At 41.8% G+C, this 72,089-nt stretch overlaps 1 protein-coding gene across 1 annotated transcript; it reads left to right on the plus strand.

Moving 5' to 3' along the window:
• The first annotated feature begins 314 nt into the window (after nt 1-314).
• On the plus strand, nt 315-26,004 carry SPTSSA (serine palmitoyltransferase small subunit A). Its single transcript, XM_007536843.3, has 2 exons — nt 315-540; nt 24,877-26,004. The coding sequence occupies exons 1-2, from the start codon at nt 330-332 to the stop codon at nt 24,978-24,980; spliced, it is 315 nt and encodes a 104-aa protein (XP_007536905.2). The 5' UTR covers nt 315-329; the 3' UTR covers nt 24,981-26,004.
• The last annotated feature ends 46,085 nt before the right edge of the window (nt 26,005-72,089 follow it).

Genomic DNA, 72,089 nt, shown 5'->3' on the forward strand with positions numbered 1-72,089 from the left:
ATGTTTCTTCCACCTTCAAAACGACATTTCTAGGCCAGATTCTGACAACAGATCGTCTGCCGGAGGGTCTGGCTGTTCTTGATCCGGACTGGCGGCCACCGGCGCCCCACCCCCCGCAGGCCGGTCTCGCAGGGCGACTGGGCGGCCCAGGCGGGGCGCTCGCAGACGGGTCTCGGGCTCACTCGCTCGCTCCGGTGGGCGGGCGCGGCGGGGCCCCGCGCGAGGCGCAGCCGGGCCAATGAGCGCCGGTCGGGCGTGGCTGGCCGCGGGCCTCCCGAGCGCGCGGGGCTAGGCGTGCCCTTGGGTGACGCGCAGGCCGGGCCGGGCCAATGGGCGCGGGGTGGTGGCGGGCGGGCGGGCCTCCAGGCCGGGGGTTTTCGGAGGCGAAGCCGAGGCCCGCCGGACAGACAGACGTTCAGCTGCAACGCGCGGCCGGGATGGCGCTGGCACGGGCCTGGAAGCAGATGTCCTGGTTCTACTACCAGTACCTGCTGGTCACGGCGCTCTACATGCTGGAGCCCTGGGAGCGGACCGTATTCAGTATCCTCCTGGGGCCGGGGGCCGGGGGCCGGGGATCGGGGGCCGAGGGCCGAGAGCGGGGGCCTGGCTAGGGGCGCACTGGCTGGGGTCTTGCCGGGAAGCTCCGAGGTGGCGGCGGGGGCGAGAGCGCCCGAGGTCGCTTGGTCGCCGGAGGAAGTCCCCGAGGGCCACGTCCACCCCGCGTGTCGTGTCGCCGCCTGCTCCGCGACCGCGCCTATCTCCGGTCTGTCCCCGCTCCCCTGGGAGGCGGGGATCAGTAAGTGGAGCAGAGCGCTCCGGGCTTGGACGCCTTGACCTTTAGCTGTCCCCGGTTTATTTGTATTTGGCTCTAATCAGATGTAAAGCTAGTAACCTATTCACTAGATTTCAGTCAGGTTGGTGAATTTGTGGTCATGTCCATTTTTTTTTTAAAGACCAGTGTGCAGTTTTGTACTTTTTTGGGGGGGGTTAAGAAGTGTGCTTTATCCACGAATTTGCTGTTTGCAGAGTTTCTAGAAGTTCAACCCGGCAAAGGAATTTGTGGTTAGTTGTATGGTGTTTAAAACTATATATTCCTTAGATAACTGATAAATACCTGTTGCTGAGTGATAACCAAGCAACTGTGGTGAGCTTGCATAGCAACTTCAGTTATTACCTCAACATTGTCAGCTTAGACTCTTTGAAGTCTGATTTTATTTTAAAGGTAGAGACAGAAAGGTACAGATTCAGAGCGAGCAAGCGAGCCAGAGACCACAGCATAAAAGCCTACTTCAGTGCAGGGGGGGGCGGGACTCAAACCTTGGTCGCACATGTGGCGAAGCAGCACATTATCCAGGTGAACTATTTCCTTGCCCCAAAAGTCTGATTTTTAAAAAATTGATATTATTTTACTTATTAGTTATGAGAGTTCTCTCTCTCTCTCTCTCTCTCTCTCTTTCTCTCTCCCTCCATCAGAGTACCTCTATAGCACATGCAGCACTTTGGGGGTGGGGATAGGAGTGATCTGGAGTCTTAACTGGGAATCTCAGGCGTGCTCTACCAGTTGAGCAACTTAACCCAGCCTAAAAGTCTGTGATTTTGGTGTCTTTACCTGTCTTGATTTACTTGCATTTTTGCAGAATACTAATACTGATGTGACTTTTTAAAAAAGACTGTAATACTTTATTAATGAAAGACAGGGAGATATATCAACAGAACCGGAGTCCCTCTCAGGCAAGAGTGACACTGAGTTTTGAACTCACCACTTGAGTGCGTTACTTCATTGTGCTGCCTCCCTGGTCACTAACTTTACTTTTTTTTCAATGGGTGATGGGTGAGGAGGGGTCATCAATACAGAATATATGTTTCATAGAACATGCTTGCTTCATGCAGCATCTCCTTTTCAATGTGGCTTAGTTTGGAATAGCTTCAAAACAACTTTGAAGATACACTGTTGCAATGCGGCAGAGTATGAGGTGACTTAAGTAAGAGTGTTAAGTGTTTACCTGTATGGAACTAGCATTAAGATTGTACTCAGGGACAGCAAAATAGCTCACCTGACAAGGTGCCTGCTTTGACATCAGTAGGATGCAGGTTTGGGCTTTGCCCCACACATTGGAGGAAACTTCAGTGCTATGGTATCTTTCTGCCTCTGCTTGTATGCTTGTAAGGGTGGGGGACTGGGGCCACATGAGTGCTCTATTGGATAAGCCATTGCACCAACTCCAGTTGAGTCTTTTGTTTCACTGATTTTGATAAATTTACAAGGAAACATTTATTTTTGCTGTTGTAGGCATTTCTTTTCAAACCTGGAATTTAAGAACTAGGATGCATGTTTTGGATTTAGAGTTATTGTAAAGTATGCTTGGATTTCATGAACCATTTCTTTGTAGTTGTAATTTAGTTTCACTCAAAGATCATTCTTGTACAATTTATGCTAATATATACTATCACTACTTGTTGAATCCCATCTTATAAATGAAGATAAACAATGTTTCACCAAGTTGAAACTCATTAAACCAGAGGTTGAACTGTAGGGACTAAGTCTGCTATAGATTTTATACTTAAAAGCTTTTGTTGATATATACATAATTGATACAGTGTGTGTCCATGGTGTTTTCCTGTATCATGTTACAATAGTAATAAATACCTAGGAGTTGGGGATAGGTGTGCAGAAATAATTGTAGTGCCTTTCTAGATTTTTGTCTTAGATGTTTTTGACATCTTGGTTTATGTGGTAAGTGGTTTTATTAACTACCAGCTAGTACTATAGAAGGTCATGATTAAATTAAATTATTATTATTATTATTACTTTTACAAGAGCACTGCTAAGCTCTGATTTTTGTTGGTATTGGGTATTGAACCTGGGAACTTTGCTGCCTCAGGCATGGAAATCTTGTATTATTTCCTCAGCCCATTATTTAATTAAAGTTTTTATTTTTATTAACATGAGACAGAGAAGGAGAGAAACAGTATTACTCTGGTATGTGTGGTATCAGGGATTGAACTCGGGACCTCATACTTTTAGGACCAACTCTTTATCTAATATACCACTTCCTGGGCCTCAAAGCTCGTAATTTTAATTAAACCCAAGATTTAAAAAAAATCCCATTTCAAAGATGATACTATTGAACCAATAGGGTAGAAATGCAGTCTATTGTCATAAATTGATCTTAAATTAGTATTTTTAAATATTTTAATGAGAGAGACAGAGAAAGATAAAGAAAGGGATAGACACACCAGAGCACCGCTCAGCTCTGGCTTATGATGGTGCTGGGAACTGAACCTGAGACCTCAGAGCCTCAGGCATGAAAGTCTTTGCATAACCATTATGCTATCTCTTCAGCTCTTAAATCAGTACTAACTGATGTATTTATATATTTGTTATGAATGTCATATACAATATCATTTCAGTTCAACTTCTCTAGCTACTATTATTTTGGTGGCACTGGGGCTTCACATGTGCTCTGCCGTTCAGATAGAGAAACAGGGAGAGAGTGACTGTGACCTGGGAGGTGAGACACTCCTACCTGAGGCTCCAAGTTCAGTCCCTGACATTGAATGTATCAGAGTGATGTTCTACCTTGCTCCCTCCACTCCTAGAAGTTGACAGCTGTAAAATTGGAAATCCAATCTCTATTGAATGTGAGGATTTTTAAACTTAAGTGTGAAAATATAATTTACAAGTGCAAGGACTGGTGTAAGGATCCCGGTTCGAGCCCCCGGCTCCCCACCTGCAGGGGAGTCGCTTCATAGGCAGTGAAGCAGGTCTCAAGGTGTCTCTCTTTCTCTCCCCCTCCTCTCTCCCATTCCTCTCTGTCCTATCCAATGACGACAACAATAATAACTACAACAATAAAACGACAAGGGCAACAAAAGGGAATATATAAATTAATATTTTAAAAAGAAATTATAATTCACAAAAATAGTTATTTAAGGAAATGCAGCAACTTATGTTAAAGTCAAACACATTATACTTACTGAAACAACACAGTTTATAAATGCCTTTTATAAAGCTTCCCATGCTCTATTTTCTGACAATACACTTGAAATATTCATCTGTTTATATTACATGCACTCTGTTTTCTGACACCATACTTAAAAGAATATATTAGATTTTGGCTTATCAGCCAGTATTTGATTCCCCCCCCACCCCATGTAGAGATGTTATATCTCACATGACAGAAATATTACGGCAAATAGGAACAATAAAATGAGTCATGCAAGTGCTAAGTAGTATTATAATGAGTACTACAGGAGACCTGATGTAATCTGAGAACCTTTTACCTCCATCTCAGGAGGGGAAGCTTTTGACATGTTTCAAAAGCCCTCTTTCCCTACTGGCAACCAACAGTGGTTTTATAACCATTATTGTTGCTTTTTTTTTTTTTTTTTTTTTGTATCCAGTGAGGTTTTGTAACTTGTACTGCCTCATTAAGTAATGCTACAACCATGCTGCATTTCCTAGGTGAGGAAATTAAGAACAACCCTGTTAAAAATAATGTGAATGGGGCTGGGTGGTGGTACACCTTGTCGAGCACATATGTTATAATGTGCTTGGACCAGGGACTCCTGGTCCCCACCTGCAAGGGGAAAACTTTCTAGTGCCAAAGCAGTGCCATTGGTATCTCCCTCTTTCCCTCTCCCTCCCCCTCAATTTTTGGTTGTCTCTATCCAATAAATAAATGAAGATTTAAAAAAATATAATGTGAATAGGGGCTGGGTAGTGGCACACCCAGTTAAGAGCACATATCACCATGGGTTTGAGCCCCCATTCCCCAACTGCATGGGGTATGCTTTATGAGTGGTGAAGCAAGTCTTCATTGTCTTTCTATTTCTCCCTCGCCTCTCAATTTCTTTCCATCCTGTGAAGTAAAATATAAAGAAGATAAAAAGGAAACAGTGGCTGTGGGAGCGGTGTATTTGTACTACCAGCACAACCTTAACTCTAGTGGCAATAAAATAAATAAAATAACGTGAATCATAAGCAAAGTTATTATAGCCTTGATTGTAATTAAAAAGATAAAATTTTGTTCTGTAGTGACTGGATTATGTTTGTCATCTCTCTGTGACTTTGTATGTCCCTGTGGCATTTTGTGTTTCTTTTTCTTTCTTTTTTTTTTTTTTTACGCAAAATGTAGGTAATTTTTGTTTTGTGCTAGGAATTAAGATTTCCTTCTGAAAACAAGTCATATTTTTTCAAGGAAAAGTTGTTTTTTTAAATTATGAAATCTAAGCACACAATGCTTGAGAAATATTGGCTTGTATGTTGAGATACATTTCAAGCTAATTGTAGAAGTATTTGAGGGTAGTAAAATAGACTACTTCTAAAGTCCTTTTAAAGTTACTTTGAAACTTAACTCTTTCTGGTGAAAATAATTATTTTTTGGGATAGAATTCAAATATAAAGAAGTAAAAATGTTATATATATTTATTTTGGATATGTTAACAAAATTGCATTGTTGTCTTTTAATTTGTAAAAATGTACATTTGTTGAATTCTGCATTCTAGTTTGTTTTCTAATTGGTTGGTACTGTTTTAGCTACTGGAGCTACTATGAATAAAACGAACTATTCTGGTGGCATAGATAAATTAAAAAATATGCATCAACCTCTTGATTGCTGTACCTAATATGGTCAAAGAATAAGAATAGGAAATAAGGAAGACTGGAGTGCTTGTCATCTATAGCTAAAGTAGTCAAGAAGAAAAATATATATATTATAGTTTTTATTAATGATGGTGGAGAGAAGGATTCTATTAGAGGTCTAGGTCCATCATAATCAATGAGGAAATCCGAGGATTCCCTGACTAGGGCCCCGCCTGATGGGGTTGCCTGGTAGTGACCAAAAAAAGGCCATCATTGGGGGGGGGTCAGGCAGTAGTGCAACAGATTAAATGTACATGTCACGAAGTGCAAGGACCGGAGTAAGGATCCCAGTTCAAGCCCCCGGCTCCCCACTTAAGGGGGGTCGCTTCACAAGCGGTGAAGCAGGTCTGCAGGTGTCTATATCTTTCTCTCCCCCCTCTGTCTTCCACTCTCTCCATTTCTCTCTGTCCTATCCAACAACAGTGACATCAACAACAATAATAATAACCACAACAACAATAAAACAACAAGGGCAACAAAAAGAAAAAAAAAGTTTCCAGGAGCAGTGGATTCATGGTGCAGGCACCAAGCCCCAGCAATAACCCTGGAGACCAAAAAAAAGAGCCAATCTCTTGCTTTTTTTCCATCTTTTGTAGTCTTGGACTTCCTCCCAGTTGTTAAAGCACTGAGTGCCATTTGTTGTATCCAGGCCAAGAAGGAAAGTTTTCATTACTTTTTTTTTTGAAATTAAAGAAGTTAATTATGAAATACAATGAGAGTGAGAAAGATCAGAGTATTGCTCAGCTCTGGCGTAAGGTGGTGCTGAAAAAAAAGGGGGTGCTGGGGATTGATTCTAGGCCCTCAAGCATGCAGTGTTCTTACTGGCCTTTTCATCTTTTAATAAAGTAGGAAAATGAACCATAGGACTCTTTTTTTTTTTTTGGGGCCCCTTTGTCAAAGATTAGATGTCCATATGTGTGGGGCCTCATTTCTGGGCTCTCAATTCTATTCCACTGGTCAGTGTGTCTGTTCATGTTCCAGTACCAAGCAGTTTTGATGACAATGGCCGTATAATACAGTTTGAGATCTGGCAGTGTGATGCCTCCGGTTCTGTTCTTTTTTCTCAAGATTGTTTTGGCAATTCTAGGTCTTTTCTGGTTCCAGGTAAACATTTGTAGCATTTTTTCTATTCTCCTAAAAAATGTGCTTGGGATCTTGATGGGGATAGCATTAAATTTGTAAATGGCTCTGGGTAATATATTCATTTTGATGATGTTAATTCTTCCAACCCATGAACATGGAATATCTTTCCACTTCTTTGTGTCTTTTTCAATTTCTTTGAGTAGTGACTCATAATTTTCAGTATACAAGTCTTTCACTTCTTTGGTTAGGTTTATTCCTAGATATTTTATTGTCTTTGTTGCTATAGAAAAAGGAACTGATTTCTGGATTTCAATTTCTTCTAACTTAGTGTTTGCATAGAGGAATGCCACTGACTTTTGAATGTTAATTTTATAGCCTGACACACTACTGTATTGCCTGATGATTTCCAAAAGCTTCTTGCTGGATTCCTTAGGTTTTTCCATGTATACTATCATGTTATCTGCAAATAAGGAGAGTTTGACTTCTTCTCTTCCAATCTGTATGCCTTTAATTCCTTGCTCCTGCCTGATTGCTATGGCAAGAACTTCCAACACTATGTTGAATAGTAATGGTGATAGTGGGCAGCCCTGTCTAGTACCTCATCTGAGGGGAAATGCTTCCAGTTTTTCACCATTGAGTATGATGTTGGCTGTAGGTTTGCTATATATAGACTCCACTATCTTCAGGAATTTTCCATCTATTCCTATTTTTTGTAGTGTTTTGATCATAAAGGGATGTTGTATTTTGTCAAAGGCTTTCTCTGCATCTATTGATATGACCATGTGGTTTTTGGTCTTGCTTTTGTTGATGTGGTGGATCACATTGATTGATTTACGTATATTAAACCAACCTTGCATGCCTGGGATAAACACCACTTGGTCATGATGAACAATTTTTTTGATATACTGCTGTATCCGGTTGGCTAGAATTTTGTTCAATATTTTCGCATCTATGTTCATCAGAGATATTGGTCTGTAGTTTTCTTTTTTGGTTGTGTCCCTGTCTGCTTTTGGTATCAGGGTGATGTTGGCTTCATAGAAGCTGGCAGGGAGTATTCCAGTGTCTTCAATCTTCTGGAAGGCTTTTAAAAGTAGAGGTATTAGTTCTTCTTTCATAGGACTTTTGGACTCAGTTAATTTCATTTGAATGGAAATGAAATTTCTTTGGTAGCTCTTGGTACTTGCCCATGTGCAATCCCTGTACTCCAGACTGACTGTTTCATTCTGTTTTCAGATACAAAGAGAAAGGGAAAGAGAGGGAACACTATATCACTGTTTTAACTTTCATGGAGCTTCCCCTGGTACTCCCATATATGGTGTCTAGGCTCAAACCCAGGACCTCACACATGTTAAGACGTATGTTCAGGGCTGGGTAGTGGCGCACCTGGTTGAGCGTGTATATACAATACACAAGGACCCGGGTTCAAGCCCCCAGTCCTCACCTGCAGGGGAAAAGCTTTGTGAGAGGTGAAACAGTGCTGTAGGTGTCTCTCAGTTTCTCTCCCTCTCTGCTTCTCTTTTCCCCTCAATTTCTGGCTGTCTCTATCCAATACATAAAGATTTAATTTTTTTTTAACTGGCTTATGGTGGTGCAGGGGATTGAACTTGGAACTTTGGAGACTCAGACATGAGAATAACCATTATGCTATCTACTCTCCACCCTAAAAAAAATTTTTTTTAAAGTATGCTCTGTGAGTGAGCTCTCCTGACCTCTTTCCTTTATTTTTGTGCACTGGGTTCTAAACTAAGTTTCAGAAAGATGAATTGCATTTCTTCAAGAAAATTGCAGTCAAGTTTCAGGAAAAGTAGAATTTATACATGTTGTTAGGTACTGCTGGGGATCAAATCTGAGGCTTCAAGTTTGCAGAGTGTGTACCCCAGCTGCAACTGTTTCATAATCTCCCAACCCCTGGGCTTTGAGAGTTGTAACATTTAGATACAAAAGAGAACATTTAATTTCTTTTTTTTTTTTTTTATGCAGTTGGGGATTTTATTTTGCTTTCCTTTTTCCTCCAAAGTTTACTAGTGATATAGAAAATTTGGCACCTCTAAAATAAGATGGCGGATCCCTGGGTGAAACAGGTATGGAGCAGTACAAGAATCTACCCCACCTCAGTGATCAACATCGTCCCATTCCCATTCAGCGCCCCTATCTTTGTTCAGTTTGTTGACACGTAGCCTTCTGGAAGCTGGTAGCATATGTAAGTCTTAGCGGAGAACATTTAATTTAATTTGATGTTTAAAACAAACCTTCTAGGGTGAGGGAAATAGCATAGTAGTTATGCAAATAGACTTTCATTCCTGAGGCTTCCAGAAAGACAAACTTTCTATGCTCATTTAATAAAGTTTATGCTTCAGAAGATCTGCTTAATAAAGTTGATATTTTTCATAGATTGGAATACTTAGAAATAGTAGTTATGGAAAGATGAAAAGAGTATATTTGTGATTAGTAGTTACTAAAAGTAGAGTTTTGGCTATCAGTACTATGCATTCTTGAAAACTCTCCAAAGTTTTGTGGGAAAATATCATTTGAGACAGTCCCCTCAAAATTTGTGCAACTACTATCCATGTACTAAGAAAAAATATAATTGGCATTTTGGGAAGTAATTTGGTTGGAGACTAACCCAGGGGTCATCTAAGTTGATTGGGGATGTTTGGTGGTAGGTGCTGAAGTAATACAGATGGTTTGGTCTGCCATGGAGGAGGTGTTAGGAGGCAGTGCTGCCAGTCACTGGCTCACAGCTGTTAGCCTAGACATGGGCCTCTTGTGGATGGAGGCAATTTTTAATTTTCTTAAAATAATAGAGCTAAAAGAACTGATTCTGTATAGCAGCTGAATTTAGGATGTTTCCTTCTCCTCCTTCTCTCCCTCTTCCTCTCCTGTCTCAATTTGTTAATGAGATTGAGAGGGAGGGGGTCTGGTGGTAGCGCAGCGGGTTAAGCTCTCATGGAGCGAAACACAAGGGCCGGTGTAGGATCCTGGTTCAAGCCCTGGCTCTCCACCTGCATGGGGGGGGGGTGGAGGGGGGGGGTGGGGGTGGCTTCACAGGTGGTGAAGCAGGTCTCTCCCTCTCTGTCTTACCCTTCTCTCGATTTTTCTTTGTCCTATCCAGCAACAATGACAGCAGTGACAACAGTAATAATGACAACAAGGGTAATAACAAGGGCAACAAAATGGGAAAAATGGCCTCCAGGAGCAGTGGATTTGTGGTGCAGGCACCGAGCCCCAGCAATAATCCTGGAGGAAAAAAAAAAAAAGAGAGAGAGAGAGAGGGAAAGAGAAAGAGAGAACTACAGCATCACTCTAGTAAATGTGATGCCAGAAATTGAACTCATGCATGAAAGTCTGGTGTTCTACCTACTGCTCAACCTCATGGGCCACTGAAGGGTTTTGTTGAAGTTTAAAATTCTTTTCTCTCTAGTCTGCCACCTGTAATTTATCAAAAATCTCATATGAAACAAACAGCAGTAAAATTGTGCATGCTGGAGGCCCCAACACTACAAAATGAGACAGACTTCTAATAAAGTATTGCTATAGGTTTGGTGAAAACCAACCAAAACCCTAAGAGAAAGCAATTGGCTAGTGAGTGAAGATTCAAAAAGAAAGTATTATTACTGTGGTCCAGGAGGTGGTGCATTGGTAAAGCTTTGGACTCTCAAGCATGAGGTCCTGAGTTTGATCCCCAGGCAGCACATGTGCCAGAGTGAGTCTGGTTCTTTTTCTCTCCTCCTATCTTTCTCATAAATCAATAAAATCTTAAAAAAAAAAAGAAAATATTATTACTGTTTTTTTCCCCTTGCCATTGAAAAACTGGAGATCATAACCCAGAGAAATATTAAAAAGCTTATTTCTTTTTTTTAATTTATTTTTTATTTAAGAAAGGATAAATTAACAAATTCATAGGGTAGGAGGGGTACAACTCCACACAATTCCCACCACCCAATCTCCATATCCCACCCCCTCCCCTGATAGCTTTCCCATTCTCTATCCCTCTGGGAGCATAGACCCAGGGTCATTGTGGGTTGCAGAAGGTAGACGGTCTGGCTTCTATAATTGCTTCCCCACTGAACATGGACGTTGACTGGTCGGTCCATACTCCCAGTCTGCCTCTCTCTTTCCCTAGTAGGGTATGTCTCTGGGGAAGCTGAGCTCCAGGGCACATTGGTGGGAAAGCCTGACCGACATCCTGATGGCATCTGGAACCTGGTGATTGAAAAGAGAGTTAACATACAAAGTCAAACAAATTGTTGAGCAATCATGGACCCAAAGGTTGGAATAGTGGAGAGGAAGTGTTAGGGAGGTACTCACTGCAAACTCTAGTGTACTTCTGCTTTCAGGTATATATTTTGCAGTAGTTTATGGATACGTGTGAACATATGCTCTCTCTCACAGAACCTGGTGTATATCTAGGTTTTGGGTTTTTGTTAGAAAGTGAACCACCTGGGATGCAATTAGAGAATACTATGAAAGGAAAGGTCTCACCTGAGTAATGAAGCTGAAGGGTTGTCATTCCACACGTGAAGTCTCTGGACACAGTCTGAGCTGAAGCATGTTGAGGTGGCAATCGTTGTGTTGATTAGGTTGTGATCGGCAGATGCATTATTATTTGATATGGATTGGGAGAGGCATACGGGAAAGTGGGCCCTATCCAAAGGTTCAAGGACTGGGGGAAGTAGAGTTAGTCTATAGTGGAGATGTGAGATTCCTGCTGTCTTAGGGTTCAAAAAGACAATGTAAAATTAATGTTATCATCACATTAATTGATAATTGGGTTAACTTTGAAAAGTCCTTCTGTTAGGGTTTGCTGTACAGTACCCATTATCTTGTATATAGCTGTGCTATTGGTTGCTTCTGATCTACTTGGTCAAGGCTTTTGAGAGAGTCCACACATCAAATACACATCCTATATATTAAAAAGACTCAGTCTGTGTTTTAAAAACTTCGAGACATACAATTAATTTTCCCCCTCTCATATTAATTATCTAGTGATTTATATGATTACACTTTACTAGGAGTGTACATAAACACCATTCCTACCACCAAAAGACAGTGACCCATCCCTCCCACCCACTCCCACCCCCCACTGTCCCAGGAAGCTGCATGTCTACCCCTCACCACAGGGTTTTTACTTTGGTGCCCTACTTACAATTTAGTCAGGTCCTGCTTTTAGTTTCCCTTTTAGATCTTCTTAGTCAACTTCTGTTGATGAGTGGGATCATCCCATACTCATCTTTATCTTTCTGACTTAGCTCACTTAACATAATTCCTTCTAGCTCTGTCCAAGATGGGTCAGAGAAGGTGGGTTCATTGTTCTTGATAGCTGCATAGTATTCCATTGTGTATATATACCACAGCTTTCTCAGCCACTCATCTGGTGTTGGGCACCTGGGTTGCTTCCAGGTTTTAGCTATTATGAATTGTGCTGCTGTGAACATTGGAGTACACACCTCTTTTTGGTTGGGTGTTATGGAGTCTAAAAAAAAATTATTTCTGCCAAATACATCTTTTTATCCTTCTACCAGATGTATCACTGGAGACTTTTCTAGCTGCCTTAAAAATCAGTGCAAATGGAAGATAATATTACAGTTATGTATATTACCCAATTTATATTCTAGTTTATACTAGTGTTTTACAAGCAAAACTCATTCTCTGAGCTTTTTGTAGTGTTGACTATACCTAAGCATGGTGATTAATTTTGGAAACCACAGTTTGTTACCAAATTGTCCAAAAAACTAAAGAGAAAGCATGCTGCTGAACCCAGCAATGATCATGCTTAAATCTGGACTGAAATTCTGGGAGTGGTTTATTGCAGAGTTCAGAGACACCAAGGCCATGGGTCGCCCCCCAGATTCATTATTAATTACAGTTCTAGTCCTTTCTGAAGCTTTCAAGTCCCAGGGCTAAAGGGGGAAGTTTTTCCAGTCTGCTCTGTTGCAAGATGTTTCAGTAACATCAATTAACCTGCAACATGAGTAGTACAACACAGCTCTGTTGACTTTGTGTTTGCTTTATATAGGCTGGAAAATTAGCCCAGAACCTCATGCATGTGTGGTACCATTGACAAGTGACCTTCCTGAGCCAATCATTTAAAAAAAAAAATTTACTTATAAAATAAAAGTATCAATAAGACCATAGAACAGGAAGGGTACAACTCCACACAATTTCCGCCACACCTTCCCTTGAAAGCTTTCCTATTCTTTATCCCTCTGGGAGCGTGGACCCGGGATCATTATGGGGTGCACAAGGTGGAAGGTCTGGCTTCTCCACTGAACATGGGTGTTGGCAGATCGATTCATACTCTCAGCCTGTTTCTCTCTTTCCCTAGTGGGGCAGGGCTCTGGAGAGGTGGGGTTGCAGGACACATTGTTGTAGTCAGATGCCCATGGAAGTCAGGAGCCAACCATTTTCATTGTTCTCTCTTTTTGCAATGCTGGAACTTCTTGTCTACATGATTTTACTGCTTCTGGATGCATCATTCTTTTAATTTTGGATAGGGAGACAGAGAGGAACTTTTCCCACTACTGTGGCACTCCCATATGGTTGTCTGGGTTTGAACCTGGCCTGTGTTTGTAGCAAGGCATGTGCCCTGCCAGGTACAGTATCTTTTAACCTCTCAATATTCTTTATTTTTCTCTTTCTCATCAGTGCCTTGAAATACACTAGTTTTAAAAAAAATTTTTAAATATTTATTCCCTTTTGCTGCCCTTGTTTTACTGTTGTAGTTATTGTTGTTGAGAAAAAAGTGATACCCCCAGACCTGCTTCACCATTCATTCATTCATTCATTCATTCATTCATTCACCAGCAACTAGGGAGCAGGGCCTTGAACCCTGGTATTTGTGCTTGGTAAAGTGCATCATTGCTTGGCCCTCTGAATTGATTTTTTAAAAAAATATTTATTTATTTATGCATGATTAGAAAGACATCAAACTATCACTGCCATATGCAGTGCTCGGGATTGAACTCATGACTTTATACTTGCAGGTCTTTGTGTTACCCGCTGTACACATCTCAGGTCACTAGACTTGATTTTTTAAAAATAAATTTGACAAATAGGTCATATTATTTTAGGTGACTTTTAACTGTTTTGATGTGATCAGTGCAATCAGAGACTTAAATGTGTTGACATTATTTAGACTAGTGAAGAGGTGTAAGTAAAACCCACTGGAACAAAGATTCCTGGCCTTGGGGAGAAACTACTATTGATTTGTAAGGCGGAGATAATGTGCAGTTGCTTGTTGGGACAGGAAATCTTAATTACCATGGTCTTGCTTTTGCTTCTTGTATTTGTTTTTAAAGGGATTCCTCCTTTTGTTACTGGACTTTTTTAGTTGCTGGGGAAAGGATTAAGGATGGCATTTGTATAGAAAAAAAAGAAAGAAAGAAAGAAAGAAAATTTCCCCCTATGTAACTGGAAACTTGTCAGGTCATAAGTTGGAGTTTCTTTTTCCAAAGAATCAAAGAATCAGCAGAGGTGTGTGTGTGTGTGGGGGGGGGGCAGTATGCTCCTGGTTAAGCTTCAGGAGTGGTAAAGCAGGTCTGCCGATATCCATCTGTCTATCTGTCTCCTCTCTCAATTTCTCTCTGTCCTATCCAATAAAATAGAAAGAAAAGAGAAGGAAGAAAGAAAGGAAGAGAAAGAGAGAAAAGAAAAGGTTACCAGGACTGACCCCCAGCAATAACCTTGGTGGTAGTAAAATAATAATAATCAGAAAACAACATGGGGATATAGTTTTATTGATGTGCTTTTAAATCCATTGAATGCATAATTACAATCTGATCAGATCGTAAATAGCTCTGATTATTCATTCAGCCCTTGAGCAAACATTTATCTTTAGTGCCTGCACCTACCCTGGCACATCATCTACTTGGTGATTTGTGATGGGCCTGCTTTATCCAGCTGTGTACAACAACTGGAAACAAAGGAGCAACTGAAGTGCTCTCGTTTTCAGGAGATAGAAAGTTAAACTCACAAAACAGAACGCTTATTTCTTTTCCTGCTTTTTGTTACATCATGCTCTCTTCTCTATTTCTTGAATAATGAAAACCCTTATATAAGAGTCCTTTCCCCCCCTTTTTTAATCAAGTGGTTATTAGGAGTTCCACACTGTCCCATTATCTCCTTGTTCACTTAATGTGCCACTGTATACTTGAATAGCTTTGAAACTTATTTCTTTTTTGTCACCAAGGCATTTTATCTTGTTTTAATTTTTTTGCCTGGTGGCCATCCCCTCCCCATCCCTTTTTTTTTTTTTTTTTTAGTAGGACAGAGAAATTGAGTGGGGAGGGAGAGGTAGAGAAGGAAGGAGAAAGAGAGACATATGTAGCACTGCTTCACCCTCATGAAGATTTCCCAGTGCAAGGGGAACTAGGGACTGGAACCTGTGTCCTTGCACTTAATAATGTGTGCACTCAAACAGGTGTGCAACTGCCTGCCCCCAGATTTTGAAATTTAATTGTTTAGATCATTTCTCTTTCAAGTCTTATTTATTTTAGTGATTCTGGAAATAATTAGGAGTATTGGGGTTACATTTGTGCAGGGGAGATAGCATAATGGTTCTGCAAAAAGACGCATGCCTGAGACTCTAAGGTCATGCATGCTCAACTGGATGTATCACTGTCTGGCCCTGCAGTTCTTATTTATGAAAGTAAGCTATTGGCTATTATACCAGAAAGCCCATAAAGAATATTATTGAAGGCCGGGTGGTGGCTTACTCAGTTAAGCAAACAGTTACCAGGATCAAGCCCCTGGTTGCCACCTGCAGGGGAAGCTTTAAGAGCAGTGAAGTAGTGCTGTAGATGTCTTTCTCTTTCCTTCTCTAAGCCCCCCTCCCCTATTTTTCTCCTTCAGTATCTAGTGAATACAAATAAAATATTTAAAAAACTGCTCATGAAAAATTAACGAATCTTTTTTATGTTTATTCATTTAGTTATTTATTCCCTTTTGTTGCCCTTGTTGTTTTATTGTAGTTTTTATTGATGTCATTGTTGTTGGATAGGACAGAGAGAAATGGGCAGAGGAGGGGAAGACAGAGAGGGGGAGAGAAAGAAAGACACCTGCAGACCTGCTTCACCGCCTGTGAAGCGACTCCCCTACAGGTGGGGAGCCAGGGGCTCCAACCCAAATCCTTACGCTGGTTCTTGCGCTTTGTGCCACGTGCGCTTAACCCGCTGCATTACAGCCTGACTCCCCACTATTTTTTTTTTTACATCCGCTTTCCCCATCTCTTTATCTCTCTCCTCTTCCCTTCCCTGCCCCTCCTTCTCTACAGGAGGGTCATGTGCACAGTTTCATTCACCTAGGAAGGGGGTGGGGCAGAGAGATGCTACCATTCCCGAGCTGCCCTGGTTCTGTGGTACTTCCTGTGTTGGTAGGACTTGAACCTGGGCCTTTATAAAAAGGAAACATTGACTAAACCATAGGATAAGAGGTGTACAACTCCATACAATTCCCATCACCAGATCTCCATATCCCATCCCCTCCCCTGATAGCTTTCCTATTCTTTAACCCTCTGGGAGTATGGACCCAAGGTCATTGTGGGATGCAGTAAGGTCTGGCCTCTGTAATTCTTCCCGGCTGAACATGGGTGTTGACAGGTCAATCCATACTCGCAGCCTGTCTCTCTCTTTCCCAAGTAGGGTGGAGCTCTGGGGAAGTGGAGCTCCCAAATGAACTTAAAGGCTAAATGAAGATGAAGACTTGGGGGGGGGGGCCCTCCCTTTTGTAGATAGCTAGTAGTTATATTTTAGTTATATTCCAAAGGGTCTGTGGCTATACTAGTGTTTTTTTTTTTTTTTTGGCCTGAGCCTGAAATCTGATATGCAGGTGGATCCAAGTTATTGTCTGGGGAGATGATGTCATGGCTGGAAAAGGACCAGAAAGCTCCCTAATATGGGAAAGGTGTATAAATATTGCTGACTATAAACCCCATTGATTTGATTTGGTCTGGGGCCCATATTCAGCTTAGGAGCCTATGTGAGCACTGCATCCCTGTAGATCAGAGCTCACATTCTGTGGTCATGAGTAGGTGTGTTCCAAGCTGCCCCAGTATCAACCCATCTTCCTTAGGAGGATGGAATATTCTCTACCATTGTTGATCCAAGTTGAGGGCAGGGTCCTGTGGGGGTCTACAAAGGGGTCTATTTTGTTGTTCCTGATAGAGATGACTGGTAACAAGGCAAGAAGGATTTATTTGAGGTCTAGGCCTCAAATAAATCATGTCTGTTTGGGAATCTCAGGACTCTCCGAATAGGGACCCAGCTGATGGAGTGGCCTGATAGTGACTAAAGAGTCATCATTAAAGTATGCCAGTCTCTTGCCCTTATTCACCAGCTGCTTTCTCTAGAGAATTGTCCTTGGCTAAGGCAACTATCTTACCAGGATGGTTTCCCTTACTTTATCCTGAAGCTTCTTCTAGCGTTTGCCCTTCCGTAGCCAGTCAACAGCGTCAGGTTGAGCCTGATGTAAAGTTTCGAGACCTCCTTTGAATCTGGAGAGGTGGCAGTCGTTGACTATGTGGGTCATAGTCTGTCTGGAGCCGCAGGGGCAGTTTGGGTCTTCTGGCTCCCCAGCGATGGAACATAGCGGCGCACCGGCCATGGCCTGTTCGATAGCGATTGAGGAGGGCCCAATCATAACGTGCTAGGTCAAAGCCGGGTTGACGCTTGCAGGGGTCTGTGATGAGGTGTTTGTTCTTGACCTCAGCTGACTGCCAACTCTGTTTCCAAGAGTCTGGAACAGAGAAGTTCAGTGTAGGCGTAGGGGACCAGATTGGGTGACGAGACGTCAAGCGTTGGACAGGGTGGGCGAAGATATCCGTGTATATTGGCAGGTCCGGTCGAGCATAGACGTGGGAAATGAACTTAGATGATGCCGCATCCCGACGAATATCTGGCGGGGCGATGTTGCTAAGAACTGGCAGCCATGGAACCGGGGTGGAACGGATGGTTCCAGAAATTATCCTCACGGAGGAATATAATTTGGAATCAGCCAAGTGGACATGGGGGCTACGGAACCATACTGGGGCACAGTATTCTGCAGTGGAATAGCGTAATGCCAGAGATGATGATCGTAGTGTGGCAGCGCTCGCGCCCCATGAGGAGCTGGCCAGTCTTGCAATGATGTGATTCCTCGCGCCCACCTTTGCTGCAGTTTTTATGAGATGTTCGTGAAGTGACAGAGTGCGATCGAGAGTAACGCCAAGATAGACTGGCTGGGCTTCATGCCGGATTCTCGTATCGCCAAGCTGCACATTAAGCTCACGCGAGGCCGAGCGAGGCATGGTGTAGATGGAAAACAGATGATACCGTTTTTGCAGTGCTAGGGATTAGTCGCCATTTTTTACAGTAATCAGATATCAGAGACATGTCTTATCCTGAAGCTAATGATTAGCCAATAAGGGATACAATAGGTCAGACCTTTTGCCTCAGAGCAACACCAACATGAGGTACAATTTATGCTCTAGAGCACTTTGTGGGAATTGCACATCTGACTCTCAGTAGCCTCTTTTCTTTTCTTTCTCTTTTTAATATTTATTTATTCATTCCCTTTTGTTGCCCTTGTTTTATTGTTGTAGTTATTATTGTTTTTGTTATTGATGTCGTCGTTGTTGGATACGACAGAGAGAAATGGAGAGAGAAGGGGAAGACAGAGAGGGGGAGAGAGGTAGACACCTGCAGACCTGCTTCATCGCTTGTGAAGTGACTCCCCTGTAGGTGAGGAGCCGGGGGCTCGAACCGGGATCCTTACGTTGGTCCTTGCACTTTGTGCCACCTGTGCTTAACCCGCTGCGCTACCGCCCAACTCCCGCCTCCTTTCTTTCATTCCTTCTTTCCAATTAATTTTTTTAGAAAGTTATTTTTTTAAAGTATTTTATTTACTTTATTTTTGAAAGAAATGCAGAGAGAGAAAGAAACACCAGAGCACTGATCAGCTCTGCTTATGGTGGTGCAGGGGATCAAACCTGGGACTTTGGAGCCTCAGGCATGACAGTCATTTTGCATAACCACTATGCTATCTACCCCCACCCCCTTCCAATTAATTTTTATTTTGAATTTAGTTTTTTTTTTTTTTTTTTTAACCAGAGCACTGCTCAGGTCTGGTTTATGGTGGTGCAGGGATTGAACCTGGGATTTTGGAGCCTCAGGCATGGGAGTCTGTTATAGATAGCATAACCATTATGCTATCTACCCCTGCCCTTGAATTTAATTTTATTTTTTACCAAAGCACTGCTCAGCTCTGGCTTATGGTGGTGTGGGTGTTTGAACCTAAGACCTGGGAGCCTCAGGCATGAGAATCTGTTTGCAAAGCCATTATGCTATTTCCACCCCACCCCCACCCCTTAGTCTCTTTCTTCATCCACTTCTTTTTAAAAAAATTTATTTATTTTTTAATGTATTTATAAAAAGGAAACATTGACAAAACCATAGGACAAGAAGGGTACAACTCCACACAATTCTCACCATGAGAACTCTGTATCCCATCCCCTTCCCTGATAGCTTTCCTATTCTTTAACCCTCTAGGAGTATGGACCCAGGGTCATTATGGGATGCAGAAGGTGGGAGGTCTGGCTTCTGTAATTGCTTCCCCGCTGAACCTGTTCGTTAAGTCAGTCCGCACTCTCTCTTTCCCTAGTGGGGCGGGGCTCTGGGGAGGCAGAGCTCCAGGACATATTGTTGGGGTTATCTGTCCAGGGAAGTCTGGTTGGCATCATGCTAGCATCTGGAACCTGGTGGCTGAAAAGAGAATTAACATACAAAGCCAAACAAATTGTTGACCAATCATGAACCTAAAGGTTGGAATAGTGCAGATGAAGAGTTGGGGGGGGGGTGTCTCCCTTTTGTAGATAGCTAGTAGGCATATTTTAGTTATATTCCAAAGGGCCTGTAGCTATACTAGTATTGTTGTTTTTTTTTTTTTTTGGCCTGAGCCTGAAATCTGAAATGCAGGTGGATCCAAGTTATTGTCTGGGGAGATGATGTCATGGCTGGAAAAGGACCAGAAAACTGGATCAGGGAAGAGAGTAGCTCCCTAATATGGGAAAGGTGTATAAATATTGCTGACTATAAACCCCATCGATTTGATTTGGTCTGGGGCCCATATTCAGTTTAGGAGCCTATGTGACCACTGCATCCCTGTAGATCAGAGCTCACATTCTGTGGTCATGAGTAGGAACGTTCCAAGCTGCCTCAATATCAGGACCCATCTTCCTCAGGTGTAGCATAAAGTATGTTGTCCATCTTCTCTTAGGAAGATGGAACATTCGCTACTATTGTTGATCCAAGTTGAGGGCAGGGTCCTATGGGGGCCCACAAGTGGTCTATTTTGTTGTTCCTGATAGGGATGACTGGTAACAATGGAGAGAGGGATTTATTCGAGGTCTAGACCCATCATGTCTGTTTGGGAATCTCAGGACTCCTCAAATAGGGCCCCCATCCACTTTTTTTTTTATGATTCCCTTTTGGTGTCCTTGTTGTTTTATTGTTGTAGTTATTATTGATGTCATCATTGTTGGACAGGAGAGAGAGAAATGGAGAGAGGAGGGGAAGACAGAGAGAGGGAGAGAAAGACAGACACCTGTAGATCTGCTTCACTGCCTGTGAAGCGACTCCCCTGCAAGTGGGGAGCCGGGGACTCAAACCGGGATCCTTGTGCTGGTCTTTACGCTTAGGGCCACCTGCGCTTAACCCACTGTGCTACCACACGACTCCCCCCATCCACTTCTTAATCCCCTTCATGTTGAAACTCTTTCAGGAATGACTAGTATAGGTACTGGGTGGTGGTGTACCTGGTTGAACATACATGTTACAGTGCTCAAGGACCTGGGCTCAAGCCCCTGTTCCCCACCTGCAGGGGGAAAGCTTTTCGAGTGGTGAAGCTGGGCTGCAGGTGTCTCTCTCTGTCTCTCTTATCACCTCCTCCCCTCCCAGTTTCTGGCACTCTCTATCCAATAAATAAATAAAGATAAAAATAAAAAAAAAAAGAATGACTAGTATAAAAAGCCCTGTCTCAATCTAGTTTCTGTCAACTTCTGTGAACTTCAACCTAACACTGATACTCTGTAGATTGGAGAGGTGCTTGAATGCTTTGCCTAGAATTTAAGTGCCGTCCTCTGGACACTGGAAAACCCAGTGCACTGTAAAGAATCTCTCCAGTGAAGAAGGGCATAGAAACTGACTAGTGGCTTAAATGGGGGCTTTTCTTAAATCACTTTTTAAAAGAAATGTTGATTTACAAAAATGTTATTATTACAGAGATACAGTTTCACATCTCTCCGAGGTAGGTGTCAGCACATCTCTCCCTCCACCAAATTGTATTCTCTCTCCACCATAGAACACTGTATCCCCAGCCCCATCTTGGCTCCCTTCCTGAAATGGAGACTTTTACCTGGTGTATACAAGGTAAAATATACTTGTGGACTCACTTCCTTCCCTCCCTTCCTCCCTTCCTTCCTTCCTTCCTTCCTTTCTTTCTTTCTTTCTTTCTTTCTTTCTTTCTTTCTCTCTTTCTTTCTTTCTCTCTTTCTTTCTTCTTTCTTTATTGTGACCAGAACACTACTCAGCTTTGGCATGTGATATGGGAGATTGAATCTGAGACTTGCATAACCATAAATGCAAGAAGAGAGATCACTGTTCCATCACCCTAGGAGCTTGTTGTGCAGAGGCCTGAACCCAGGACCTCACATATGGTGAGGCATGCATCCTACCACAAGTGAATTATCACTTGACTCTCCTCCCCTGTATAAGGAATGATAAAAAGCTTCAGTTACTTACTACTGATTGAAGGAGAGACATATGAGAGATAAGTCATTTGCAGAGTTGGGAAGAACCAAGAAGTCTTCGATAATTCTTATATGGGGAGATTGACATCAAAGAAATTTCCATGTTGGGTATATCAGGCAAATCATTAATTAATCGTTACACCAACTATTTTAAACTAGTTTAAAAATAGAACCCATAAAAAGAAGTAGTTTTATAGAAAGTGAGTCTAGTTTTGACTGTTGGATTTAAAGTTCCATATGGAAAAGTATGAGTGTTCATTCAATTGTAGAACATATTTGTGTGCAGTATGGAAGGTGGGATCAGGTCAAGAATATAAAAGTGGTTGCTTAAGTTATGAATAGGTAGGGTTGAAGACAAAACATTGGGAATACCACTTTATCATTTAGAATACTTTAATTTGCAAGTAGTGAAGGAAATCTAAGTCCAACTGCCTTAAGACCAAAGGGGATTTGTATGTCTTAAGTATTTGAAAACTAAAAAAAAAAAAAAAGTATCTGAAAGCTACGGTGGTAGGGTAGACTTCAGGTGGCTTGATCAGGGTTCTGCCCCACCTGTTTTTTTTTTTGGTATCATTGTTTTTGCTTCACTACCTTCATGTGTCAGCTTTGTTTAGAGCTTTGCTTTCTTCATGGAGGCAAAGTGACTGCAGTGATTCTAAGAGTCTGTCAGCAAACTGCATGTTCTCACAGGAGAGAGGTTATCAGTGTTTCCTGAATTTTCCTGGAAGAAGTTTCTAAGCTTTAGACTGAATTCAGTATTAGAGGAGATATTGCTCTAAATGAAGAGATGGGAGTAGAGTTAGGCTATCTCAAAGGGCATAGGGAGAATTTTTGAAGAGGAAGGACCAAAACTATGTCAATTCAGAGAGTTATTAGATTTACTAGATGGATACTGGTAACCTGAGAATGGTCTCTTCCCTAGAAGGGTAACAGTCAGGTGACTGTGTGGGTGAATAGTGATATCCATGATGGAGATAAATAATATACTATAATCTCCTCCAAACCCTCAGGTTTCATGTATACATGATTCCACTTGTGGACTCACTTCCTTTTCTTCTTTCTTTCTTTCTTTCTTTCTTTCAATCAGAGCACTGCTCAGCTCTGGTTTGTGATATGGGAGATTGAATCTGAGACTTACATAACCATAGATGCAAGAGGAGACATCACTGTTCCATCACCCTTGGAGCTTCTTGTGCAGAGGCCTGAACCCAGGACCTCACATATGGTGAGGCATGCATCCTACCACAAGAGAATTATCACTTGGCTCTCCTCCCCCATTTATGTTTTAAGAAATTAAGTGGGCAACTATGGAGGTGCCTTAGCATGGAAAGCACAGATTTCCACATGCGAAGTCTTGGGTTTGAATTATGATGCCTCATATGCCAACGTGGTACTCTGGCCTCTCATGAAATCAATATAGAAGTTATATGGTAAGGGAGTTGGGTGGTAGTGCAGAGGTTTACGTGCAAGTGGTGCAAAGCGCAAGAACCGGCTCCCCACCTGCAGGGGAGTCACTTCACTAGCGGTGAAGCAGGTCTGCAGGTGTCTACCTTTCTCTCTTCCCCTCTGTCTTCCCCTCCTCTCTCCATTTCTCTCTGTCCTGTCTAATAACAACATCAATAACAACAACAATAATAACCACAACAATAAAACAAGGGCAACAAAAGGGGATAAATAAATACTTAAAAAAGAAAAAGAAGTTATATGGTAAGAAGACATTTTTAAAAAAGAAAGAAAAGACTCTCTTGGAAGCAGTGAAATCCTAGGCATGAAGCCTTGGTATGTTAAACAAATGCTCACAGAATGGGGCCAGAGAGTGGTGGACCTGGTGAGTGTACTCATTAACACACCCCAGGTCCTGGGTTGGAGCCCCTGGGCCTTCCCTGTAGGGGGTGCATTCTAGGAGTTGTGAAGCAGAGGTGTCTGTCTTTCTCTCCCCCACCTCCTTCCTTTCTCTCTGTCCTAGTCAGTAAAAATAGAAAGGAGAAAAAAAATGATTATGGGAAACTTTTCACTCATGTGTGCTGGACCAACAGAGTAGGTTCAGGGTTTGAGTCAGAGTAGCTTCCATTCATATTGTAACTACAGTCCTGACCAGTACTACCCTGGACAAGTCAGTCAGTGTGTTGTAAGATTCTAATGACGTAAACCTTTCATAGGATAGCTGTTCAGGCTAACTAAGGTAATAGACAAAAGAGGTTTCCTCACTGGAGTGTCAAACAATATTAATTAGTAGTGTACACACTTTTGAAAAATGTGATGTGTTGTAGAACTACTACAGTATATAGAATTATACTATAGAGCTAAAGGTCTGACAAGCCAGAGAAAGAAAGTGACTAACTTGTTGCAGTTATTCTTTAGCCTGACTGCATGACTCCACAAAGGGGTTTATAGTTTATATAATTGCTAGCATTATTTTTTGTGGCCCCCCCCCCACTGACTTGCATATAATCTGTTTTAGTTTCCTGTGGAATGAGAAGAGGTACAGTTCAGAATGTTTATTTTTTAGGCTTTCAAAATAACTTGTATTTGATATTGTTAAAAAATTCCATGATAGTTATAACCAAATAGCTAATAGTAGACATGTGCTATCAGTTCATATGTCACTGATGCATCACTTATCTCAGTTTTGACTCCAAAACTAATGTTTCTAGACACACTCTTGTCTAAATAATTCTAAAATTCTTGTGGCCTGGGAGGTGGTACAGTGAATATGACATTGGACTGTCAAACATGAGGGCTAGAGTATGGTCCCTAGCATCATATGGGCTCTGGTTCTTTCTTTCCTTTCTCCATCTCATTAGTAAATAAGTAAAAATGAGTCTTAAAATAATAAATCTATCTCAGATCTGAATCCTTACTACTTAAGAGTTAGTAGACCTTTTACTACAATTAAATACAATTTTATCCCTGTACATTTGTTTCTTGGGTTGAACGGTGTCACTTCTATATAAAGTTTAAGCTATGTGGTGTTTTAAAGTATAATAACAGTTAGCAGATGCTTACATGTAAACTTGTAAGTCTGTGATAAAGATAAAATGAACTTTGAAGAACTATAATGGTGTCAAGCACTATTAGTGTTAGTGGCTGTGATTTTACTTCTAAGTATTTTCTAGATATTAATGTATATGAGAAAGCAATAAGTGAATGGATACAATATGCAACAGTTGTTGGAAATAATTTTGGGACTTTTTTTTTCCTTTTTCCCAGAGCATTGCTTATCTCTGATTTATGGTGGTATAGGGGATTGAACCTGGGACCTCAGAGCCTCGGGCATCAGAGTGTCTTTGCATAACAATTATGGTATCTACCCTTGCCCCAGGATTTATTTTTTTTAATTGAATGTAAGATTTCCTTAACTACCACTCAGATTCCATGCTGGTTTCCGTTGTGGGAATGGCATTATACACAGGATATGTCTTCATGCCTCAGCACATCATGGCAATATTGCACTACTTTGAAATTGTACAGTGACCAAAATGTGACCCAAATCCATGAATTTGTTAAGGAAGAATCACCTCCTAAAACTGAAATGAGACTTCATCGGATGTCACAAGAAACTCTACTAGACGTCAACATAACCAACTTTATCAGTATAATGACTAAAATTCATGAGTAGACCAGGAAAGCTAATCCTGACTCATGTGTTATGTTCTTTATTTTTAACTTTAAAAGAAGCTCTTGTATAAGTAGTTTTTTTTTTTTTTTTGTCTATTTTAACATTGCAGTTATTTGTACTTTGATATCAGTATTTTCTTAACCTTTGTGACCGTTTCAATATTATCCCGTGGAAGCTTTTCTTAATGTAACTTTGAGTACATTTTAATTGCCTTCTACTATTTCCAAAACCCAAAGTCATTAGTTGAGCTTTACTGTTCTTGCTATTGTATGGCCTATACATCTGCCTGGATATATTTATACTCTTGACCAAAGTTTTGTAAGATACAATACAAGATTGGGGGAGGGAGGCAGTTTTATTGAGAATTATTTCCAAAAGATTTACCTGTAAGTTTGAACTCAGGAGTATAGTTTTAGCTACTTAGACTCCAACAGCTTGTGCTTTAAGACTGTTCAAATATTTCTTCACAATGAAAAAGAAAGATCTTGCTAAAGCTAAAATAAGGAACATTTAGCATTTAAATATTTAATTCTTACATGGATTCATTTTCAGAAAACTGATGATTCTTGTGACAGGGTGGTTAAGTAGTGTTATTATGTAACGCTGATAGTTTTTAATAGAAAGTATGGCCAGTTTCTTCTGATGGTGATTATTAACAGTGTACATCCTTACATTTAGTTTCTTGATTGTTTTAGGTGCTGAATTAGGATATGATGAAATGAATTGTCATTAAAAAATTGTAACAAAAGAAATGTAAACTTAAAGTCCTCCTACTCTTTGTATTTTTTTAAAAGATTTTTATTCCTTAAATGTAAAGCGACTACCTAACTTTTTGATGTAAACTCATTAAAATCAAAGAGAAAAAGATCAAACAATGTACTGTTTTTTCTCCATGATTAAATATAAGATATAAGCCAAGTATATATATATATATATATATATATGTCTAACTTTATTGCTGATTGATCTGATAAGCAGTAAGTATATCTTACTGTCTTTTATATAAAAATTTTAAAGAGCCAGTTTATAGCAGTGCTGTTAAATAGGGGTGTTAAATATAAGATTTAATTTAGTTTTGAAGTCATTAAAAGTGGTTAGATCTGGTTGTCAGAGCTATATCCAGACTATTTTAAGCAAAATAGTGAATATGAGAATTTAACTTTGGGTTTGTTCAATTAATGCTCAAATTTGATTTTCCCCATTGATACTCACAAGTATATGTCTAATATCTGTATCTCTAGTGAGTTGAAGACAAAGATTGAGAATCACTAGCTTAAGCTACATGTCCTGCTTATGATCTATCCTAGACCTCAACTCAGAAATCCTTAATTCATTCTCGCTTTACTAGAATCTATTAATCTGATGTTATATAGTTTATAAGATAGGAAAGACAAGTTTGACCTTAGAGAATCCTGAAGCAAGTGAGGAGAGGTAATCAGGGAAGCATATTCTTTTTTTTTTTTTTTTATTTAAGAAAGGATTAATTAACAAAACCATAGGGTAGGAGGGGTACAACTCCACACAATTCCCACTGCCCAATCTCCATATCCCACCCCCTCCCCCGATAGCTTTCCCATTCTCTATCCCTCTGGGAGCATGGACCCAGGGTCATTGTGGGTTGCAGAAGGTAGAAGGTCTGGCTTCTGTAATTGAGGGAAGCATATTCTTACCAGCTAATGCAAGTATTTGGTTTACTTAAGTAATAAAGGGGAAATCATTCCACTCTGTTTATAGTAAGGTATATATACTAATTCTCCATGGGTCTCTTATGTGTCTATATTTTGCAAGCAGAAGAGTAATCACCTTTACTATAGCATGTTTTTCAAGGATGTTAGTTTAACAGAGAAGAGAATATCTCATTCTGGAACGAAGAGTTTATTTGCATTGAACCTTGGACAAAGGAGCAAAGGGCAATAATGAAAATCTGAGTTCTCTCTGTTCAGGATTCCTTTCCTATAATGCATCTCTGCATACACAAGCCTTCTTTGTGCAGTCCCATGCTGGAACTGGGGCTTGAGAAACAGAACAAGAAAATGAAGCTTTTTCTTTTACTTTGAGTAATAAAGAAGGAATCTCATGTCATCTACATTCACTTTCAAAACTGTGCCAGACTAACTTGTTAGCTTGCAAGTAAGGAGAGACCCTTACTTGAGACCCTTCACAATTTTTGATGGTTTTAGTGGTGAAGATGGGATACTGACAAATTGGTGACACCTCCTTAGTATCCAATAGTAAAGGCTTTACCCAAGTTTAGGTGGGTTAGGGAAACAAGAGTTCATTATTCTACTTGTTGGTGAGTAACAACTTAACAGTGAGAGTTGAGATCAAAAGAAATTGTCTCAATGGACCCTTAGTTGTCAATCACTGTCCTAGGCAGGTGGAAGAAGAAATTTTATGGTAGCAATGAAATAACTCTGAAGACAAGGTTGTTATGGTTGCTAAGTCAATCTAAAATAAAGTGTTAGCAGTGGCGGAGATGGTTTTTACAGGCCTTTGGATGGTCAGAAAACAGTAGAAATTCATTTGGGCCAGCCATAATTGAGTGGCCACTGCAATCGAACACAAAATCTTGCCTATTGACTTAGAGATATTATCTCCCTTTGTACCTCTTGCTCCTCTATTTACCTTATTTCATTGAATTTTGTTAAGTTGAAAGATGGTTCAGTGTGGTTAGGCTTGAGTATACTAAAGAATTTTGCAGAGGGGAGAGACTCAGATTTTCATGTATCTGCTGGAAAGGCTTCTCAAATTGCAAAGTTACACAGTCCTATGGGAGGAAGGGGGGGATCAGAATTCATCCAATGGAGGGAAATAGCTCAGTAGGGAGAGCATCAGATTTGCCTGAAGGTCCTGGTGCAATCCCTGACATAATATGTACAACAGTAGTGATCAGACTTCTCTCCCCCCTTCCGCTCCAATACATCATATATAAAAGAAAACCGTAAAAAAATAAATTCAGTTGGCAATGTTTGGGCAATGATGCTTGCTTCCTTTGATTTTTACTCAGCTAATTGAAAATTTTTGAGATCGTCTCTGTCCTATTTCCTCTTACCAATCTTCAAAAATTACTGATCTATTGCTTAAAACTCAAATATGTCAGTTAAATACTTGTAACTTCTCCCAAATAAAGTAGTCGACACACATGCACACACACCAAATTAGAAAGCTAAAGATTTATTTGATGATGATCTAGCATATTCTGTGCTCTGGCATATACTGTACCAGGGATTGAATCTAGGGCATCATGCTTGCAAAGCATGTGTTCAACCTGCTGAACTGTCTTTCCAGCCTTGAGTTTGAGCAGTTTTTGCAGTGGAGTCGGGAAATTCATGTGACACTGTTCGGTGGAGCTCTTTGGGCCTCATTAATATACGGTTGTTGTAGTTTCCATGGAAGAATGTTTAATTGGTGTCAGTGTTTTACTTGCCTGTGTTATGAGTGCTTATAAGTGCCATAAATGATTCTTCTATTTAGGGAGACATGCATGTAGAGAAATACTGGTACCTTTGGGTTTTTATGACCTAAATGACTCACTGAGTGACCAGTTAGAATCTGGAAAAAGAGGCATCTTTCATCTAGAGGTGTTCCTTGGAAATTTGAACCCTTTGGCCCTCTTTCTTCCTCTCTTGGTTTGGATATCCTTTTTTTGTTTGTTTTTTCCTTTGAGGCATTTTTTTTTTTTAAATCACCATACTATTTTCCATAGAGGCTGGGCCAGTTTAAATTTTTACGTTTCCCCTAAGAGTGTGTATGGGTCACCTTTTTTTCTTCCTTTATTTCTTTCTTCCTTTGTTTCTTTCTTTCTCCTTCCTTCCTTCCTTCTTTCCTTCCTTCCTTTCTTTTTCCAGAGCACTGCTCAACTCTTGTTTATGGTGGTTCGGGGGATTGAACCTGTGACTTTGAAGCCTCAGGCATGAGAGTCTCTTTGCATAACCATTATGCTCTCTCCCCCTCCCCCCCTTTGAGGCATTTTATTTGCATGCATGTATTCAATTCCTAGAACAAGAATCCCTCCTACATATTTTTAAAATTAATTTTATTGGGAAGGATAATGAATTACAGCACATTTTTTTTATACATGTGTGTGGGTTTTCAGCATGTAACAGGTATCTTCTACATACTCTTACACACTTAACATCAAGGACTCTAAACTTTCTCTCCCATGTGTGTCCCCATGCTTCTGTATACCCACCACTTGGTCGCTTGGTGTCAGCCTTTCAATATTTCCCCAGCTGTTGGTATCACTCAGAATTCGAGCCACTTCTGCCCCATGATACTTACCCCCCACAACGTCCCACAAGCCTGTCTAGTCTCAACTGATCCTCAAACTTTGCAGCTTGTGCTGTGAGGTGCTAGGTATTCTTTATCATCATTATTTTCCTGGCTGGTTGTTTTTGTCTGGTTTCTACCCAGGCACACTCTTTTCTTTGTTGCTCCTTGGCAGTACCCCCAGAACTCCCTCCTCCTAGATTTTTTAAAATTTAATTGTATTTTATTCTATTTATGAGAAAGATAGAGGGAGAGAGAAAGAACCAGACATCACTCTGGCACATGTGCTGCTGGGGATCGAACTTGGGACCTCATGCTTGAGAGTCCATAGCTTTGCCACTGCGCCACCATGCTCCTAGATATTTTTATCTTGCTTTTCATGAACTGTGATGCTGGCTGAGATTAGTACAAGAAATTGGTGGAGTAGAATCAGGCTATTCTTTCATTTCTTTATATCTTTGGGTTTCCCCTCAAATGTTAGTCTTAACACTTGACATTTAATCATTTAGCTTATGATGTTCAGATTTCCCAGCTCTAATCAATGATGTCAATTTTGTCAGTGTAACCATATTTTATTTCCACACGTAGAAAATAAAAATCATGACTTTGGAATATGACCTAGTAAGAACCTGGCATTAGGGGACTGGGAGATGGCTCCCCTGGTAGGAGCCATGCACAGGAACTTGGGTTTGAGACCACTGTATGGGAGCATCTGTGTCGGAGGCTTCATTAGCGGTGTAGTGGTGCTTTCTCTCTCTCTGTCTTTCTCTCCCCCTGTGTTTAAAAAAAATGTCTACTTGGGGAGTCGGGTGCTAGCACAGCGGGTTAAACACAGGTGGCCCAAAACGCAAGGACCGGCCTAAGGATCCCAGTTGGAGCCCCCGTCTCCCCACCTGCAGGGGAGTCACTTCACAAGCGGTGGTGAAGGTCTGCAGGTGTCTTTCCCCCTCTCTGTCTTCCCCTCCTCTCTCCATTTCTTTCTGTCCTATCCAACAACAATGACATCAATAACAACAATAATAACAACAAAGAAAAACAAGGTCAACAAAAGGGAAAATAAATAAATAAACATAAAAATAAAAAACAAAAGTAAATTAGCCTCGCATTTGCCACTACTCTTGTTATTGCTTATGCTCTTGAGAGCATCAACTAAGGCATTCAGGAGCATCATTATGGTGGCAAAGAAACAAGTCTGGTTATTCTTTTGAAAAGCAGCTATTAACTTGCTATTTGGTATTTTTCTTTTAAATTAAAAAAGATTTATAAATAAGAGAATGAGAGGACCAAAGCTTTACTCTGGCATATGTGATGCCAGGGTTTGAACTTGGGACATGTGCTGTACCAACTGAGTCTCCTCCATTGGAAGCTTTCCTGTTCTTTATCCCTCTGGGAGTATGGACCCAGTATCATTATGGGGTGCAGAAGGTAGAAGGTCTGGCTTCTGTAATTGCTTCTCCACTGAACTAATAGATGTTTTAACTTATTAGATATCTATGCTCTTTACTTCTAAATTGTGCTGACATTTTTGTTTTGGATGTGTGCACACTCCCATTATCTGTTTTTTGGTATCTGGGGACTTTGCTGCACCTGCACTGTTCCGCTGCATCCGGCAGACTTTTTTCCCCTTCTTTTTCTTCTTTAAAATTTTTATTTTTATTTATTTATAGAGACAGAGAGAAATTGAGAGAGGAGGGGGGAGATAGTGAGTGAGAGAGACAGAGAGACACCTGCAGCCCTGCTTCACCACTTGTGAAGCTTTCCCCCCTGCAGGTGGGGACCAGGGATTTGAACCTGCATCCTTGTGCACTGTAATGTGTACGCTTAACCAGGTGTGCCACCACTTGGACCCTTCCTGGAATACTCTTTCTTTCTTTTTCAAATTTTAGAGAGAAACAGACACCACAGGACCTGCTATGCATGGTGCTCCCAAATAGTACATGGTAAAGTGTGTGTGCTTGACTATTATGTACGCTCTACTGGGAAGCTATCTCCCTAGCGCAATATATTACTAACCACTAATTAGATACCATTTCTCTTTCTTTTCTACTGAAAATTTAAAATGCAGTCACATAGCGGGGATTAAAAAAAGATAGGATAGAAAGTGTCCAACAGAGGGCTTGATACTGGCATGCCTGGTTGGATGTACACCTTACTATATATATATATATATATATGGATTTGCGTTTGAGCACCCTCTCCCCACCTGAAGGAGATGGGGGCTCTTCATGAGTGGTGAAGCAGTGCTGCAGGTGTCTCTCTCTCTACCTCTCCATCTTCCACCCCCCTCAATTTCTCTCTGTCCTATAAAAAAAAAAAAAAGGAAAAAGTGGTCACCAGGAAGTCTTGGATTCATAGTGCCAGCACTAATCCCCAGCCATAATCCTGGTGGCCAAAAAAAAAAAAAATTCAAACAAGTACCACTATTAGTTGGAAATACCATACTCTAGAATGCAGCTGATCTGGCTCCTAAAGCATCTCAGCTTTCATGACAGAGACTGTCCCTCTGGGGATACTTTATTTCCTGTTCTGATGCCTGAAGCAAAACTGATTTCACTGGGATCTTCTGCCATGTGAGGCTCAGCCAAATAAAAGACTTGTTTCTGACACAGAGGCTTCACTGCTTTCAGACTTGGGCCCCCTGCCAAAGTCTTGTAGTGAGGGCTGTCACTTAGCTTGGGCCATCATTCTCATCTTCTTTTCATTGGCAGGATGGAAATTTCAGATCTTTGCCCTGTCAGGGTTCTCTTTCCTCTAGTTGTTGATACTTAAAAAACATTTTTTTAAAATAATTTTATTTATTTATTCCCTTTTGTTGCCCTTGTTGTTTTATTGTTGTAGTTATTATTGTTGTTGTCGTTGTTGGATAGGACAGAGAGAAATGGAGAGAGGAGGGGAAGACAGAGAGGGGGAGAGAAAGACAGACACCTGCAGACCTGCTTCACCGCCTGTGAAGCGACTCCCCTGCAGGTGGGGAGCCGGGGTTCCAACCGGGATCCTTATGCCGGTCCTTGTGCTTTGCGCCACCTGCGCTTAACCCGCTGCGCTACAGCCTGACTCCCAAAAAACATTTTTTTAAGTCAGTTTACAACCAGGTTTTTAACAGCTCATTGTTGTTCTAGTCAAATGAGCTGATTCTGGCCCTGCTATTGAGGCCCTAGAAACTCATCCATGTCATTTTTAAAGTTTGCTTTGCGGATCATTCAGTTTGGCAATGGGTGTGCTTTTTGATCATAAAAGCGACTCAACTATTTAGCTGGTAGAGGCATTCAGTGAATAATCTATGTATCCCCATTTACAGGCAAACGATAATGTATGGAATAGCTTTCTTAAAAATCAATTGAAAGGGAAGGGAGTAGATAGCACAATGGTTATGCAAAGAGACTCTCATGCCTGAGGCCCCAAAAGTTCCAGGTTCAGTCTCCTGCATCACCACCAGCCAGAGCTGAGCAGTGCTCTGGTAAAGAAAAAAAAAAGAAATAATATAAAATACAATAAATTTAAATAGTTACTGGGGAAATATCTCAGCAGATAGAGTGTGGAATTTGCATGTCTGAGACTCCTGGTTCAATCCCTGGCACTCCATGTACCAGAGTGGTACTCTGGCTTCTGATTCTTTGAACTCTTTTACCTGTGAAATAAACAGACTAATTTAAAAAGTGTATTTATGGGGGCTGGATGGTGGCTCTTCTAGTAGAGTGCAGTGCTACATGAGCAAGGACCTGGGGTGGAGCCTCTGGCCACCACATGCGAGTGTCTTTGGGGGCTGGGGTAGAGGGGAGAGCAGGGTTGTGGACTTGCAATATCTCTCTGTTTTTCTCCTTCTAGAAGAAAGAAAGAAAAAAAGAAAAGGCTGCTGGGAGTGGTAGAATGATGTAGGTACTGAGCCGCAGTGATAATCCTGGTGGCAACTGAAAGCTGTTTAAATAGCTCCCTCCCTCCCTCCCTCCCTCCCTCCCTTCCTTCCTTCCTTCCTTCCTTCCTTCCTCCTTTCTTTCCCTTCTCCCTCCTTCCCTTCTCTCTCTCTCTCATTTTCTTAATTTTTTTCTTCTTCTCTAGTTTCCCAGTTGCTTAGCAGGACAGTTTGTGACTGTTCAGAGAGGGTGCTTTTCCTCTCAGTTTCTTCCTGGTTACTCATTAGGATGATCTATTGTTATCTTAAAATTTGGAATTCTAGCAGACAGGGATAAGCAAAGTAGAATTTGTCTGAGTTTGGAGTATTTCACCAATGTAAAAAACTCTGGGTAGTAGGTGAGGGTAGATTTTCAGCGTCACTATAGGGGGGTGGGGGTAGGGACCCAGACTTTTGGTAGTGAGAATGGTGTTAATATGCACTTTTTTTTTTAACTTTAAAAAATTTCTTTATTGGGGAATTAATGTTTTTTTTTAAATTTATTTCTTTATTGGGGAATTAATGTTTTACATTCAACAGTAAATACAGTAGTTTGTTCATGCATAACATTCCCCAAATATTAACTTTCATTAACTCATAATTTTATAAATCACTATTTAATCAATATGAGGGGAAAAATTTGGAATTTCTCTCAGATACCCTCCCTGGGGTAGATGTTTTTTCTCTTCACTGATGGCAGCACTACCAAAAAAATCCAGTAGGTCTGCAGCCCAGCCAAAAATGGCCTAGGACTTTCAAACTGGTTTAGTCATCTAGATTCTCTTGTCAGATTGATAGGGCCCTGTATCACAAGACTCATCACCACTTGCTTGAGTACACCATCTTGTGAACCACCCAGTGGGTCATGCAAGCCAAAGTGGGTGGTGAAGGGACCTAGAATATTCCACCGCAAAATATGCCACCTTGGCATGTGAGTTACTTTGAACTGAAGGCAATTAAGACTCAAAAGAATCAGAAAAAGCTTCTTATCTCACCTCTAGGTGCCTATAAGAATTTAAATAGGGGCCTACACCAGGAGGAATGCTAACAGCAGAACTGACCTGTTTTATAATTGAGGTAACATTGGTTTACAGCACTGCAGGTTTCAGGTATAGAGTCTCTCACTTCATCAACTGAATATATCACACCAACCAGTTGCACCCTCTAGCTGGTCCTCCTTTCCTTTTCTTTTCTTTTCTTTTCTTTTCTCTTCTTTTCTTTTCTTCTATTTTCTTCTCTTTTCTTTCCCTTTCTTTTCTCTTCCTTCATTGGGGGATTAATGTTTTACATTTGATAGTGAATACAATAGTTTGTACATGCATAACATTTCTCAGTTTTCCACATGACAATACAACCCCAACTAGGTTCTTGTCATCCATTTCTAGGACCTGTACTCTCCCCCCCCCACTTCCCTCCACTCACCCCAGAGTCTTTTACTTTGGCTCAATAAGCTGGTCTACTTTTCATCCTCACTCTGGGGCTCTCCATTCTGTTATCAGAGCTTGGGGTTTTGTTTGTTTACTTTGCTTATTACATTATATCCACCAGTAAATGGAATCATAGAAATTTGTCTTTCTCTATATTTATGGCACTTAACTTAATCCCCTCAAGGTCCATCTGTGTTACACCAAAAGGCAAGATTTCATTCTTTTTATATATCAGATCTTTGTTCAGTCATCTCTTATTGGGTACTTGGATAATTTTCATGTCTTTTTAAAAAAAATATCTTTATTTATTATTGGCTAGAAACAAAGAGATTGGGGGAGATAGATATCTGCAGCCCTGCTTCACCACTTGTGAAGTTTTGCTATCAGTTAATAACGGCTTACAAGATTGTATGCAGGGGTATAGTTCCTCACTGTATCCACCACCAAAGTTCTGTATTCACCACATAGCCATCATAATTCTCACAAATTCTTAGCTAAACACCGAATTTAGAAGATGTATGAAAAGTTTCCTCCATGCAGGTGGGGACCAGGGGCTTGAACCTGGGTCCTTGTGCACTGTAATGTGAGTACTTAACCAGGTGCACCACCACCTGGCCCTGATAGTTTTCATGTCTGTTTTTCATGTCTGATAGTTTTCTTGGCTGTCACAAATAATGCTGCAGTGAACATAGGCTTAGGGGTGTGTCTTTCACTTTTTTTTTTTTAATTCAGATAGAGAAAAGAGGGAGAGAGTTACCATAGCACCACTCCATTATTTGTGAAACATTCCATGGTGTTGGTGGCTCAAACTCAGAGCCTCAAATTTGGTGAGTTCAGCTGGGTGAGCTATCTCCTGGCCTCCTGTATATTGTGTTTATTTTTTTCTTCTTCTTCTCTTTCTCCTCCTCTTCTTCCCTCTCCTTTTTTCTTTTATGTCTCTTTGTGTGTGTGTGTAATTAAACACTTAATCACTGTTGCAAAAATGTCTGCATGAAGTTGAAATTGATTTCTATAACACTAGTAGAGAGTATTTTGTTGTTGTTATCCCAGTGGGCTCACTACTCCCTGATGACTTTTTCAGATAGATAGAGACAGAGACAAAGAGGCTGAGAGAAAGTGAAAGAGACTGTAGCACAGAAGCTTCCTCCAGTGTGGTGAGGGCCAGGCTTGAACCTGGGTTGCCCACATGGCAAACTAGCCCATTATCCAAGTGAGATATATTGCCTGCTCTCATAGACTTTCTGGAAAGTGGAGGTTACTGGATGTAGAACCTATAGTATTGCTAAGCCACCCAGTGTATGACTTTCGAGATGACAAATAGAATCATGCCATTTGCAAGCAAGTTGATAAGCATTTCATTTCATTTCATTTCAAAAATCCAATAGTTTCATAAATATACATAGATTTTTTTAGTTTTATGTCTTAATGAAACTTTACATCAGGCTCAACCTGACGCTGTTGACTGGCTACGGAAAAAGGGCAAACGCTAGAAGAAGAATGTATAATGTGTGCTTGAAATAATACAAATATATGTAATTTGTGTAATTCTGTTATTTCAAACACTAGTTTATTTTGCTATCAAAGTTTGCATTTTCCAGATTTTATTTGTTTTAAAATTATTATTATTATTTTATTTTTACCAAAGCATTGCTCAGCTCTGGCTTATAGTGGTATGAGGGACTGAACCTGGGAATTTGGAGCCTCAGCATTAAAGTCTATTTGCATTACTATTTTGCTATATCCCGTCTATGTTTATTTTTATTAAATTTTTTTTACAATGTGTGCTTCACCCAGTGTGCCACCAATCTGGCCCCCAATTATTATTAAAAATTTTTAATTAGTGATTTAATGACATACAAGCTTATAAGATTACAGAATATAGTTCCACATCACACTTCTACCAAAATTCTGTGCTCCAACCCCTCCCAACAATAATCACTATAGTACTCACAAAGTCTTATAGATACTTTGTGTACTGGTGGGTTTTTTTGATTTGTTGTTGTTGTTTATTTGTTTTGTTTTGTGGTTGTGTTCTGCTACCTCATATGCTTCAATTCTCTAGATACTGCCTCTGAGGGAGACCATCTGATAGTTGTCTTTCACCTTATTACTTACTTTGTTAAGCATAGTCAGCTTAAGTTCCGTCCATTTTGTTCCAAAGGACACAGTATTATCTTTTAAAATTGCAGAGTAGTGTTCTATGGAATATATCTCTGTTTATCTACCTGGAGTATATATATATTTTCTTTTTTTACTTATTTATTTTTTCTTTTGTTGCCCTTGTTTTTTATTGTTGTAGTTGTTGTTGATGATGATGATGATGTCATCATTGTTAGATAGGACAGAGAGAAATGGAGACAGGAGGGGAACACAGAGAGGGGGAGGGGGAGAGAAAGATAGACACCTGCAGGCCTGCTTCACCGCCTGTGAAGTGACCCCCCTGCAGTTGGGAAGTCGGGAAGTCGGGGGCTCGAACCAGGTCCTTACACCTGTCCTTGTATTTCACACCACATGCGATTAACCCGCTACGCTACTGCCCGACTCCCTCTCTTTTTTATTTTTACCATTTTATTTGTGATTAATAGTGATTCTAATATTTTAATATTACAAGTATAGTTTCACACTACACCCACTCCCAAAGTTCTTTGTCCCCAACCATCCATATCCCAAAGATACCACTGTAGTTCTCATAAGTCTTAGAAAGTTTGCTTTTTTTTTTTTTTTTTTTTGGCAAATTCATGTGAATCAGATCTCTAGATTGCACATATGAGTGAAACCAATAGGTTTCTTTCATCTCTTTACTTACTTTACTAAGCATAATCACTCAATTGTCTGTTGATAGACATTTAGGCTGTTTCCGCTTTTTGGCTATTGTGAATGCAGCTATGAAGATAGGGGTACATACGTCTCTTTGAATTAGTGTTTGAGTGACCTTTAGGTAAATGCCCAAGAATAGTATTGTGGGATCATGAGGTTATTTCCTTTTTATTTGTTTAAGGACTCTCCATACAGTCTTCCTAAGGGGTTACACCTGTTTGCGCAGTGTAGCAGGGCTCCTTCTCCACAGTCTCTCCAACACCTACCATTTCCATTTGTTGATGTAAGTCATTCTCACAAGGGTGAGATGGAATCTCTGTGTAGTTTCAATTTGCTTTTCTCTAATGATAATTGCAGTAGAACCATGTGTATCTCTGCTTTAGAAAACTGCTTATTTCTTTGATCTGCTGTTTTGTTGGGCCATTTTTTACTTCTTTTGTAGATCTGTTCCAATTCTGTGTAGATATTTGACATTAGTCACTTGTCAGATGTGTGATGGGAAAATATTTTCTCCCATTTACTGTGTTGCCTGGTTTTCCTTCTGTAGTTTCAGTGTGTAGAAGCTTTTTAGTTTGATGTAGTCCCATTTATTTACTCTTGTTTTCATTTTTCACACATATTGTGTTGAGTCTCCAAATACATATAATAATTTCTTTATCCAGCCCTCTGTCAATAGACATTTAGATTGCTTCTACTCTTTGAATATTGTGAATAATTCAGTTATGAACATGGGGGTGCATGTCCTTTATTTATTTATTTATTTATTTATTTATTTATTTATTTATTTTTACCAGAGCACTGTTCAGCTCTGGCTTGTGGTGGTGCAGGGAACTGAACCTGGGATTTTGGAGCCTCAGGCATGAAAGTTTCTTTGCATAACCATTATGCTATCTACCCTACCCTGAATTGGTGTTTTAGTATCTTTTGGATAAATGCCTAAGTGGTATTGCTGGATCATTAGATATTTCTATTTTTATTTGTGTAAGGACTCTCCATTGTTGTTTTCCAAAGGGTGCCACCAGTTTTTTTTTTTTTTTTTTTTTTTTGACTCCAGGGTTATTGCTGGGGCTCGATGCCTGCTCTACAAATCCACTGCTCTTGGAGGCCATTTTTCCCACTTTGTTGCCCTTGTTGTTACCCTTGTTGTTGTAGTTATTATTATTGTTGTTATTGTCACTGCTGTTGTTGTTGTTGGATAGGACAGAGAGAAATTGAGAGAGGAGGGGAGACAGAGTGGGGAACAGTAAGATAGACACCTGCAGACCTGCTTCACCGTGAAGCGACTGCTCTGCTGGTGGGGAGCCGAGGGCTTGAACTGGGATTAAGCCGGTTGGTGCTTTGTGCCATGTGCACTTAAACCACTGCGCTACTGCCCAACCCCTGGCTGTTTTTTTCCCTTTTGCTGCCCTTGTTGTTTTATCATTGTTGTAGTTATTATTGTTGTTGTTATTGATGTCGTTGTTGTTGGACAGGACAGAGAGGGTTGGGGAAGACAGAGGGGGAAAGATAGACACCTGCAGACCTGCTTAACTGCTTCACCGTTTCTTCCACATCTTTTCAACACTTGTAATTTCCATTTCCTGTTTTGGTAATGTAGGCCATTCTCACAGGTGTAAGGTAAATTTCAGTGTATTTTAATCTGCATTTCTCTAATGTTAAGTGAAATGGGACATTTTCTTTATCTGTGAGCCATGTATATTTCTTATTTAGAAAACCACCTATTCATTTCTTTCTTTTTAAAAATATTTTATTTATTAATTCATGAGAAATGATAGGAGAGAGAGAAAGAACCAGACATCACTCTGGTTCATGTGCTGCCGCGGATTGAATTTAGGACCTCATACTTGAGAGTCCAATGCCTTATCTACTGTGCCACCTCCTGGACCACCCTATTTATTTTTTTGACTCATTTTAAAATATATATATTTTATTTATTTATTAATGAGAGGGATAGGAGGAGAGAGAGAAAGAAACAGACATCAGTCCAGTACATATGCTGCTGGGGATTGAACTCAGGATCTCATGCTTGAGAGTCCAACACCTTATCCACTGCACCACCTCCTGGACCACAGACTCATTTTTTAATTGGGTTATTTAATTTTATTTTGTGGAGGTCCATGATTTTTTTAAATAGATGTGTGGTAGCAACTTTCTGTCAGATGTGCAATATGCCAGTGTCTTCTCTGAACTACTGGGTTGCCTGTTTATCTTTCTGTAGCTTACTTTTGATGTATAGAAGCTTTTTAGTTTAATGTGGTCCCATTTAAAAAAAATCTTGTTTGTCTTACTTGGCCATGCGATTGAGCTTCCAAGTATATCTTTGATATTAAAGTTCTGAAGTGTTTTACCAATGTTTTCTTCTATGTATTTTATAGTATCAAGCCTTATATTTAAACCTTTAGTCCTTTTTGAATTAATTGGTATAAAATAGTAGTCTAGTTTCATTCTTTTACATGTGACTTGCCATTCTTTCTAGCACCAACTATTGAGCCAAGTTCTCTTTTTCTTTGTTGTATTCTATTTATTTATTATTTTTAAAATTTCTTTATTCAAGTATTAATGGTTTACAGTTGACAGTAAAATACAATAGTTTGTACATGCATAACATTTCCTAGTTTTCCACATAACAATTCAACCCCCACTAGGTCTTCATTTGCCATCATGACCCAGGACCCAAACCCTCCCCCCACCCTACAGTCTTTTCCTTTGGTGCAATAGGTAGGTCCTACTTATGAAGGCTAACAAGTGTAAACATTTTCTTTCTAGGGTCACCATGTGTGCCCTTAGGACTTCTTATGTGAGAATGAGGAGTTCATTTGTCTCTCTTGAAAATACCTTTAGGTGTAATTATAAGAGATCATGTGGGCCTCGGGTATCTCTACAAAATGGAGCTCTCCAGTAAGGTAACCTATTTCATCATTTAGATCTACCTTATAAGCAGTAGTCCCTGATGTAGGAGTTATCCAGTTATAAAAAAGGACTACAAAATTTTCCATGACATTAGCTGAAGTGATCAATAACACCACCTTGACTCTTGAAGGATTTTAGGTCAGCTCTAGCTCATTAGGCAAGGTAGGTAGGATTGCCCCAGGCTGCTTCTACTCCAGTTCAGTGAAGTCAGTGCAATATCTAATACATCTTGTATCTGGGTTAAGGCCCTGAGCCAAGTGGAAAGGTCAGTACAGAGATTTAAAGAGAAAGCCACTTCTTGGATGTGAGGGTAGAAAGAAATCATTTCCCCACTCAGGGTTCTTCAAGGCTGAAGGAATAATCAAGCAAATATAAAGCAGATTTAAAAAAAAATTATTTCTTTATTGGGGAATTAGTGTTTTACATTCAACAGTAAATACAATAGTTGTACATGGATAACATTCCCCAGTTTCCCATTTAACAATACAACCCCCACTATGTCTTTTCTCATCCTTCATGGACTTGTATTCTCCCCACCCACCCAAAGCAGATTGAGAAAAAAACAACTTATCAGTAATGTGTCTACCTATTTTTTCTTTTTTAAATATTTATTTTCTTTCTCTCTTCCTCTGTTTTGCTGCTTTCTGTGTTCGCCACTGATCTTTCCTATTTCCAGATGTATTATTGTTGTGTAGGAAATAAAGTATGACATGACTTAGAATAGGCTTTGAGCTTATGCTCCACCAGCCTAGCCACCAAATGGGATAAGAGCTTTCTCTCACAACATCTCTTTTTATTTTTATTTTTTTTAAATGTCTTTATCTATTTCTTAGCTAGATACAGCCAGAAATTGAGAGGGGGAGACAGAGGGAGACACCTGCCACAGTACTTCACCACTTGAAAAGTTTTCCCAAGAGTCGGGCGGTAGCGCAGTGGGTTAAGCGCAGGTGGCGCAAAGCGCAAGGACCGGCATAAGGATCCGGGTTCCAGCCCCCGGCTCCCCAGCTGCAGGGGAGTCGCTTCACAGGCGGTGAAGCAGGTCTGCAGGTGTCTATCTTTCTCTCCCCTTCTCTGTCTTCCCCTCCTCTCTCCATTTCTCTCTGTCCTATCCAATAACAACCACATCAATAACAACAACAATAATAACTACAACAACAATAAAAAAAAGACAACAAGGGCAACAAAAGGGAAAATAAATAAATAAATAATTTAAAAAAAAAAGGAGTTTTCCCCCTGTACGTGGGGACTGGGGGCTCGAACCTGGGTCCTTGCACATTGTGACATGTGTACTCAACCAGGTTGTCGCCACCTGGCCCCTCTCCCAACATCGCTAATAAAATCTCAAGGAAATACTCTGGTTTTGCTTTACTCATTTGTTCTTCCCACCCAGTTCCCACCACCTCAAGCCCTGGGATCAGGAAGAAGGGGAACTCTTATTGCAAAGACCCATCTCTGTCATCAAGCGGGCATGGTGCTGTCATTGACTGTTCCTCCAGAACGCCATCTAATTATAGAATAGTTATCCAAAGAACATCAGAGTGTTACTAGGATATGGAGAAAAGGCATGTTAGGCAGACCAAAACAACAACAATAACAACAACAACAACAAAAATACTGTACTCCCACAATCTACTCGCAATAACAATGAAAAGGCACCTGAATCCTCACCACATTGGAATGGAATTTCTGAGGAAATCCACTGATCTTCAGAAATTCCATTCTAATGTGGTAAGGATTCGGCCCCAAGAAGGCAGGGAATTTTTAAGGAAAAAAACTTTATAGAAAAACTAAAGCTATGTGATTTGCTCATCCTGCGACAGTGAGCTTTTAGAGAACAGAATATAGACTGAAACAAGGCAGTAAGATCCTACTTTGTTCCCAAAGGCCATAAATCTGCCTAAGGTCAAATGGAAGAATCTTCCCCCACCCCCCACCCATGGCATATAAACAACATAGCTACAGCACACCTGCTGACTGAATAGCAGAAATCACAATTACCTAAAAAAATGGGAAAATTTTAACTATTCAAACACAAAAGATTTGGAAAAAAATGTCTGAGTTTGCATTCAGAAAGTTTATTATGAAGACAACTTAAGACTCCATAACATTCAGACACAAACTCAGGATCTCAGATAATTTCACTTAAAAAACTACAAAACACACAAAACTCTGAACAGAGCTACAGGATATGAAGAATACTGATGGCATTAAGACTTACATAATTGGAGTAGGGCACCAGAGTAAAAATCTCTGGGTTGAGGGCGAGGGTGAGGGCGAGGGCCAGGGCGGAAGTTCAGCTTCACTGTGGGGAGGCGGGGGAGGATGGGATGGGACAGTCTTGGTGATGGGAATGGTGTTTATGTGCACTCCTATTCATTTGTAATAATATAAATCACTGTTTAATTAATATGAGAGGGGAAAAATTGATTGAATGTCTCAAATTTTTTAATGCACAGGTCATAGGCTGAATATTTGATAAGTTGACTCTCTTAAAAGCTTAGACCAGTGGTCCAGGAGGTGGCTCAGTGGATAAAGCATTGGACTCTCAAGCATGAGGTCCTGAGTTCAATCCCCAGCAGCACACGTACCAGAGTGATGTCTGGTTCTTTATCTCTCTCTTCCTATCCCTCTCATTGATAAATAAATAAAATATTAAAAAAAAAAAGTTCAGACCAGGGAGAACAGAAGCAACCAGTGGCACAGCTATACACAAATAATGTCAAAGGACATAAATTATGGTGATGTGTATGATACGGCAAATGCTAACAAAGGGATTTTTCAAAGTTAACCCAATTGCCAAATAATATGATTATAGCAATAACTAATAACTATCACCTTCTTAAATCCTAAGACAGCAGGAACCTCCCGCTTCCTCTATAGAGCCTATATTTCCCCCAGTGCCAGAAGCTCTAAGGTGGGGCTCACTTTCTCACATTTCTCTCAATTCATACCAAATGATATTGCATCCACCAATCCCAACCTAATCAACACAATGAGTACCACCTCAGCATGCTTCACTTTAGACTGTGTCCAGAGACATCAGGCATGGAATGTCAACCCTTCACCCTCATTACTCGGGTGAGACTTTTCCTTTCATAGTATTCTTTAATTCCATTCCAGGTGGTTCACTTCCTGACAAAGTCCCAAAACCTAGATATAGGTCAGGTCCCATGAGATAGAGCATATGTTTACATGCATCCATAAATTAGGGCAGAATATATACCTGAAAGCAAAAGTACACAATAGTCTGCAGTGAGTCAGTATAAAGTTCCTAATGAAATAGTGTCTACTTAAACTTAGATACCCCCCTCACCTATTTCCTATTATACTTTCCTTACTCATTCCAAAGCTATCCTTATCAAAGCAAGGACTGCAAAAGCTGAATTAGGTCAAGAGACTGGCATACTTAAATGATGACTCATTAGTCACTATCAGCTGGGGCCCTATTCAGGGAGTCCTGAGATTCACAAACAAGACATGATGGACCTATACCTTAAATAAATCCCTCTCCCCAATATTACCAGTCATCTCTATGAGGAACAACACAATAGACCGACCCCTTTGTGGGCCCCCATAGGACCTTGCCCCCAACATGGATCAACAATGGTAGAGAATGTTCCATCCTCTGAAGGAAGGCTGGACAACATACTCTATGCTCGACCCGAGGAAGATGGGTCCTAAAATTGGGGCAGCCTGGAACGTTCTTACTCATGACCATAGAATGTGAGCTCAGATCTACAGGGATGCAGAGGTCACACAGGCTCCTAAGCTGAATATGGGCCCCAGATCACATCAAATCGATGGGGTTTACAGTCAACAATATTTATACACCTTTCCCATATTAGGGAGCTACTCTCTTCCCTGATCCAGCTTTCTCATCCTTTTTCAACAGCCATGACATCATCTCCCCAGACAGTAACTTGGATCCACCTGCATATCAGATTTCAGGCTCAGGGAAAAACAAAACTAGTATAGCCACAGGCCCTTTGGGATATAACTAAAATAGGCCTACTAACTGTCTACAAAACGGAGACCCCTCCCAACTCTTCATCTGCACTATTCTAGACTTTAGGTTCATGATTAGTCAACAACTTGTTTGGCTTTGTATGTTAACTTTCTTTTTAGCCACCAGGTTCCAGATGCTACCATGATGCCAACCAGACTTCCCTGGACAGACAACCCCACCAATGTGTCCTGGAGCCCAGCTTACCCAGAGCCTTTTCTCACTAGGGAAAGAGAGAGACAGGCTGGAAGTATGGATCGACCTGTCAGCACCCATGTTCAGTGGGGAAGCAATTACAGAAGCCAGACCTTCCACCTTTTGCACCCCATAATGACCTTGGGTCCATACTCCCAGAGGGATAAAGAATAAGAAAGCTATCAGGGGAGGGGATGGGATATGGAGTTCTGATGGTGGGAATTGTGTGGAGTTGTACCCCTCTTATCCATGTTTTTGTCAGTGTTTCCTTTTTATACATTAAAGAAAAAAAGACTTACATAAGAGGCCTAGTAAATGGGGGGGGGGGAATAAACTTGAGAGAATATATCAGGCCTAGAAGGTAAAACCACCACATTCATTGAATTCAAAGCTGTTGGAAAGGAAAGACTCATGAAAAATGAAGCAATTCTCTGTGAAACAGTAGACTCCACAGGAAAAAAAAACAAATGTGAGAGCTATTGGTATACCTGAGGATGATGAAAAGAACGAGGAGCAGAGAACATGTTAAGAGAAATCTTAGCAGCAAAATATAAACATTCAGAAACCTGAATGAACACCCAAGTTTCTGAATCCAAAATAGCTCATACCACAACACATCATAGTAAAACTATCCAAAAGCAAGGACAAGGAAAAAATCTTGCAGGCTGCTAGGACAGAAAGAGTCTGATATACAGAGGCAGAGCCACCAGACTTTCATCAGATTTCTCATCACAAATCCTAGAGGCAAGAAGGGAGTGAAATGGTATATTCGAAGTATTAAAACATAAGAACTGTTGGCCATGAATATATATTTATAATTATCCTTTAAGTATGAGGAAGAAGTAAAAATCTTCCCAAACATACAGAAACCAAATAAATTTACCATTACCAATCCTTTCTTGCAAGAATTACTAAAAGGAGTTACACATGAAAAGAAGAAAAATAATTCCAACTCTAACTGAGGTGATTAGTGGTAGAATAGAACCAGGAACACATACCACAACAGGAGAAAATAAACATCTAGGAAAGAGGTGGGCAAATTTGGACAGAGTGACAAGATCAATGTTGGTGAGCCAAAGCCAACTTAAAAAATTGTTATACAGGCTGGGGGTATGGATTGACCTGTCAACACCCATGTCCAGTGGAGAAGCAATTACAGAAGCCAGACTTTCCACCTTCTGCACCCCATAAAGATCTTTGGTTCATACTCCCAGAGGGATAAAGAATAGGAAAGCTTCCAGTGGAGGGGATGGGATATGGCACATTGGTGGTGGGAATTGTATGAATTGTACCCCTTGGATCCCACAATCTTGTCAATCATTATTAAATCACTACTACTAATAATAATAAATTGAAAGGTAAGAAAACACAAAACAGAACTTGGAATGGGTTTGGCATATTGCACCAAAGTAAAGGACTCTGGGGTGGTTCTGGGGGGGGGTCAGGTCCTGGAACATGATGTTAGAGGACACCAGAGTACTGATCAGCTCTGACTTAGGGTGTTATGGGGGACTAAACCTGGGACTTTCGAGCCTCAGGCATGAGAGTCTCTTTGCTTAACTTAGATTTAATAAGCTCACCAAGCAAGTAGAAAGATCTAAAGAAGACACCATAAAATGTCTAACTAAACATTTACTACTTAGGTCTAGATATCCTTCCACTTCACTTCCCTCAATGACTTTGTCCACTCAGCTACACAAAATACAAAGATAGGGAGTCAGGCGGTAGCGCAGCGGGTTAAGTGCACGTGGTGTGAAGGGCAAAGGGCAAGGACCTGCAAGGATCCCTGTTGGAACCACTGCTCCCCACCTGCAGGGGAGTCGCTTCACAGGTGGTGAAGCAGGTCTGCAGGTGTCTATTAAAAAAAAAAAAAAAAGATTGACCAGTCAACGCCCATGTTTAGCGGGGAAACAATTACAGAAGCCAGACCTTCCACCTTCTGCATCCCACAGTGACCTTGGTTCATACTCCCAGAGGGCTAAAGAATAGGAAAGCTATCAGAGGAGGGGATGAGATATGGAGATCTGGTAGTGGGAATTGTGTGGAGTTGTACCCCTCTTATCCTATTTTCTTAATGTCTCCTTTTTAAAATAAATTAAAAAATTAAAAAAAATAATGAGTTGTTCCCTAATCTCTCCTGACAGCAACGGCATTAATGTTAACCTCTTCATAATCTTTGGAAGAAATACTGTATGCAACTCTGATGGTGGGAACTTGTGGAACTGTACACCTGTTATCTTACAACTTTGTTAATCATTGTTAAATTATTAATAGAAATTAAAAAAAGAAAACAGAAAGGGGAAACAAAGTAAAACTTGGACTGGTGGCATTATTGCCCCAAAGCAAAGAGCTCTGGGGAAAGAGGGTAGAGAGGAGGTTGGGGGGAGTGGGAGGCTTTCAGGTCCTGTTACATAGTGACGGACCTAATTTGGGAGAGTGCTTTGCAGATACGTATCTTAGTGAGATGAGAAATTGTACCCATGGGCCAACAACTGTACCATAAGCCATTACTAGCCTCCTAATAAAAATATAAAGAAGAATAACTAAAGCTGTTTTAAAAAAAAGTTGGTCTGGAGTGCTGAATCCCTGGTGATGAAAAAAAAAAAAAAAGGAAAAAAGTTATCAATTACTGGTTGTTATTAGGTTTTAAAGACTTTAAATATTAAGGGAAATAGCAATCAAAAGCACAGAAATAATTTGGGCTTGACATATGGGCTGCAAATATTAAGGGAAGAATTCAATGTTATATTATTATATTATATATTAAAACATAGTGTTGACACATATCCTTTTTTTAAACATCATTTAAAAAATTTTTATATTTCCCCTTTTGTTGCCCTTGTTTTTTTGTTGCTGTTGTAGTTGTTATTGATGTCGTCTTTGTTAGGTAGGACAGAGAGAAATGGAGAGAGGAGGGGAAGACAGAGAGGGGGAGAGAAAGACAGACACCTGCAGACCTGCTTCACCGCCTGTGAAGCGACTCCCCTGCAGGTGGGGAGCCTGGGGCTCGAACCGGGATCCTTAGGCCGGTCCTTGCGCTTTGCGCCACGTGCGCTTAACCCGCTGCGCTACCGCCCGACTCCCTACACATACGCTTTTTTTTAAAAAAAAAATTACTTATTACTGGACAGAGACAGAAATTAAAAGAGAACTGATGTTACGATGTGACGGTGTGTTGTCCCCGCCGGGCCTAAGCCGCGCAGGTGAGGGACGGACGTTCACGGCGAACTCGTCGCTCCGTCCGCGGCCCCGCGTCTCTCCTCCCCGCCAGTCGGTGGTGCGTGCGGGTCCCGGGCGCGGCCCCTCCAGCCCGCCCCGCGCTCTCCCGCCCTCCCGCCCTCGGCCCTGGTGGCGCTGTCGGCGGGGTCGGGGGTCCTCTGACGCGCAGACGCTCTCGCCGCTCGCTTGCCGGGTGTGGCGCGGGTGTGGCGGGGCCTCCCGCGGTGGGGAGGGGGCCGCCCCGCGGTCTCGGCGCCGCGCTCGGTCCTCTCGCGGTACCCCGGAGCGCTCGGGGCCGTCTGTCAGGGGCGCGAGGCCCGAGAAGGTGGTACCGCTCCAGCCCCCCGCGCTGGCGCCGCCTCACTCGCTCGGTCGCGGTGGTGCTCGCGGCTGCGCCCCGCTGGCGGTGGAGGGTGGTGTCGGGGGGGAAAGGGACCGGCCTTGAGGAAACTGAAGGGACGGCGGGGGAGGGCGCGCTACGCTACTCCCCGCCCCGCGCCGTGGGCCTTGGTTTCTCGGCTTCGCGTGTGGCCTTGGGTTTTTGGCCGCCTGACCCAGGTCTGCTTTTCGTCTCCCGGGTGGGTGTTGTCTCGACCTTCCGTTTCTCGGCTCCTGGGGTGGGGGTGGGCGAGGCACCCTCGGTGAGGAGAAAAGTTTAAAAGAAAAAAAAGAAATTAAAAGAGAAGGGGAAGATCGAGAAGGAAGAGACAGAGACACCTACAGCCCTACTTCACCACTCATGAAACTTTCCTCCTGCAGGTGGGGAGTGGGAGGCTCGAACGCGGGCCCTTGCGCATGGTTGTGTGTGAGCTCCACTGAGTGTGCCACTGCCAGGCCCCTGATACATATCCTATATAGTATTTAAATATACCACACATATGCGCTTCGTGTGTGCTCACCTATTCACTGAAGAAACTTCAGAGATACCGATACTTTTTTTTTTAACATGACACTTTTTTTTTTTAAGATTTTATTTGTTTATTCATGAGAAATGATAGGAGAGAGAAAGAACCAGACATCACGGGAGTCGGGCTGTAGCGCAGCGGGTTAAGCGCAGGTGGCGCAAAGCACAAGGACCGGCATAAGGATCTCGGTTCGAACCCCGGCTCCCCACCTGCAGGGGAGTCGCTTCACAGGCGGTGAAGCAGGTCTGCAGGTGTCTATCTTTCTCTCCTCCTCTCTGTCTTCCCCTCCTCTCTCCATTTCTCTCTGTCCTATCCAACAACGACGACAACAACAATAATAACTACAACAATAAAACAAGGGCAACAAAAGGGAATAAAAAAAATTTAAAAAAAAAAGAACCAGACATCACTCTAGTACATGTGCTGCCAGGGGATTGAACTCAGGACCTCATGCTTGAAAGTCCAAGGCCCTATCCACTGCACCACCTCCCAGACCACAAGAGATACTGATACTTTAATGTGGATTTTGGTTTCATTTGTTTGCAGTTTATTTCACTAGGCTTGGGAGACTTCCAAGACATTTGAAAAACATTTATTCAGTATAGGTCTCTCTTTGACAAGTGCTTCTACTTCTTTAGTTAATGGCTAGTTAATTGAATAAGCATCCAAAGCCGTTAGAGAGCCTGGAACGCCACGGGATGCTCAGTCATTCCCTTGACAGACTACTGCTAGGAGAGGGAAATCACAGCTTGCTCTTCTTCCTAGTCAGGATGGACACCCAGGCCAAGCTGGGTCAGGCTGTATGTAGGTAAACAGCCTACAAGGTGACTTAATACCAAGGATCTGCCTGAAGAGTTCTGAAAATGATCATGCTAGAATAAGTAAAAAAAAAAAAAAAAAAATTCTTTCAGAGAATCAAGATAATAGAGAAGGTGGTTAGTTTTGGGGAGTAGGAATTGGAACTAGAGAGAGAGGACAACTTGCAAATGACCAGGTTACAAAGCTACGAGGAGGCCAAAGTCAAGAGGCCCAGGAAGGGCATAGACACCTCATAGTCACAGTCTGAGCTGTGTTACATTGGCTGGAAGTTAGTTTTCCTTAAAGGGGGTTCCCCAGGCCAGTGCAATTTGGAAGCACCACATCTGAATAACATAGTACCTTATGTGTTTAATTATTTAGCTAATTTATGAATTAATCTTGGCAGTGCTGGGGTATAGGGCATGTGTGATTCCACTGGTGCTGGGCTGACTTATTCATTTTATTTCAGAGAGGGTGAGAAAGAAGGAGAGAGACCATGGTACTCCATCTATGGAGTTTTCCTTGGTGCTATCCATTGTGTTCCCAGGTGGTGCTGGGACTCGAACCCAGGTCATTGCACATGATAAATGTTGTGCTCTGAGTGAACTATCTTCCTGAATTTTTGCAGATGCTGAGAACCCCACAGTCAGATTGTCTGTGCTAACTCAGTGTTTCCCAGACTGAGCTAAACATCAGTTTAAAAGGTCTTACTATGTTCACACTGCTTCCTTCATACAACTATGAATGAACTACTTCATAAAAAATTGTGGACACTTACAATACTCATCAAATTTAACAGCTGGTTCCTAAGCATTAAGTCACTGAACATTATTAAGCACCACAGATGGCACTGGGAAGTCTGAATAAGATATTTTCCCCTTTCTTCACAGAGTAAGAGGTCTGGCTTAAGAGGTGCCTGGCCAGCCTAGGGCTGTCTATTTCAAGCTGCATGATAATCTTAGGTGGGTTTAAATGCATCACCACCTCAGTGTCTGATTTAGTAGGTGGTTTAGGATTAGGGAGCTGCATCTTTCTCTCCCTCCCTCTCTCTCTTTTGTCTTTGCTATATATATATTTTTCCCCCTTAGTTTTTATTTATTTATTTTTATTGCCACCAGGGTTATTGCTGGGACTCTTCTTCTTCTTCTAGCGTTTGCCCTTCTTCCGTAGCCAGTCAACAGCGTCAGGTTGAGCCTGATGTAAAGTTTCGAGACCTCCTTTGAATCTGGACAGGTGGCAGTCGTTGACTATGTGGGTCATAGTCTGTCTGGAGCCGCGGGGCCAGTTCGGGTCGTCTCTGGCTCCCCAGCGATGGAACATAGCGGCGCACCGGCCATGGCCTGTTCGATAGCGATTGAGGAGGGCCCAATCATAACATGCTAGGTCAAAGCTGGGTTGACGCTTGCAGGGGTCTGTGATGAGGTGTTTGTTCTTTACCTCAGCTGACTGCCAACTCTGTTTCCAAGAGTCTGGAACAGAGAAGTTCAGTGTAGGCATAGGGGACCAGATTGGGTGACGAGACGTCAAGCGTTGGGCAGGGTGGGCGAAGATATCCGCGTATATTGGCAGGTCCGGTCGAGCGTAGACGTGGGAAATGAACTTAGATGATGCCGCATCCCGATGAATATCTGGCGGGGCGATGTTGCAAAGAACTGGCAGCCGTGGAACCAGGGTGGAACGGATGGTTCCAGAAATTATCCTCATGGAGGAATATAATTTGGAATCGACCAAGTGGACATGGGGGCTACGGAACCATCCTGGGGCACAGTATTCTGCAGTGGAATAGCATAATGCCAGAGATGATGATCGTAGTGTGGAAGCGCTCGCGCCCCATGAGGAGCTGGCCAGTCTTGCAGTGATGTGATTCCTCGCGCCCACCTTTGCTGCAGTTTTTATGAGATGTTCGTGAAATGACAGAGTGCGATTGAGAGTAATGCCAAGATAGACTGGCTGGGCTTCATGCCGGATTCTCGTATCGCCAAGCTGCACATTAAGCTCACGCAAGGCCGAGCGAGGCATGGTGTAGATGGAAAACAGATGATACCGTTTTTGCAGTGCTAGGGATTAGTCGCCATTTTTTACAGTAATCAGATATCAGAGACATGTCTTTCGTGAGTGTTTCCTCGAGGATGTCAAACTTGGATGCCTGAGTTGCACAGCAGATGTCATCGGTGTAGATGAACTTCCTTGAAGAAGTTTCTGGAACGTCATTGATGTAAATATTAAATAGCGTAGGAGCCAGAACAGAGCCCTGGGGGAGGCCACTTGAGACAAGTCTCCATCTGCTAGACTTGTCACCCAGATGCACCCGGAATCTTCTGTTTTGGAGAAGAAACAATATAGTGTTGGCCACCCATGGAGGCAGGCATCTTGAGATCTTGACTAGGAGACCGCGGTGCCAGACCGTGTCATAGACTGCTGTGAGATCAACAAAGACAGCACCCATCTTTAAATTCTTCTGGAATCCATTTTCAATGTAAATTGAGAGGGCCAGGGCTTGTTCGCAGGTAGATCTTCCTAGGCGGAAACCAGCTTGGGCGGGTGATAGGAATTTCTCTGTAAGAGGAGAAATACGTGACAGAAGCAGCCTCTCAAGGAGTTTGTAACACACGGAGAGGAGAGAAATTGGTCTATAGCTGGCGGCCAGTGTTGGGTCTTTCTTTGGTTTCAAAACCGCTATAATCTTCGCATGACGCCAAACTTTGGGCATAGACTCAGATTCCAAGATGTGGGACAGGAATGAAGCGAGCCACTTCTTTGCTGCGGGACCCAGGTTAAGAATGAGTTTTGGGGTGATGTTATCATAGCCAGCAGCTGTTCCCGGTTTAACCCTCTTCAAAGCGTCTTCCAGTTCAGACAGTGTAAAGGGAGAGAGTTTTGGAGATGGACAAGATAACCGGAAGTGGGATGACCACTCATGGGAAATTTCTCTTTTCCAGACTGGGTTGATCTTAGCACGTCCAACTTGAGTTAGGTGACTGGCCACTGAGTTTGGAGATACGGGAGGATGGGAGATGGGAGGGGGTTGGCTACCGGCACCCAGTCTGTGAAGAAGCTTCCAGGCCTTCCTACTTGAGTGGGTGAAGTTCAGACTTTCCGTGAGTTGTTGCCAGCGGGCTTGGTGTGCTGCATCCAGGGAGGCAATGAGATGGTCAGCCACATCTGGGTTGCCCGACTCATTATACTGCTTTAGTAGTTGCTCACATTCAGCATCAAGACAAGGCGTATAGTTAGCACGTCTCCCACGAGGAATGGCTTGGGAAGCTGCTTTGAAGATGGCTTGGCGGAAGCGCCTGTAGGAATCTTCAGAGGGGATAGAGTTAATTGGAATTGCAGGAATAGATTTGTTGGTAAGATCACTGAACAGACGCCAGTTTGCTTTCCGAAAGTTCCATCTTAGTTTCTCCGAGCACAGAATCAGTGGGAGCTGGAGACCAATGTGGATGATAGCTGGGCGGTGATGACTGTGTGGGAAGATCTTGAGAACTTGTCTCGTAGCGGGAAAGGCTTGGCCGTTGACTGTGCTAATCCAGCACAGGTTGGGTGACGAGTTTTTATTCCATCTAGCACTGTGAAAAGAGCCTGGCTGTTTGGGATCGTATAATAGGGAGAGGTCATTCGCTGAAGCCCAGTCGGCTAAGACAGAGCTGTCAGCATGAGTGGAGGAATATCCCCAGTCTTGGTGATGACTATTAAAGTCTCCAACGTAAACGGCTGGGTGATTCGGGCTAGGCAGGACCTCACTATCCCATGAGGCACTGGGAGGCTTATATACGTTGATGAGCTGAATCGTTCCAATAGTAATGGAGTCGTGGAAGGTCGAAGAGGCCATGTGGTAAACGTCCGCAAGACACGATTTGGCATAGATGGCTTGGCCGTGTTTAGGATGGAGATTATAGCATATTAAATCAAATCCATTGATGGTGAATCAAGCAGCTTCATCGACTGCTATATGTGTTTCTTGTAGGCAGATAACATCTGCCTGATGCTGTATCGCCAGTTGACCAATAAGAACGTGTTTGGCAAAGGACAGCCCCTCAACATTAAGTTGGAGGACTCTAAGAGCAGGACCAACAGCTTGAAAGCTGTCAGGAGCTGCTTGTTGCTGGCTTTGAAAGTGACTGGGATCCATGTGGATTCAGTCGGCTAGGAAGGATCGTCAGTTTCCCCAATGAATGGGTACTCACGAGATGCACCACGGGAAGGTCGATCCAATGCATCCCACTGGGACTCAATGCCTGCACAATGAATCCACTGCTCCTGACAGTCATTTTTCTTTCTTTTCTTTTCACTTGATAAATGAAGAGGTAAAGGGGCAATAGAGGAGAGAAAGAGAGACAGCTGCAACCCTGCTTCACTCACTGCTTGTGAAGCTTTTCCTCAGCAGGTGGGGACTGAAGGCTTGGACCCTGGTCTTTGTGCATGATAACTTGAATACTCAACTGGGTATACTCACTGCATTTCAGCAAGCATTTTCTTCTACAGGCCAGCACCGGTAATCTAACCAGCTAGTGCTTAATGTGTACTGCACAGCAGAGCAGCTATTACTGTGCTAGGTCATTCATGCATTATTGAAACTGCAGTTTGTCCAAGAGCCCAGAAATCATTACTCATTTGTCTAAAATACAGTTCTGCCTGTTCTTTTTTTGAGCAAAAGAAAACAGAGGGATAGACTTTTTTCTCTTTTTTTTTCACCATATTAGAAGAACATAGGTTTATGCATCTGAAGGGAAAGGGTAAAAGAAATTTACTTTGGGCATATTCTTGAGTAGGTGGGTTCTTCAGAGAGGGAGGCAGCTATCTTCAGAATTTTGTCAGTCTCTGAATTCTGGTAAAGGCAGTTCCCTCTTGGGGAAGCTAGGTTTAGGGTGGAAGGAGAAGGAGTTTATTGATTTAATGGTGGTTAATGATTGATGTGAGTAGCTCAGGGGAGATTCGATCCCTGATAACAGAATTTTCACAAAAAAATATGCAGGAGAAAAGGAACTATAAGCTTGTGAACAGAGGTGTTTTTTATTAACTCACTTTTATTGGTAATTTAACAGTGTCTCATAAAATTATATCATGTCAGTAGTATAATTTCAACCCCAGGCCTTGTATGTATGTCAGTCACCACACCGTCTGCCAACTAGCTACACTCCCCACCATTCACAACCAACATAGTTCTCAAAAAGTCCAAGACAGTTTGGTTACCAACTTTTTAAAAAAGTTTATTTGCTTTAGTCATCTAGATTTCACATGTGAGTGAAACTAGTAATTGCAGTTCTTAGCGTGATCACCTCTTGATGCATAGAGATTTCATTCCCATTCTGCTATTTGTTGGGGGGATATTTTAATCAGGGTCTTGCACTCTATTTGTTTAGGGCACGGCTGACTTTCCCCCTAAGATTGTCATAAGAAATAATGAGTGAAACACCCTGTTATCGTTTGGAAAACAAATTTACAAAGATGAGTTTTTTGAAAAGAAGTTTTAAGTTAACAACACAGAATACTTGAAATTAAAAAAAAATTAAAAAAAATATTTATTCCTTTTGTTGCCCTTGTTGTTTTATTGTTGTAGTTATTATTGTTGTTATTGATGTTGTCGTTGTTGGATAGGACAGAGAGAAATGGAGAGAGGAGGGGAAGACAGAGAGGGGGAGAGAAAGACAGACACCTGTAGACCTGCTTCACCTCTTGTGAAGTGAATCCCATGCAGGTGGGGAGCCAGGGGCTTGAACTGGGATCCTCAGCACTTTGAGCCACATGCGCTTAACCTGCTGGGCTACTGCCCGACTCCCTACTTGAAATCTTATTGTAAGAACTTTTACTAAATTTGACACTACCTTCTAGTGGATTGTTTTATTTCCTTTATTATTAGTTTTGATGACTCATTTTACAAGTGTGATGTGTGCTATGATTTTAAAAATCACATGTGATTATGGTCAGATCAATTTATGCTGAAAAGGTGTTTGACAAGATCCAACACTCATTTATGATAAACAGTCTTCAGATATTGGAAACAGAAAATTCCTCAACATTATAAAGGACAAGTATGACAAACCTATAGCTAACATCATTCTCACTGGGGAAAAACTGAAAGCTTTCCCTCTAAGATCTGGAACTAGACAAGGATGTCCACTATCACCACTGTTATTCAGCATAGTTCTGGAGGCCCTTGCCACTATAATCAGGCAAGAAAGAGAAGTCAAAAGTATACATATTGGAAAGTGAGAAATCAAACTGTCACTATTTGCTTATGACATGATAATATGCCTAGAGACCCCCAAAGACTCCATCAGAAAGTACTATAAATAATGAATATATTTAATAAAGTAGCAGAATACAAAATCAATATACATAAATCAGTGGCTTTTCTATATCTGAATGATGAGTCAGAGGAAAGGGGACTGAATTCTATATGTACAATGAACCCCCCCAAAAATAAAAATACCTTGGAATGAATCTCATAAACCAGGTGAGGGATTGTGTTGAATTTGTAAATTGCTTGTGGTTCGATCGCTATTTTGGACGAGATTGGGCATGTTCAGGGTGGTATGGCTGTAGACTGATTTTTAAAAAAAAAATATTTTAATACTTATCTATTTAGTTAGTTCCTTTTGTTGCCCTTGTTGTTTTATTGTTGTTGTTATTGTTGTTGTTGTTGTTGGATAGGACAGAGAGACATGGAGAGAGAAGGGAAAAACAGAGAGGGGGAGAGAAAGACCCCTGCAGACCTTCTTTACCGCCTGTGAAGCAACTCCCCTGCAGGTGGGGATCCGGGGGCTTGAACTGGGATCCTTAAGCCAGTCCTTGCGCTTTGCGCCATCAGAGCTTAACCCACTGTGCTACCTCCTGACTCTCTACTGATGGTTGTTTTAATAATATTTATTCTTTTATTCTTCTAATCCAGGAACAAGAAATGTCCTTCCATTTCTTTGTGTCACTTGCTATTTCTTTAACAATGTATATAGTTCTTTTAACAAAATACCAATGACATTCTTTAAGGAAACTGAACAACTTATCCAAAAATTTGTGTGGAGTCCAAAAAGCCACCAATAACCAAAATACTTCTGAGAAAAAAAGGAAAAAAATGGAGGTATTGGGGGTCAGGCGGTAGCGCAGCAGGTTAAGCGCACGTGGCGCAAAGCCCAAGGACTGGTGTAAGGATCCCGGTTGGAGCCCTTGGCTCTCCACCTGCAGGGGAGTCGCTGCACAGGTGGTGAAGCAGGTCTTCAGGTGTCTTATCTTCCTCTTTCCTCCTCTGTCTTCCCCTCCTCTCTCCATTTCTCTCTGTCCTATCCAACAACGACGACATCAACAACAATTATAACTACAACAATAAAACAAGGGCAACAAAAGGGAAAATAAATAATAAAAAAATGGAGGTATCACATTCCCCACCTTCAGTTTATACTATAAAGCAATAGTATTAAAATTAAAACAGCATGGCACTGGAATAAAAATGGACACTTGGATCAATGGAGCAGAATTGAGAGCCCAGAAATAAGCCATCTAATACAACAAAGGTGTCAGAAACATTCAATGAGGGGAAGAAAGATCTCTTCAAAAAATGGTGCTGGGAAAACTGGACAGCCTCATGTAGAAAAATGAAACTAGGGCCTGAGTAGTGGCACTCCTGGTCAACCACTCATATTACCATGTGCAAGGACCTGGCTTCAAACCCCTAGTCCTCACCCAGAGTGGGAATGCTTCATGAGCGGTGAAACAATGTTTCAGTTCTCTCTCTTTAAATTCTATTAAGTACTTAATATTGATTTACAAAATTATAAGATAATGCATATAATTCTGCACTTTTCCCACCACCAGAGTTCTGTATCCCCATTCCCTCCATTGGAAGCTATAGTAGTTCTCCCAAGGTTGCAGATATGGGTTAACTGTTATTTCTATAACTATTTATATTTATATACTTATATATACTTGCCTGTTTTTTCCTATGATTCTGCCTTCTCTTCCTTTCTTTTTTATTTATTTTTATTTTTTATTTTTTATTTATGAAAAAGAAATATTGACAAAACCATAGGATAAGAGGGGTACAACTCCACACAATTCCCACCACCAGAACTCCGTATCCCATCTCCTCCCCTGATAGCCTTCCCATTCTTTATCCTTCTGGGACAATGGACCTAAGGTCATTGTGGGATGCAGAAGGTGGAAGGTCTGGCTTCTGTAATTGCTTCCCTGCTGAACATGGGTGTTAACTGGTCGATCCATACTTCCAGCCAGCCTCTCTCTTTCCCTAGTGGGGTGGGGCTCTGGGGAAGCTGGGCTTCAGGACACATTGATGGGGTTGTCTGTTGGCATCATCTTAGCATCTGGAACCTGTTGGCTGAAAAGAGAGCTAACATATAAAGCCATACAAGTTGTTGGCTAATCATGAACCTAAAGGCTGGAATAGTGCAGATGAAGAGTCGGGGGGGGGGGGTGTTCCTTCATTTTGTAGATAGCTAGTAGGCATATTTTAGTTATATTCCAAAGAGCCCATGACTATACTTTTTTTTTTTTTTTCCTGAGCTTGAAATCTGAAATGCAGGTGAATCCAAGTTCTTGTCTGGGGAGATGATGTCATGGCTGGAAAAATGATGAGAAAGCTGGATCAGGGAAGAGAGTAGCTCCCAAATATGGGAAAGGTGTGTAAACATTGTTGACTGTAAATCCTATTGATTTTATCTGATCTGGGGCCCATATTCAGCTTAGGAGCCTATGTGACCTCTGTATCCCTGTAGATCTGAGCTCACACTCTGTGGTCATGAGTAGAAACATTCCAAGCTGCCCCAATTTCAGGACCCATTTTCCTCAGGTGGAGCATAGAGTATGCTTCTCTTCCTTTCTAAGTCACACCTACACCTATTACTTGCTTCACTACTTGTGAAGCTTCACCCCTACATGTGGGCACCGGCAACTTTAACCTGAGCTTTTGTGCACTGTAATTAATATGTGCATTCAACCAGGTCCATCACTGCCTGACCCCCTTCCTTTGGTCTTTTAATCAGAGCATTTTTTTTTAAATATTTATTTTACTTATTTATTCCCTTTTGTTGGCCTTGTTGTTTTATTGTTGTAGTTATTATTGTTGTTGTCGTTGTTGGATTAGGACAGAGAGAAATGGAGAGAGGAGGGGAAGACAGAGAGGAGGAGAGAAAGATAGACACCTGCAGACCTGCTTCACCGCCTGTGAAGCGACTCCCCTGCAGGTGGGGAGCCGGGGTTCGAACCGGGATCCTTATGCCGGTACTTGTGCTTTGCGCCACCTGCGCTTAACCCGCTGCGCTACAGCCGAACTCCCTCAGAGCATCTTTATTTCCTTCCTTCCTGAGCTACTTTGAAGTCCTACTCCTACACAGTTCTCTGTTCCCAGCAAACTCTTGTTTTTCCAGAAAGGAGAAACACAGTTAACACTGCTACATCACCTGCTAAAATTCTCCTCTGTGTGGTGCTCCCATGTGGTGCTGGGAGTTAGAAGCCAGGTCCTTGCACGTGGTAAAATGACTACTGACTGAGCTGTCTATACTCCCAGCTGCAGTGAATGAGAATTCTTGTTGCTCCACATCTCACAGGCATGTAGTGTTGTCAGTGTCTGGATTCTAACCACTCCAGTAGGTGTGTATCACCATCTTATTGCTATTTTAATTTCTATTTCCCTAATGACAGAGTATGAAGCATCTTTTCATGTTTATTTGCCATCTGTATATCTCCTCTCCCTTCCTCCTCCTCTCTTCTTCCTCCTTTCTTCTTGTCCTTCTGTTCCTCCTTCTTCCCCCCCTCCCTTTTTTTCCTTTTGACCACAGCGTGGCTCAGCTCTGGTTTATGGTGGTGCCAGGGACTGAACCTGGAACCTCAGAGCCTTGGGCATGAGAGTTGTTTGCATAATGACTATGCTATCTCCCTATTTCTTACCACCTGTATATATTCTTGATGAGGTGTTTGTTGGATTGCTCATTTTCTTATTGTTGAGTAGTGAAAGTTCTTAGTATATTTTGGTTATATTTTGCTCAACCGGGTGCATGACCACTCAGCCCCTCAGTATATACTGAATAGCAGTCCTCTATCAACTTCATCTTCTCCCAGTCTCAGCCCTGTCTTCTTATTTCCATGAGACACTCCATGTAGGCCAAAAGTTGGTGTGCTCACTACCTAAGACTGTTGTTCCTCATGCTTTTCCCACATGACTCTCATGTCCCAGGTGTTCAGTATCTGTTCTTTCTCAAAGATATGTAAGGGGTTCTTTTTAGGACCTCTATGTTTTCCTGATAAAACAAAGACAGGTTTTTCAGAAAAGAAAACCTTAAGCAAGACATGGCACACTGGGTAGTCAGGTTCTCTTGCTCTCTCCCTCAGCCCCTCAGGGCTCCTTTCCTCCACCTTTAGTGAGTCACAACCATGAGAAGCTGGCTCAAACACTGGAAAAACACCCCTGACTGCCAGCTATGCAAGGACACCAAGAGAAGCATTTCTCAAGCCAGCAGATGGGGAGGTTTTTGAATTTCTCAATGACACAAGGAATCAAGGGTCCAGTGTTTCCTCAGGCAAGCTGTTTTGAGTTCTTAGCTTCAACATCAAGGGTCTCATCCAGCTACCAAGAAGTCATAGTGGGCTTTCTCTGAACAATACTGCTCCCATTTTTGTTTATTTTGCTGTCTAGTGCTAAAAGGTCATGGGGCTAGGTGGTGGTGCATCTGTTTGAGCGCACATGTTACTATGTGCAAGGACCCAAGTTCAAGCCCCTACTCCTTACCTGTAGTGGGGAAGCTTCATGAATGGTGAAGCAAGTATTGCAGGTGTCTCTCGGTCTCTCTCCCTTTTTACCTCCCTTCTCAATTTCTCTCTGTCCTATCAAATGGCGGGGGGGGGGGGGGGGAGGGAGAAAAAAATGGCCACTGGGAGCAGTAGATTCATGGTGCAGGTACCAAACTCCAGTGTTAACCCTGGTGGCAAAAATATAAAAGGTCATTGTACATTGTGAAAATAATTATAGGCAGAGATAAACAAGTATATGTATCCTGGAGAAAAGTATTCTTGCTCCTAGGTTGTTTCTATTTTGAATCAACTTTATTGACTTGTAAGTCATACAATTTTGGGAATATAGTTTCATAACTCCGTCTATGTGTAAGATTCACTGCATAGAACCCAGATTCTCTGCAAGCAGCTAGAGTGATTTGCAAACTGTCATGCGTTACTTCTTGAGGCTAAATCCCTTGGTGTTAGTTCATTGCACATAGTGTTGTTGAGCCAGATGTTGTGTGCGGGCCGCGGAGATGAGAGAGAGGAGGTCCGGAGTGAAGAGGAAACACAAATCTTTATTTGTGCTGGCACCTCAGAGTTGGGTGCTAGAGAAGCAGGTTGAGCCACGTGGAGGTAGCGAAAATGGCTGCCTCACGCAGTAACCTTTCCTGCGTCTGAACACTGGAGTGAAGCGCTGGCAAGAGAGCGAGGTGCGGAAGAAGAAAGGCTTTTATAGGAGTAGCTTTCGTGAGAATGCGAAGGGGGAGGAGTAACCATAGCACTCCAGGATAGGATAATAACTCTCGTGAGAATGGGAGGAGGGAAGAGTAACCAAAGCACTCAAGATATCGTGGGGATATAGACAATGTCCTGAGGGCACAACATGGCTGAACAGGCACTCTGACGCGGGAACTAGCAGTAGCCTGAGGAGACAACATGGCAGATGTGACTGCATCGGCATAATTTCCCAGCACATAGTTTTTTGTTTGTAACCTCAGGATTGCTTGCAAAAGACTAATGTGTCAGCTTCTTCCTCTTCTCTTGCTCACCATCACCTGTGCACACAGAACATTGTTGCTTTCATTAAGTCCAATAAAATGCGGTTGATATTCAAATATGTTTGTTTGGGCAGGTCAAGCATTTTTTCCTGGGATGTGTGCTTGCTTTGCCCTGTGCATGACCTGGTTTTGAGTCCAGCCCCCCACTGCATTGAGAGCAACTTCAGTGCTATCGTATCTTTCCCTCTCTCTGCCTCTCTCAGACTGAAAAAGTCAACTCAGAGTGGTGAAACACTTGTAAAAGGCCCCACTGCTTTGGAGGACAAGACACACCTAGGGGGACCACCTAGAACTCCATGGGTGACAGAGTGGTGTTGTGGCATCTCTTCCATCAGTTATTCCTCTAAAATGATAATAATGAAAATAAAAACAATAGTAACAAATCGAACCTAGAAGCTATTTGGTGGTATCTTGCATAAACTGAGCCCTGGGTTTATTTCCTGGGTCCATACTAAAAAAATAAAAAACCTTGAAAGAAAACTGGATAGTGTGGGTTTGGAGATGAGTAGATTAAGGAATTGAAATGAGGAAGGTACAAACAAGCATATTTTGCTTTTTGTTTTATGTCTTTGTCAGGGTTTCACCACTCTGGGTTGACTTTTTCAGTCTGAGAGAGGCAGAGAGAGGGAAAGATACCATAGCACTGAAGTTGTTCCCAATGCAGTGGGGGGCTGGACTCAAAACCCATGCACTGGACATTCCTCACCATATGTATGTTATTATTCATTTATTTATTGGATAAAGACAGAAGTCCAGAGGGAAGAGGGAAATAGAGAGGGAGAGAGAGAGAGAGAGAGAGAGAGTCACTCACAGTACTGCTTCACTGTTCATGAAATGTTCCTCCTGTAGTTGGGGACTAAGGACTTGAACCTGGGTCCTTATCCATTGCTACATATGTGCTCAACCCCTCACCCCTTATCTAGAGGAAAAAAATAAAAATGGCCACAACACTGGAGTCATGCAGGCACCAAGCCCCAGTGATAACCCTGATGGAAAAAAAAATAGTGCAGTTGGAAGGAGATGGAAAGAGAGATTTATGAAGTACGCAGGACTTGACAGTTGATTCAATAAAAGACAAGGAAGAGGCACATTTATGATTTGGTTAATTTGACATTCATAAAGCTATAGCTAGAAAGAGGAACAGGTTTTTTGAGAGGAGGGAGGGGAAACATAAATCTGACTTTGAATCTAATGAGTATGAAGAACTGCTGAAACATTCAAGTGAGAGCATCTAGTAGAAAGGGAGCAGCACAGACTAGAACTAGGAAGAGAGATCTGAGCTAGAGAGGTTGGTGTGAGAATTGTACTCCGTTGTCAATCATAGTAATGAGGTACAGTCATGGTGACTGGGGCCCAACTGGGTGGCAGGAACATTTTCTAGATCAGGGGAAATAGTCAGGCTATAGGAGGGATTTTACTACAGTCACGCCAAGATATTGAGGGGAAGGTGCCAAGAGACAGCTTACCTGGCAGGGCATATACTTACCATGTGCAAAGACCTGAATTTGAGTGCCCAGCACAGCACAGGAGCACCATGCACGGGGAAACTTTATGAATGGTGGAGTGTTGCTGCAGTGTCTATCACTCTCCTTCTGTCTCTCTCACTCCAGGATTTGGGAATTCTGTGAGATACAACAGAAGATCAAACAGGAGGATAAAAGCATCCACTGGGTTTAGCATTTAGGCTGTCAGTGGTTACTTTAATAGGACTGGTTTTAATGGTGTGATGACAGTGGATTGAAGAGGGAAAAGAGAGACCAAAGACATCTGTATTTTAGAGGTTTTCTGTGAACTGGAGAAGTATCCAGTAGGTGCTAAGGTCTAAGAATTGCTTCAGCAGGGATTCTGTGAGTTCAGGGAATCCATCAACCCTGTAGAAATGGCCATCAAGATTTATTATTATTATTATTATTATTATTATTTTAAATATTTATTTTATTTATTTATTCCCTTTTGTTGCCCTTGTTGTTTTATTGTTGTAGTTATTATTGTTGTTGTCGTTGTTGGATAGGACAGAGAGAAATGGAGAGAGGAGGGGAAGACAGAGAGGAGGAGAGAAAGATAGACACCTGCAGACCTGCTTCACCGCCTGTGAAGCGACTCCCCTGCAGGTGGGGAGCCGGGGTTCGAACTGGGATCCTTATGCTGGTCTTTGTGCTTTGCGCCACCTGCGCTTAACCCGCTGCGCTACAGCCCGACTCCCAAGATTTATTATTTATAAAAATACTGTGCTGTTAAGGGAAAGGAGAGGTGAAAGAAACAGAGGAGATGAGAGACAGAATGGCTGGGAGGGAGCCAGACTCAAGGAAAGGATTATCCCTGTGGTGAAGAGCATGCTATTGATATTCATCTCTGCTGAGGCTGGAGGACCAACAGCGGGCAGATAAAGACATCTTTTTGAGTACAATGTCTAGAGACTATGAGCCTTCTTTCTTTCCTTTCTTCCTGCCTCCCTGCTTGTCTTCCTGCCTTCCTGCCCTCTTGTTTCCTTTTTTTATTTTTTGCCTTTAGTGGTATCTCTTGGACTTTGTGCCTGCACAGTCTCACCATTATCTCCCAAAGTCCACCCCCCCTTTTTTTCCCTTTAACTATAGAAGGTGAGAAGGAAAGAGAGACATGGAGAGGAGAGACACAGCACTTCTCCGTTGGTTGTGAAGCTCCCCGCCTCTTGCAGGTGGGGATTGGGGGCTTAAGCCTGGGTCAATTTGCATAACATGTGCACTCTGCCAATTGTGTTACCTCATGGTTTCCCCTCCCTTCCTCCCTTTTTCTCTTTTACAGGTTGATTTGTTTGCTTTTTCGTTTTGTGGTGCTAGGGTCTTGCACATTTGCCATTTCAGACCTCCCACGTTAACTTTTTTTTCTGATTATTTTTATTTCAGGCAGAGGAAACGTGAGTGTGCCAGAAAAAGGAGACACCACAACATTGCTCCACCACCTGTGGAATTTCCCCTGATGCTGTCCATGATATTCCTGTGTGGTGCCGGAGTTTGGAATAGGGTCTTCAATCATGGTAAGATGCGTGCTTTACCAGGTGAGCTGTCTCCTGCAGCTCAAGATTCAATCCTGGTAGATTTCATAGTTCTCTTTCATTCTTGGTTCCTCTTGGCCCAGCATCAAGATAAAAGAGATCTTTCTGTAGGTAGGAGGGCAAGAGATAGTTGGAATCTGCTCTATTTCTTAGACTTGTCCTTGGGTTTTCTGCCTTCATGATTTCTCCTTGTCACCTGTTCTGGACATGCATGTTTAATTAGAGCCTGAACTGTGTGGGAGCTGTCCCTTTTCCCTAAGACTTTTTACAGGTCATTCCTGACTTCTTACAGGTGAAACTGACAGGTATGAATGATTTGCCCTATTTTCTCCCTTCCCCGAAGGTAAGCTGCTTTCAAGGCCCCTGCCCAACACCGTTGGGGTTTCTTTTGTTGGAGTCTCCTGGAAAGAATCATCAATAGGCATGATTCCAGTAGGTGCTTATGTGGGTGGGTGTTTATTAGAGTTAATTTGTTCATAGCAAGTAACTTCCGTTTCTTAATTGATCTTGAGCTAGAAGGCAGGGAATTGGTGGCCTCCGGGCCGAGGCCCAGGATTTGAATAGAATCTGAGATTCTCATGGAATGGTCTCACTTTAGTCTACTATTCATGTTTTGATTTTGCTATCTAAAAGCAAATAGTATTTCTGATTATCTCTGTATGGGAACTATGTCTTCAGACACTGCTGAGAATCACCATGAAACCACTGTTGAAAATGTTAAAGAGAGAGTTGGAAACTCAGGAGCCACTGCTGTGATCTGAATGTTTTCCAAGCTGAAATTGTGGAAGAACCGGTTTCTGAAGGAAAAAAACTTAGTGACATTCTTTAGAAAAATTGTACTTCTGGACAATATTCATATACCTGAGAGAAAGTCTTGATTTAAATTTTTAAAAAAATCTTATTTGTGAGACTATAAGTTAATAGGAGTGTATATTAACACCATTTCCACCACCAAAGGTCTGTACCCCACCCCCCCACCAGTGAAACTGAACATCCACCCTCACCCTCTACCCAGAGATTCTTACTTTGGTGCCATACTCCAAATACTTAAATTTTTAAAAAATTTAAGCACATTTTCGGTATAAAGGTGTGCATTTTTCTTCTTTTGATTTTTTTTTTTTTTTTTAACCAGAGCACTGCTCGGCTCTGGTTTATGATGGTGTGGGAGATTGAACCTAGGACTTTGGAGCCTCAGGCATGAGTCTCTTTGCATAACCATTCTGCTATCTACCCCTGCCCTGCTTTTGATTTTATAAATCCCGAGAGCTCATAACCTTTTTATACTACTGAGGGTCTTTAAAATAATTTAATAACAGTAAAAAAAAAAAGATCATTAGGATACTTGAAACTTGGCAATATTTCTTCTTTTTAAAATATTGCATTTAATTTACTCTTAAACTTTTACTTTTTAAAATTATTTTTATTTACTTGTTGGATGGAGATAGCCAAAGATTGAGAGGGCAGAGGGAAGTATAGGGAGAAAGAGACAGAGAGAGACCTGCAGCATTGCTTCACAACTCGTGAAGCTTTCCCCCTGTAAGTAGGGACTGGGGCTCAAACCTGGGTCCTTGTGCATTGTAACATGTGTACTCAGTCAGGTGCGCCACCACCCAGCCCCTCTCTTAAAACTTCTTAAACAATGTGGTAAAGCATACATACAATCAAGCTCACCACTGAAACTATTTTGTGTGGACAGTTCAGTGCATTGAGTCCACTTACACTGTTTTGCAGCCATCACAAACCATTCTTCTCAAAAATGAACTGTATTTCTTTAGAGGTGAAAGTAAATAATCTGTTTGTTGACTCCAGAAATTCCTTCTGCTGGGGATCTATAATAAAGAAGTAGGCCTAGGAATTCTTTTTAAAAAATATTTATTTATTTATTCTCTTTTTGTTGCCCTTGTTGTTTTATTGTTGTAGTTATTATTATTGATGTTGTTGTTGTTGGATAGGACAGAGAGAAATGGAGAGAGGAGGGGAAAACAGAGGGGGAAAGAAAGACAGACACCTGCAGACCTGCTTCACTGCCTGTGAAGCGACTCCCCTGCAGGTGGGGAGCCAGGGGCTCGAACCGGGATCCTTATGCCAGTCCTTGTGCTTTGCTCCACTTGAGGTCTAGGAATTCTGCTTCCTGCCTCTTATTTCTGAGCTATTGGTTCTGAATGGAAATGGAAAAGCAAGAGGCTCTCATTAAAGACTCTCTAGTCAGGCTTCATAGTTTACATTCTTTTTCCAGTTCAGTTCTAAGATCCTCATGGTTATTGTTTTCTAAGAAGATAACATGTCATATTTGAAGAGCAGAGAAGAGGTGCCAGATTTCTGTAAGGTCTGGATTTCCAGAGGTGGGGAAAGACAAATGCTGAGTGACAGCAGCAGTATTTATGGTTACAGTGCCGCACAGAAGCAGTAAGAAGAGAAAAGAGAAAAAGGTGACTGTGTAAAGATGAGGTGGCACAGAACCTGTCCCGGCCTCCTGACTGGATACAGGAAATATCACACTCAGGGAGCTGAAGTCACTTTGATATCCTTCTGTAAGCTGCCTCTCTCTTCCTCTGAGATCTGAGAAATACTGCCAGCAGGGTGTGGAGCAGTTAGTAGTTTAGAAAGTTGAAGCATTAGGCCTCTGGTGCTCTTCAACTCTTCTCCTATGTGTCATTCACCCTCCACCCCTGACATCATATGAAAATAAAATAATTGTTTTTTTAAAAAAATTTTTTTATTTAAGAAAGGATTAATTAACAAAACCATAGGGTAGGAGGGGTACAACTCCACACAATTCCCACCACCCAATCTCCATATCCCACCCCCTCCCCTGATAGCTTTCCCATTCTCTATCCCTCTGGGAGCATGGACCCAGGGTCATTGAGGGTTGCAGAAGATAGGGTCTGGCTTCTGTAATTGCTTCCCCGCTGAACATGGGTGTTGACTGGTCGGTCCATACTCCTAGTCTGCCTCTCTCTTTCCCTAGTAGGGTGTGTCTTTGGGGAAGCTGAGCTCCAGGACATATTGGTGGGGTCTTCAATCCAGGGAAGCCTGGCCAGCATCCTGATGGCATCTGGAACCTGGTGATTGAAAAGAGTTAACATACGAAGCCAAACAAATTGTTGAGCAATCATGGACCCAAAGCTTGGAATAGTGGAGAGGAAGTGTTAGGGAGGTACTCACTGCAAACTCTAATGTACTTCTGCTTTCAAGTATATATTTTGCAGTAGTTTATGGATACGTGTGAACATAAGCTCTCTTTCACAGAAACTGGTGTATATCTAGGTTTGGGGACTTTGTTAGAAAGTGAACCACCTGTGATGAAATTAGAGTGTACTATAAAAGGAAAGGTCTCACCCGAGTTCTTCTTCTTCTAGCGTTTGCCCTTCTTCCGTAGCCAGTCAACAGTGTCAGGTTGAGCCTGATGTAAAGTTTCGAGACCTCCTTTGAATCTGGAGAGGTGGCAGTCGTTGACTATGTGGGTCATAGTCTGTCTGTAGCCGCAGAGGCAGTTCGGGTCGTCTCTGGCTCCCCAGCGATGGAACATAGCGGCGCACCGGCCATGGCCTGTTCGATAGCGATTGAGGAGGGCCCAGTCATAACGTGCTAGGTCAAAGCAGGGTTGACGCTTGCTCACCCGAGTAATGAAGCTGAAGGGTTGTCATTCCACACGTGAAGTCTCTGGACACAGTCTGAGGTGAATAATAGCTAAAACCTGGAAGCAATCCAGATGCCCAACAAAAGATGAGTGGCTGAGAAAGCTGTGGTATATATACACAATGGAATACTATGCAGCTATCAAGAACAATGAACCCACCTTCTCTGACCCATCTTGGACAGAGCTAGAAGGAATTATGTTAAGTGAGCTAAGTCAGAAAGATAAAGATGAATATGGGATGATCCCACTCATCAACAGAAGCTGACTAAGAAGATCTGAAAGGGAAACTAAAAGCAGGACCTGATCAAATTGTAAGTAGGGCACCAAAGTAAAAACCCTGTGGTGAGGGGTAGACATGCAGTAGCTTCCTGGGCCAGTGGGGGGTGGGAGTGGGTGGGAGGGATGGGTCACAGTCTTTTGGTGGTGGGAATGGTGTTTATGTACACTCCTAGCAAAATGTAGACATATAAGTCACTAGTTAATTAATATGAGAGGGGGAAAATAATTGTTTTTACAGTAATTTGCTCAATATGCGCTCACTGAAAGAAATGCTTATTTTAAATACCATCTGAACCATATTCACTCTCTTTTATCAAAATGTGTTGATGGCTTGTGTTAAAGACTCACATTTTTTTTGGGGGGATGAATTTAATGCATAGCATGAACACATTTAAAAAGTAATGCGCGAGAAAATACAGAAAGACTCACAATTTATCGTATGTATTATACTAAAGTTATCACAGCAAAGAGAAGACCTAGGTGCTCTTCCGACTCACATTCTTTGATGTGTGAACAAAAGTTTACCCTTTTATTTTTGGGGGAGGGCTAGGCAGTGGCACATCCAGTTGAACACACACATCACCATGTGCGAATGCAAGGATCTGAGTTCAAGCTCTGTCTCCTCCTGCCTGGGGAAAACTTCATAAGTGGTAAAGCAGTGCTGCAGATATCTCTTTTTCTCTCTCCTTTACTGTCTCTTTTCCCTTCTCAATTTATCTCTGTCCTATCAAGTAAAAGATATATATATATATATATATATATGTATGTATATATACACACATATATATGTATATATGATTACTATTATTATTATTATTATTATTATTTTTGCAAAGAAGAGTTTCTGTGGCCTTGTCTAGCAGCTCAGTCAGGAAGGGAAAGGATATCTTTCTTTTTTTCTTTTCTTTTTGCCTCCAGGGTTATTGCTGGAGCTCGGTGCCTGCACTATGAATCCACCGCTACTGGAGGCCATTTTTCCCACTTAACAAATGGCCCTTGTTGTGGTTGTTATTGTTGTCATTGCTGTTGGATAGGACAGAGAGAAATGGAGAGAGGAGAGGAGACAGAGAGGGGGAGAGAAAGACACCTGAAGACCTGCTTCACTGCCTGTGAAGCAACTCCCCTGTAGGTGGGGAGCAGGTGCTCCAACCAGGATCCTTAGGCTAGTCCTTGCTGGGCCATGTGCACTTAACTTGCTGCCTACTGCCCAACCCCCAGGATATCTTTCTCATTCAATCAAGGAGGGCTTTACAATGGAGTTCAAGATTACAGCCCTATAAAGTTGGTACTTGATTAAACATGGCCCCACCCTGTTCTCCTTGAGGGAAACCTCAGAGAGTTCCCAGACAGGCAATTGCTGGGGCACCTCTCTTCCTCACCAGCCATCTGTGCTTCCATGATATCACCTTGGATGTGAGCACCAACTCCTCCCATTTTTCAGCTGCCTTCTCTAGCATGAGAAGCATGTAGCGGGATGGAGGATATGACCACCTTGTCAATAGTCCATCTTGATTTATAAAAAATATATATAAGAAAGTATGATGCTAAGCCCAGACTTGTAAAGGAAAATCTAGAGGGAGAAAAAACTAGAGGGGTTGGGATGTAGAATCATGGTAGATCACATGTGTGAGAGCCCAGCTACAATCTCCTACACTAGAAGAGAGAGTAAGAGGGAGAGCGAGAAAGAGAAAGAGATAGATGTAGAGGTAGAGGTAGAGATAGAGAGAGGGGCCAGGTGGTGGTGCACCTAGTTGAGTGCACATGTTACAATGCCTAAGGACCCGGGTTCAAGTCCCCAGTCTCCACCTACAGGGGGAAAGGTGAAGCAGGGCTGCAGGTGTCTTTTTGTCTCTCTCCCACTCTATCTCCCTCTTCCCTTTCAATTTCTGGCTGTCTCTATCCAGTAAATAAAGATAGTAAAGATCAAATTAAAATCTTTTTTAAAAAGGATAGAGAGAAGGAAGAAGAGGAGGAAGAAGAAAAAGAGGAGGAGGAGAAGAGAGAGTTGAGGGAGGAAGGAGAGAGGATGACACGTGGTCAGTGGATTATCATGTCTGTCAGTATGTGAATCTATTTTTTCTCCCCCTCATAGCTTTCTCATACTCTCTTTGTTTCTGAGTCTTTTAGTTGATCTTTGTTGATACACATTTCTTTTTAAAAAAATTATTTATTTATTCATTAGAAAGATAGGAAGAGAGAGAAAGAACCAGGCATCACTCTGGTACATATGCTGTTGGGGATTGAACACAGGATCTCATGGTTGAGAATCCAGTGCTTTATCCACTGCACCACCTCCCGGACCACGATACACATTTCTTTTCTTTGCTTTTTCTTTTTTTTTTTTTTAAGAAAAGACATCTGTGTTTAATTAATGAATGTTAAAGTTACTATGTATTTTTTTTATAATTTATTTCTTTATTGGGGAATTAATGTTTTACATTCAACAGTAAATACAATAGTTTGTACATGCATAACATCCCCCAGATTCCCATTTAACAATACAACCCCCACTATGTCATTCATCATCTTTCATGGACCTGTATTCTCCCCACCCACCCACCCACCCCAGAGTCTTTTACTTTGGTGTAATACTCCAATTCCATTTCAGGTTCGACTTGTGTTTTCTTTCCTAATCTTGTTTTTCAACTTCGGCCTGAGAGTGAGATCATCCCATATTCATCCTTCTGTTTCTGACTTATTTCACTCAACATGATTTTTTCAAGGTCCATACAAGATCGGCTGAAAACGGTGAAGTCACCATTTTTTACAGCTGAGTAGTACTCCATTGTGTATATATACCACAACTTGCTCAGCCACTCATCTGTTGTTGGACACCTGGGTTGCTTCCAGGTTTTAGCTATTACAAATTGTGCTGCCAAGAACATATGTGTACACAGATCTTTTTGGATGGATGTGTTGGGTTCCTTAGGATATATCCCCAGGAGGGGAATTGCAGGGTCATAGGGTAGGTCCATTTCTAGCCTTCTGAGAGTTCTCCAGACTGTTCTCCACAGAGGTTGGACCAATTGACATTCCCACCAGCAGTGCAGGAGGGTTCCTTTGACCCCACACCCTTTCCAGCATTTGCTGCTGTTACCTTTTCTGATGTATGACATTCTCACCGGAGTGAAGTGATATCTCATTGTTGTCTTGATTTGCATTTCTCTGACTATCAGAGACTTGGAGCATTTTTTCATGTGTTTCTCGGCCTTTTGGATCTCTTCTGTGGTGAATATTCTGTCCAAGTCCTCCCCCCATTTTTGGATGGGGTTATTTGTTGTCTTGTTGTTGAGTCTGGCAAGCTCTTTATATATGTTGGTTATTAAACTCTTATCTGATGTATGGCATGTAAAGATCTTCTCCCATTCTGTGAGGGGTCTCTTGGTTTGGGTAGTGGTTTCTTTTGCTGTGAAGAAGCTTTTTAATTTGATGTAGTCCCATAGGTTTATACTTGCCTTAGTCTTCCTTGTAATTGGATTCGTTTCATTGAAAATGTCTTTAAAATTTATGCGGAAAAAAGTTCTGCCAATATTTTCCTCTAAGTATCTGATAGTTTCTGGTCTAACATCCAAGTCCTTGATCCACTTGGAATTTACTTTTGTATTTGGTGAAATACAGTGATTCAGTTTCATTCTTCTGCATGTTTCAACCCATTGTTTCCAACACCATTTGTTGAAGAGACTCTGCTTTCCCCATGTAATAGTCTGGGCCCATTTGTCAAAGATTAGATGTCCATATGTGTGGGGCCTCATTTCTGGGCTCTCAATTCTATTCCACTGGTCAGTGTGTCTGTTCATGTTCC

This window comes from Erinaceus europaeus, chromosome 16, assembly GCF_950295315.1.
Source record: "Erinaceus europaeus chromosome 16, mEriEur2.1, whole genome shotgun sequence".
NCBI classification, from domain to species: Eukaryota; Metazoa; Chordata; class Mammalia; order Eulipotyphla; family Erinaceidae; genus Erinaceus; species Erinaceus europaeus.

Excerpts from the sequence above, each read along its gene's own strand:
- SPTSSA (XM_007536843.3), top strand. The coding sequence starts at position 330 with ATGGGCGCGGGGTGGTGGCGGGCGGGCGGGCCTCCAGGCCGGGGGTTT. Across the intron at positions 541-24,876 it reads CTGGGAGCGGACCGTATTCA|ATTCCATGCTGGTTTCCGTT; the intron begins GTATCCTCCTGG and ends ACTACCACTCAG.